Here is a 50,667-nt window from a genome sequence, read left to right on the forward strand (position 1 = left end):
TGGAAGTTCAAAACAGCTCAATAAGTAAACTTACCAAGGTGCACAGCCAAAGTTCCTTATTTATTTCTACATATATTGGCTATTAATGGAAGGATGTACCATACTGGACAGGGTCTTACACCCAAAGGAAGTGTTGGGAGGATTTGTCTTGTGAAGGTCATTCCAGGCTAGAGATGTGAAGGCCTGGGAAAAAACTATTCCCCCCCTCCCCATTTTTTCCAAAGCCTCTTTTGGTTTTTTCCGGAAAAATTGAAAAAAATGAAAAAAAGATTATGGGATGTTTTATTTTAGCATGAAGAATAAAATGTTTAAGACAAGGTGTTCAGATATTTACTTCTCCAAATTATTTCTAAAAACTGTACAGTATCAGATTATTCCAATGTGCACCAAGGACAAGCAAGTTCTAGATTGCAAACTGAGAATACAACTCTCAAATAATAATAATAATAATAATAATAATAATAATAAATGTATTTCTTACCCGCCTCTCCTTTTAGATCGAGGCGGGGAACAACATTAGAACAGGAATCAATACATCTTAAAAATTCATGATTTAACATTGATCTGGATAGGCCTGCCGGAAAAGGCTTCTAGGGGGCACTGCCATTGAAGCAGAGACTGAAACTAATAGCGATAGCTATAGGTCAGAAAATGAGTCTGATTAAATTTCATGCATATTCATTGAATCTTGGTTCCCCCTTTTTACTCCGTTCGCAGAGCGGTAAAGCAGCAGTTTCTGCAGCTGAAACTCTCCCCACGGCCTGGGAATGGGTGCTTTATGTCTTGACACTGGAGGACTAGTGGAAACATAATTTTCTTTGTTACTAATGTTGGTGGTTTCTTCTGTAGTTGTTTTAAATTGATTTTTTGCCTGCTCCTCATAGACTGGCAGAACCAAAGAAGTTCCTTACAGTTCAGGTGTTCCTAACAGTTCAGGAGCTTGTGGCTCCATTTGTTACTAAAAAAAAGTAAAAAAGTAAATTAAATTTGTAATAATTGTTTGAATACACTATACTTTTAATATTCCAAATGAAATAATTTTATGCCAAACCAACTTGGACATAATTACATTTTATGTTACTAAAGTAACAAAGTGACTTTCAATCTGTAAAAAGTGCTAATATTGCATTATTTCAATTTAAAATAAAAAAAACACTGCAAAAAACCCCGGTTTTTTCCCATGGCATGGCTTCAAAATTTCCAGAAATTTTACATCTCTATTCCAGGCCCTGGAGGTATGGGTATATCATTTAGGATGGCCCAAACGTTATTGTGGGGTTCATACCTGAAGTTCCTTATTTCTAATTATTAGCTGGGGCCATCATGCATTAGTGTGTTGTGAAAAACAACAGTTTTGGTTTGAGATAATGTTTATTTTTAAGGAGACAGTTCTCCAAGCATGGAGATCTGATATGGGAATTCCAAAGCTTATTTTGGGGTGCTGGTGTGTATAAACTTAGTGTCTTCATTAAATTTACTGTTTGAACTCTTGAACTTTTGCACAAATAAAAAACTAAGAAGTGCTCTCCAAATGCTTTGAATTACAGGTCCCATCAGCCCCAACTACCATGGACGATAGTAAGGGATTATGGGAATTATAGTCCAAAACAGCTGGAGGCAACAACGTTGCCTATTTCGCATATAATTCTAAGTTATGGATGCCTTCGTGCCTTTGGTATCCAGAAAACTCACATTCAATGTTGTGTTCGTGATTTGCAAAATAAACCGAAATTATTTACAATTTTAACTCCCGTCCTTTTTCTTCATGAAATTTTACTTTATTTCGTAATAATGTTAACAAAATAAAGGCAACAGAAAGGACATAAGTCAAGATCAGTAAAAACAACAAACAAATTCACTAGCTATAATTCCTGTCTATGTGCAAATATAATTACCCAGCTGGGAACTATGATCTCTTCCCAGCACTCGTATCAGAGTGTATCAAACCTTTTAACGTCCAAGAACTGCAGCCAAAACTACGCTCCGACCCACCCACCCCGTCCCTGACTCGCACCACCACTGCGGCCGCCTTTGCCTTTCCTTCCAGGGACCAACATTCCCTCCCTTCCGCGTTCCTGTCCTCCTTTCGGCCGCCGTAGTATACGGCCGTTACCATGGCCACGCGGTTGCCCCCCCTCAGAACGAGGCGTCGCTTCGCTGTTTCCACGACGACGGGGAAGGAGGCCTTGTTTACCTGCGCTGTTGCTATGGCGCCCTGGCTGGGCAACGCTCCGGGCCGGAGAGAGAGGAAACATGGCGGAGTGGCAGCTGGTCCGGGCTTTGCGGGGCGGACCCGGGACCCGCTCTCTCTCACTGACAGCGCGGGGGCTCCGTTGCCTGCCCCGGGGCTTGGGGAAGATGAAAGGCCTACAAGAACTCCGCCTGCGGGACAACAGACTTCACCGGCTGCCCCAGGAAATGGAGGCTCTGAGCCGGGTGAGATCCCGTGTCGACTGAAGCACGTCGAGAGGAGTCTCTCCTGTAGATTTACCCCCTTTCACCCCCTTTGTCGGAGCTAGGGAGGTTGCCGCCATTTTCTTCCCTCCAACCCTGCGCTCGTGTCTTTAGTAATAGGCTCACCCGGCGTTATTTAGCCTAGCATGAAAATAATGCCATGGGGAAAGGCCCACGTATTTCTTGGTTGGCACTGCTAATGAGGACGCACACAAAGTGCATCTTTTATAAATCTAGAATAAGCCAGAAGAATCGCCACTCCTTCTATCCTCAAGTAGCTTGGAATCCCCATTTTACATGGCATGGAAAGAATGGAGGCAAGAAGACTTTGTTACACTACTGTAATTCTGGGATGTGCTCATTGTAATTTCTGAACAGTCTGAAAGGAGGATAGTTCAATATCTTCACTGAAAAGAATGAGGCAGCATATGCATTCTAGTTACAAAATTTAGGCATAATCCTATGCATTTTTAGACAGAAACAAGCATTCTCCAACCAGCTACACTAGTTGGGGAATGGTGGGAGTTATAGGATTTTTTTCTCTGTCTAATCATGCATAGGATTAAGCACTTAGAAAACGAGGGTCCCCCTATAGTAGGTTATTTCAGATGCGCATTGTGCATGCAACTTCTAAACAAGGAGTAGTGCATATGGCCCTTCAAACTGATTTGAAATAAAGGAGGGTTTTAAAATAAGGGGCATTTGTGCTTCTTTTGCAAATAACTTGAGCTTCTTGCCTTTTGAGCAACATTTTTAGAACATTTGACAACCATGGTGCAGCATTCTTTAACAACTTTGCAGCACCACATTTTGATTTGTGATAAAACTTGACCCTCCCTATGAAATTTTAGACTAAATGAAAATATTACCAGCTTACTATTTGTAAATAGAGACCCCAAACCATCCAAAGAGTACTACTTTTAAATTCTATTTCAGGGGGAGAGTTTAAAGTGTGTGCTTTAACTTTTCCATATAAATCTAATCTATTATGAGGAGCATAACCTTAGTTTAGCTTAATTTCTGGGTTGCTTATCCTTCAATTAGAATAATCTCTAGTCGGATATTGGATAAAATAGAAGGTAAGAGACTGTGAACAGCTGGACTGAGTTGGAGGGAATGGTTCTGTACACCTTTCAAACTAAGCCTTTATTTTAAATGGGTCATAAAAGTAGTTATGGGACTTTTTATGCCAGACTGAAACTTGGCAGTACTGAAATTCAACCTAATATGCACTTTTAAAAACATTTTTAAATGTTCTGGTAAAACTCAAATTACTTCAAAATAGTTTTCCATGACTGTGGCAAGAAAATGTGTATTTTTCCATAATTGTAAAATATGCTTCAGGTTGAAAACAGTTTTTGGAAGTTCTGGCTATACCACAATACATAATTATTTTGAGTAGCACTCGGCCAGCCTCTTTTCTCGGAATAGGTGCAGCCCTATCATGGTTTCTTCCTTGGCATATAGTGCATTTGTATATTGAAGCATTTGGTTCTCATTGCTTCGCCTTCATAATTTATTTTGGAAGGGAAAAAGATACTTGCCTCATCATTCCAACATGAGGGGACTTTCAAAAGCAATTCCTGATAGGATTTAGGGTCTACTGTTTAAAGTAAGAGAGAGAAGAGAGAATATGTAAAAGAAAAACACCTGGTGGGCATGTGCAAGCTCTTGGACACACCTAAGTAGTTCTTTGGATCCAAGGTACTTGGAAATAGCAAAAAAGAAAAATAGCAGTCCAATTCAATCAGTTCTCTGCAGCCTATATAACAGATCATAGCATGTCACAGGCAGAGAGAAGACTTACTTCAGAAAAATGGTTGCAGAGGAAACTGTTCACCACTCTGCCGCTAAGATCATCTTCTTGGCCCACCGCTCTGACCATGTCACTCCACTTTTGAAATCTCTTCATTGGCTTCCAATTCACTCCAGAATCCAATATAAACTTCTCCTGTTGACCTTCAAAGCTTTTCACGGTTCACAGGCGTTCCGGGAAAATGGCGTTGGAGGCTGCAGTGCTGTGTGAGTCTCTGCGACTCAATAGAATTTAGTTTAGAAGTTTTACTGTTTTATTGACCTATTTTAAGCAGTTTTATTGTTTTATTGTTTTACTCTTTCACTTGTTTTTAATTGCTCTTACTGCCTCTGCATTTCCAGCTTGCAGTTTTGCAGCTCTTGACGTGCTGCCTCCTTCCTTGAACTGCAAACTGCTTTTTACCAAGAATTTAATTAACACTTGGCAGCTTTCGAGTATTAGTTGCCACTCCCTAAAAGGGGTTTTAAACTTTTTAGCAGGGTGGACTTTTTTTAGCTTGCTTACCTCTTGGTCATTTGACTGACCATGAGAAGGAAACGAGTTTTATCACCTCCACAAAATGCAAGTAACGTGCCTCGTGCCAAACAGTGCAGGCTCGACAGTTTTATTGCTCGTCAGCCTCCTCATGCCGTCTCTGCTGCTTTTCCGACAGATGAAATCACTTTGTCTAACAGATATGCTCCTCTGGCCGAGGGAGGCGAAGTTACCGGTGAGTCTATCTTAGGGGACGCTGGCATTTCTCAAACAAACCAGCCAACTGGCAAATCCACGGAAAACTCCCAAAGTGAAGCTTCTTCCTTTGAATTACTGGCTGAGCAATGTTTTCTAACAGCGAGGACACTCCAATCGATTAGTTCTAACTTAGAAACTGTGCTTAGCTCTTTAAATAAACTGTTGATGTGGCTCCCAGAAAAGCTTCTCTGCCAAGGCATCCAGGCTCAACCTCCACCACGCCCTCCCCGTTTAGATCTGGTCTTCAAACCTCACTGCAATAATGGAGGCTGTTTATCTACAGCTCCCAATAGTGGACCAGATATTGGAATAATAGAGCGAAAAAATGGTGGCCTAGTTCTTCAGCCCTGCTCGATGGTTATAGATGTACATCCCTATGGAGGACAACACCCATTTTGGGCATCAGTTCAAAGTGCTAACTTAAACCTCAAATGGCTGCTAAATATTCAGCCATCATATTTGTTGGCTGTGGAACTACTTTTCTCTTCACCTGTTTATAAGAGGTACCTATTGAAGTTTACTAAACCTACCACCCCAAATTTACTAATGAAGGAAAAACTTTTTCTGCACACTGTGGGGATCTACCCATCACGGCTTTTTAAAGATCTCCAGGTTAAACCATTAATATCCATCAAAAGCCGCTCTAATTCTACCCTCCAGCTGCAGTGTAATGCCCCCAAACTGAGTAGCAGCAAATCCATGGCTTTTTCAACTGCGGTGACTGAAGAAGTAGATTTACCACACAAAAGCTTTATACCATCCTCCTGCCTACCGTGTGAAGACCAACCTCAAAGCATTCAGCAATCTCCGAGCAGGCCCTCCGACTCCCTTATCTTGGAACAGGAACTGTCTCCTGATTCACCTCATTCGGGGGTGGAGGGCGATTTCTTTTGCGCTCAGCCCTTGGTCGAAGGGCAACATACCATCTCTACCCTGCAAGATCTGATAACTTTTGGCCAAGACACTCCTGTGAAAGTTGACAATGTTCGTCCGACGTCGTGCCTCTATCCAGGAGTGCTGCATGCATCGGTGGGGAGCAAGACGTCATCCATCCCATCCTGCCAACTGCCACAGCTGTCTGGAGGGCCACCCAATGCTAATCAAGTAGGGCCGACATCAGAGTTAATATCGCCCAATATCATCGATTCCGACCCACAGCTTCCATCGAACCACATGACAGCAAAAAGGAATGGCTGCATTCAGAGGGACATGGATGGATCACTGATCGGGATTACCCCACTGGATTGATGCCAGTGGCCCCAGGGTGATTCCTACCTCAGGATCATATCCTGGAATATTGCAGGCTGGGCAAACAAACGTTGGGATAGCTGCTTCTGTCAATATATCTCTTGCTTTGATGTGATCTTGCTTCAGGAAACTTGGGCCATGGACACTGTTGTTGTTAATGGATTTTCCTCCTACTCTTTGAATGCTCACCGGGTAAATAAGAAAGGCCGTCCAAGGGGTGGCCTTGCCATTCTGGTGTCCTCTTCACTGATAGCTAAGGTTACTGAATTAGAAAACTGTGAACAACTGGTGTTTGGAATTTGTTTGGAAATTAATGCTAGTCACTTTATTTTTGTGAATGTTTATATCCCTCCTGCTAAATCCAATGAGCAGATCAAGAAACTCTGGCATAAAGTAGAGAGCTATTTATCCACTCAAATTATTAGGTTCCCTGATGCATATCTATATATTCTGGGTGACTTTAATGCCAGGATTGGCTCCAATAACAACGATCTAGAAGCAAGATACCCTATCTTGAGTGAACTTAGGGAAAATCGAAATTTTCCACACAGAAACTCAAAAGATCAGTTTCTGAATTATGCTGGCTTTTGCCTGGCTCAACTTCAGCTCAGTCTGGATTTAATTATTTTAAATGGGGTGGACCTTTGGGAAGGCTCAGGTGAATTTACCTTCTCAAATTTATTTGGTTCAAGCACAATAGATTATGGGCTGGCATCTAGAAATGCCTTCCAGTTAGTTTATCATTTTTATATAGGTACCAGAACCTGTAGCGATCATCAGCCTTTAACCCTTACTTTATGTGCCCCAACTCCTAATTTAAGACTACCCCATACCCATTTAACTGATATCCTGTTTGAGTGCCCACACAGAATAAGGGTAAAATGGTCTGATAAATTAAGCAGTCTTCTAGAGGAAAGATTAAACTCCGATTCAATAATTCGATTAAGATCAGCAATTTTGTGCAAGGAATCGGCTGCATCCTCTATAAAAGCATATGATGATTTAATCGACTCCTTCCAAGATGCTTTAACTCATGCAGGCAGGTCAGCCCCAGACAATACTGCCCCTACGATCTATAAGGGCCCTACTTGGTTTGATAGAGAATGTTACCTGAAGAAAAATGAGTTAAGGGAGTCTTATATAACCTACAGAAAATCGGGCTACAATTATCTCCCTTCGACCTATTTTCAGCTAAAAAAGCAATATAAGTCCCTCATAGCCCAAAAAAGACGCCAAGCTGAACGAAACTCCTGGTCCCTGCTGTTAAATGCCTCCTTAAATAATGATTCAAAAATGTTTTGGCAGATTGTGTCGGGCGCCTTACGATCCAACTGCCAAGCACCCAGTTGTACAATTCCAGCTCAGGTCTGGGAGGATCATTTCAGAGCCATTTTTACCGACCCAGACACTATACAATCAGCTCAGGTTGATATGCAGGATGTCACTTTCTCTTCCCTCCCCCCCTGGAATTCAGTCTCTAAGGAGGAAGTGATTGAACTAATCCAACAACTTAAAGGGGGTAAGGCACCCGGCATAGATTTTATCCCTGCTGAATTTATTAAAATCAATCAGGATTGGTGGGCCCCTTTGTTAGCCGCTCTTTTTACCGTTATAAATCAATCTGGCAAAATCCCTGACAGTTGGAGACACGCAATTGTGGTTCCGATATACAAAAAGGGACATCCAAAGGATCCTGGGAATTTTAGACCTATCAGCCTCCTCTCAATAATAGGCAAGCTCTATGCTCGATTTCTATCTAATAGACTAACTGACATCCTCGAGGCCAATAATGTTGTCACGGAGGCCCAAGCTGCCTTTAGAAAGAATCACTCCACTTCTGATCATGGTCTGATTCTTTTTCACTTAGCCGAGAAACATCTTAAGTTTCTACGTAGCAAACTGTTTGTCGCCTTCATGGATCTGAAGTCCGCTTTCGACTCCATCCCTAGAACTAAACTATGGGAGAAATTAGATAAAATCCTGGTGGACAAAAGACTTCTTAATCTTATAATGGTTCTATACAGCGACAGCAGGATGCAAGTTAGATGTGGCACACAGGGACAGCTTTCAAAGGAAATTCCTATGTCTAGAGGAGTAAGACAGGGCTGTATCCTCGCACCTACACTATTTAACCTATACATAAATGATATTGAGGAGGCCCTGTCTGACCATGAAGGACACTTGCCCAAACTTGGCGCAAGGAAAATTCCTATTTTACTTTACGCAGACGATGCTGTTATTCTCTCCCGCTCTAGACCTGGTTTGAAACATCTTTTAATGAAATTCTCCAACTTTTGTTTGACCAACGATCTGAAAATTAATTTTGAGAAATCTAAAGTCATGGTCTTTGAAAATAGATTTTCTCAACGTAGGTGGTCCCTTGATGGGCATATCCTGGAACAGGTGAAAATTTTCTCTTACCTGGGGCTGCTATTCCATCATACCCTGTCCTGGAGTGCCCATAGATCGGCCACCCTTAATAAAGCTTCAGTCAGTTCAGCTGTAATAACACGCTTTTTCTTTACTAAAGGGGGAATGTTTATACCGTCTGCCATCAAAGTGTTTAATGCCAAGTCTGCAGCCCAGCTTTTATATGCCTCCAATATCTGGATAGGGGGATTAACATCTGAGATAGATAGGCTGCAGACAAGGTTTTTGAGGACCCTTCTTCAACTCCCAAAGTGTGTCCCTAATTCGGTACTTTTGTTGGAAACCGGGGAAAGCTCTCTTTCGCTTAGAGCTTGGTGGTCTGCCTTAAAATTTTGGATGGAAGTTAGTCTTTTTGGGAGGGGCTCAGGTCTGCTTCCCTGTCTGGCTCAGGACAACTATGTGAACAGCTGGTCCAAGCTTCTTGCCAGGAAGGCAGCTTCAATAGGTCTCTCCTCTTCCCTCCTCCTTAATCTGGGCTTGAATTTTGCTTTTAAAGCTATCAAACAAAGACTGTGGGATATAGCCTTCTGCGACTTACGTGCTCGCTCTCATGTCTCTTGCTCTCCCAGTGCATTGCACATTCATTATGTTGGGCCTCTTCAGCTGGCTGACTATCTAAAGAACTTGTCGGTCGCTAAATATCGTATTGCCTTCTCCAAGGCCAGATGCAATGTTTACTCTATTGAATTACTTCAGGGCAGATATGCTGGTATCCCTTATCAGGAACGACGGTGCCCCTGTAGGAATACGGAAGTGGAGACGATGGAGCATATCCTTCTGTCCTGTAGCTTTTATAATCAGGCCCGCCATCTTATGATTACCCCATTGTTGAGCAAACTGTCCAGAACTTCAGGCAAATTTTATGTTAAGTTTCTGTTGGAAGATAAGTCTTCAAGTGTAACTTTGGCTGTTGCTAAATTTCTTACAGTGGCGGCCAAGATTAGAGCTCTTTGTGTATTAGACTAAAGTTGATAATAGCTCTAATTGTATGATTTCATGTCTGATTCTTGTGTTTGGTTGTTTGTTGTTTGTTTGTTTTCTTTTTATGGATCTATAGATCGCAATAAAGAAAGTAAAGCTTTTCACGGCCTAGCTCCTGCCTATCTCTCCTCTCTCATCTCACACTACTGCCCCGCTCGTGCTCTCCGCTCCTCTGATGCCATGCTTCTCGCCTGCCCAAGGACCTCTACTTCCCTTACTCGGCTTCGTCCTTTTTCTTCTGCTGCCCCTTACGCCTGGAACGCTCTTCCAGAACACTTGAGAACTACAAACTCAATCACAGCTTTTAAAACTCAGCTAAAAATTTTTCTGTTCCCTATAGCTTTTAAATATTGAGTTTGTTCTGACTCTATACTGTTTAGCTTCACCCTACCCAGTGCCTGTTTACACTTCCCTGTGCCTGTTTGCATTCTCTTTCCCTCCTTATTGTTTACTACAACTTTATTAGATTGTAAGCCTATGCGGCAGGGTCTTGCTATTTACTGTGTAATCTGTACAGCACCATGTACATTGATGGTGCTATATAAATAATAATAATAATAATAATAATAATAATAATAATAATAAGCTACAGATGTTATTATTTATTTATTTATTACATTTCTATACCATCCAATAGTAAAAGCTCTCTGGGTGGTTCACAACAATTTAAAACAGCAATGCAATATTAAGGTTTAAAACTGCAGTAAAAAATAAAAATAAAAACCAAAATAAAACCTAGCAGCAGTGTAAAGATTTAAAATATAGTAACAGATATTAAACAACAGAAACTGAAATCGCAGCAAACCCACATACTGTAATTCAAGGGAGACCTACCCCAGTTCCCTAACCATTGTGTCCTGGTGGAAAACTTTCTAATGCCAAATATGAACTTCAACCATACCCTGTACAAAAAGCCACCCTAAACCTTCCCAAGGAAATTCTATGCTACCCAACAGCCTGTTGTCAGTTATTTCTCCATAATTTATTTTAATTAATTTTTATTTATTTAATCTTAATTTTTATTACAGTTAGCTACCTTGAACACCATTTTGTTTGGTGGAAAGGTGGGGTACAAATGTATTAAATAAAATGAAATCCTAAATCTCAGTTCTTTTTGAGTCCATAGCCAGAACTCAATTTTGTGTTGATTACTTGAGAGGGAGACTTAGTCTTTTTCATAGTTTCCTCTAGTCTATTATAACAAGTTCGTTATAATTCACTTGTTCATTTGGAAGACTTAAGACTTTGAATGACAACCGATATACAGGTGATGCGATGCGTATGATACAGCACTCCAAAACAAAACTAATAACCACCAGTAGCACATCCAGTTTATACGTTTTTATAAACAGTAATGCCTATAATGACAGTAATAATGTAACATGCATAAGCATATTAAAAAGTTGTTCAAAAATAACATTTTCTGTTGGATTTCTGTATTACCGGATATAGTTTCAGCTTTAAACAGCATTTTGTGTTAATGGGTGTAAGTGCCTTACTTTTTCAACCTCAGAGCAGAAATGATGCAAGACTGTTTAATCAAATATCTGATTATAGTTGAAGGTACTAAATTTGGGAAACAATAATTTTGAGGACGTTCCAGAACAATTGAAATACCTCACATCTCTGCAGAAGCTTCATTTATTTGGAAACAAGATCAGCAGAATTTCGCCATTAATATTTGGTAAGATCATATATCCTGCTGAGTATCAAATATTGTATAGCATATATAATGTAATGTAATGTATAAAACATATGTTGCACCATTAAAGAAATCCTAATCTATTATTATATGAGTTTCAAAGCCTGGGCCTCGGTAAATGTGCATTGGATTGTAGCCTCAGATAATTAATCAAAGTACATAAAATTGTATATTAGCAAAAGATAGTTTTGGGGAAAAGTTGCTTTGTTTTGAAATGATGCATACAGATGTTGCAGGATCTTGGAAAAAGAAAATCCCTCTGGTAATTTTTCCCCCCCAAGATGGTGACTGCCTTCTATGGATTTTATAAGAACCTACATTTAAAATGTTTTTTAAAAGCCTGATTAATCTAGACCAGCTTTTTAGTCTCTCCAGTAGTTTCTAATCAATTAGTCTTTGTAAACCTCCAAGAGAGCTTTGGTTATTGGCAGTGTGGAAATGTAATAAATGAATGAATAATACAACTGCTTAATTGGCCAAACCTTGTAACTCCAAATAGTTCTAATTCCAAGAATTTACTGTGTTTACAGTTAATGTGTATGTCACTGCCAGGGCCTTCAGTGACATTTAGGCTGTCTATAACTCTTTTATAGCCAAATCAGAACCTCCTTTCTGTCCATTTTTCCACTTGCAGCTGTCCTTTAGGATGCCATTCCATCCACACTTGCCTGTAGATAGAATGTTCTATTAATTCAGGGGGACATTTGTCCAAGCAACCATGGATAGGACTGGACTGTTAATGTTACTGTGGTTCATCCTATCCTTAACTCATTTGGGTTTCTATGACAATGTCCTTCCACCTATGCTTGATTTTGTTTTCAAACACCATCTCCATGCGAAACTGTTTGCTTGTCTAGTCATCTAAAGGAATATTCACCCACATATTTTTGGTCATTTTAAAAAATGTAATAACAGAAATGTTTATACGAACATGGCCACATGAAACACAATGTGTCATTATGAAAAAAATGCATAATGAAGTCTATAGAGAGAGATTATCTCCTTTATTTAAAGTTGTCTTTCTTAATAGATGGATTGCGGAATTTAGTACTCCTCAATCTGAACAATAACCAGCTTAATTATCTTCCACCAGAGATTCACAGGTAATTTTGATTACTGTAAGGCTAAATTATCACCTGAATTAGCTGTACTTGGTTTTAATAATGAATATTTGCTGCTGTGAGATATAACATTTGCCTATATTGATCTCACGTTAGTCATGTATTTTACAACCCTTTGTTAGTCTTCAAACATCAATTAATCTGGAGAGTTTTGTGTTGTGATGGAAAGACTTCTGATTTTTATGATGTTTTTTCTTATCGGAATAAAATGATTACATATTGTAACTATCTTGCTATAATTGCCTGTGTAGAAATGCATATATAATTGTTTAAAAACTGTGACCTTTCTCTCACACTATCTGGAAAAGTACATATCCAGGTGCAACTGGAATGCCAAGCTAATAAAGACTGACTGTCAGGAAGTGTAACAAATAGTTACTGTGTCCATATAATGGACCCAAATTCTTTAATATTGTTCTTTAACATTGAAAGTCCAGAAACGATCAAATATAGTGACTTATTTGCCTTATAGAGTACAAACGTTTCAGACTATATTATCTGAAAAACAGAAAACCCATCCTCTCACCAGCTATCTAACATACTTTTCTTTTCTTTGAGACTCACTAGCTGAACTAGGAACTGCTTCTTTTCTGCCCAAAATATACTGCACCAAGGAATTGCAAATTCTCATATTATATTCACCCACATGCAAAAGGATTCATACAGAGGCCCTGACTTCTCATAGATTTGGATGAGACGTGTAGAAGGACTAAAGGCTGCCAAACCTGTTTATATCATGCAAGAAGCGGCCAGGGATGGGTGGTGGGTGGGGAGAAGCTAAACCCTATAGCAACATCACCAAACCTGGTGCCCTCCAGAAGTTTTGGACTACAACTCCAAGCGTCCCGGGCAACTGACCATGCTGTCTGGGACTGATAGGGAGTTGGTAAATAAAATCATTAACAAATATCTGGTGAATATACAGAAACAAAATAGACTTGGAGGCCATTATCTTGAAATGCTTTGTTCTTTACATAGGCTTGAAAATCTTGAATGTGTGAGTGTAGACAACAACCACCTGGAAAGTATTCCTAAAGAATTGTGTTATCTCCAAAAGCTACGTGAACTCCATTTGTCCCGCAATTCCATCATTGCACTCCCTGAAGAGATTAAATACCTGACAAAACTCAAGATCTTGATTTTGTCAAGAAATCGAATAGAAGAGCTCCCTGATGTGAGTGGTTGCGCTTTGGAAAACAGCATTGTCTTGAGATCATTGGGAAATCTTATGCTGTCTAGGTTTTGTATTAACACTTTAGTCAGAGCTGTTGCAATAATAAACTTTGATATGTAGTATATGGGCATGGTATAATAAGAATGAGGCTTTTGCAAGGGAATGTAAGAGGATAATTACTCATGTAAGTAGTCCACTAACCCTAAACATGATTGCGCCCTACAGTTAATCATTACCTTAAGTCTATATACTAAAAAATGACAGTGTTGTGTAGTCGTTATTTCATAGGGTTGTTGCAAAGATAAAATGGTGAGGATTCAGGAACACTGCTTTAAGCAATTTGGAGAACAGCGATAATAAAAATGTGGCAAATAATAAGTAATAAACCTATAGAAGCAAATAGCAAGTTACATTTATTCTAGATTTGGTTTAAGACAAAAAGAAATTAAAATGTGACTCCCCTTGATAAATCATTTTCAGCTTCCTTTCAATGACTTATTTCCCTACTCTTCTGTCATCTAAGCATTTGAGACTATAATCCTATACATATGTACCTAGAAGCAAGTTGCATTTACTCAGTGGGTCTTACTTCTGAGTACATATGCTTAGGATTGTAATAATAATTTAGTGTTATTAATAAACCTTTGGTTTCTCCTCAATTTCTTTATCATCTTTAACTAGGGACTTTGCAAAATGAAGAGGCTTAAAGTTCTAGATGTAGCAGGAAACAATATTCAGATTTTCCCTACAGAAGTAAGTATGAATATTAATAAATTTATTCAATAGAATAATCTCTAAATTGTGAAAATTAGTAAAATGAATTTCAGAAATATGAAGTGGGAATAGATATATAGGAACATGTTTGTATTAATTATAGAAATATGCTTGATTTGGATTCCTGTGTTCATTTATCTTTGAAATGTACAACCAGGCTTTCCTTCAAAACAAAATAACCAGGAGAACTTACAAACTATCTTTAAAAAAACAAATAATTTAGGCTACAATCCCTTGAACACTTACTTAGGATTAAGCCCCACTGAACCCAGTGAGACTCATTTCTGGATCAACATGAATAGGATTGTTCTGTAAAATAGTGTCAAATACATGTAATGATAAAAACGTGGGGGTGGGGTGGGGTGGGGGCGGAAATCTACCGAAATAAATCAACTCAAGAAATTTCCTAATGTTTTTATCTGCTTCCTAAAAGGAGCAAAACCCACAACAGCTTATAAAAATAAACAAAGCTATCAAAAACAAGTACTATGCAGGAAAACAAATGTATCACAAGCCCTCTCTTTGAGGGTTTGGGCTTTGGGAGGGGGGGGGGGAATCTGGATCAGTGTATCTGTCTTTCTAATCTGAACTAAAATAATGGAAATTGTAATACCTCTTCGTGCACTTCCTTTTATCTTTCTTATAAATTTCCTGACAAACAGAACATCCTATGGAGGTTGTGGATTCCTGTTTTCTTTACCCTATTAGGGAAATTTTGTGAGCTTCATGTGCCTGGCAGAGCATGAATATTGGCCCAGAGTAGGCCTCTCTTTCCATATAAAAAGATCACAAGTATATACTAATAAACAGTAAAGCCCCAGTATTGTGAATATTCCCCAATATATTATTGCCCTGTCATTTTTTTTAACAATTAATTTTAGGACAGGGATGGGCAACGTGGGGCTCCAGATGTTTTGGCCTACAATTCCCATCAGCCCTTATTCACTGTGCTGGCTAAGGTTGATGGGAGTTATAGGCCAAAACATCTGGAGCTCCACGTTGCCCATCCCTGTCTTAGGTCATGTGAAAATAATTCTTTAAACCTAGAAAGAAGATGGGGTCATCCAGACATAACACCAAACCATGGGGCCTTGGGCATATGTACTCCCCCCCCTTGCGAATAGTGATTTCTTCTTTTTGATGCTTTCTGGTAATAAACCATGTTTGATCCTAGTTTACAGTCCTAATTTGCAGGCAAGTATAAAACATAATTTGCCCATTTGGACAAAAGGGCAAAGTATGGGTTGCCTCAAAGACGAAAGGAATTGCTGGGTCGGAGATAAGGTAGAAGCATGCAAGCATGAGTGAGTCCTCTGAATAACCCCACTTAATTTTAGGGCTAGTTTGGACGTAGTGAGCCAGGCTTAACCATATTTATTAAGCTGGGACCAAGTCATTTCCCCCCCTCTCTTCCCCTCATGCACTGGCTTTGGTGCTTATATTGTGGTTACTTTAAACCAGAGTGTCCTGTTACATCTGAAATGGGACACTGTGGTTTAATTTTTTATCATTAGTTCCTTTAGCATCTCTCTCTCTCTTTACCCATATACCAGAACTGAAACTGACATTGAGGCAATTTAGAGAGGCTGTTCATCAGAAATCCCCCAGGAAGCAATGAAATAGGTGGTGAACTTAATATTATTATTTATTTATTTATTTATTTATTTATATAGCACCATCAGTGTACATGGTGCTGTACAGAGTAAAACAATAAAATAGCAAAACCCTGCCGCATAGGCTTACATTCTAATAAAATCATAATAAAACAATAAGAAGGGGAAGAGAATGCACCAAACAGGCACAGGGTAGAGTAAAACTAACAGTATAAAAATCAGATCAAAATCAAGTTTTAAAAGCTTTAGAAAAAAGAAAAGTTTTTAGCTGAGCTTTAAAAGCTGCGATTGAACTTGTAGTTCGCAAATGTTCTGGAAGAGCGTTCCAGGCGTAAGGGGCAGCGGAAGAAAATGGACGAGGCCGAGCAAGGGAAGTAGAGACCCTTGGGCGGGTAAGAAACATGGCATCAGAGGAGCGAAGAGCACGAGCGGGGCAATAGTGTGAGATGAGAGGAAAGATAGGAAGGAGCTAGACCGTGAAAAGCTTTGTAGGTTAACAGGAGAAGTTTATATTGGATTCTGAGGTGAACTGGAAGCCAATGAAGAGATTTCAGAAGTGGAGTAACATGGTCAGAGTGGCGAGCCAAGAAGATGATCTTAGCAGCAGAGTGGTGAACAGAAACCAACGAACTGATGTGAGAAGAAGGAAGGCCAGTGAGAAGAAGGTTGCAGTAGTCCAACCGAGAAATAACCAATGCATGAACAAGAGTCTTGGCAGAAGAGACAGACAAAAATGATCGAATCCTGGCAATATTATACAGGAAAAAACGACAGGATTTAGCTACTGCCTCAATATGAGGAATAAAGGAGAGCGAGGAATCAAATATAAAGCCAAGACTATGAGCTTCCTTGACTGGAGTAAGTGTAACATTGACAGTAAGAGAGAATGAGAGATGAGGAGAAGGTTTAGGAGGAAAAACAAGCAATTCAGTCTTTGCCATATTAAGTTTCAAACGACGATGAAGCAACCAAGCTGAGATATCTGAAAGACATGCTGAGATACGATCATGAACATCAGGAGAAAGTTCCGGAGATGAAAGATATAATTATGTATCATTGGCATACAGATGATATTGGAGGCCATGAGATTGAATAAGGACAACATGTATAAAGAAAACAACAACGGGCCAAGCACCGAGCCTTGCGGAACCCCTACTGAAAGGGGAAAAGAAGAAGACGAGCTGCCATTAGCCAACACGTTGAAAGAGCGGCCCGCTAGATAGGAGGCAAACCAGTTGTAGACGGAGCCACAAAATCCGAGGTCATGAAGGGAATCCAAAAGAAGATCAAGATCAACCTTGTCAAAGGCTGCAGTAAGATCCAGGAGAATAAGAACGGAATAAAGGCCTTTAGACTTGGCAACAAGAAGATCATTGGTAATCTTAGTAAGGGCTGTTTCAGTGGAATGCAAAGAACAGAATCCAGATTGAAAAGGATCCAGAGCAGAGTTACTAGAAAGAAAATCAAGACAATGAGAGTAGACCACACGCTCCAGGATCTTTGAAACAAAAGGCAACAAAGAGACAGGTCGGTAGTTAGACAGAGAAAGCACATCAAGAGTAGGTTTATTGAGAATAAGAGAGACTGTGGCATGTTTAAAAGCAGAAGGAAATGAACCAGAGGACAAAGAAAAATTGATAATGTGAAGCAAGGAAGGGAGGATAGCAGGGATAAGATTAATAAAGACCTGAGAAGGAATCGGATCACGAGAACAAGTGGAAGGCTTCGAAGAGCGCAGTATTATAGACAGTTCATCAGCTGAGACCGAAGGGAACACAGAGAAATTTGCAGGAGGAACTGACAGATGAGGAACAGGAACTGGAAGAGGAGCAGAGCTGGCAAGATCAGAGCGAATAGTTTGGATTTTAGCATTGAAAACAGAGGCAAAGTTATTAGCAGACAGAGAGGAGGGGAAAGATGGTGGATTAGGCTTCAGAAGAGAATTGAAGGATGCAAAGAGCCGCTGAGGATGTGTAGCATTTGACTGGATCAACAGTGAGTAATACTGCTGTTTAGCCCAGGAAATAGCAGAAGAGAAAGAGAACAAATTTGTAATAGACAACGTCCGCCCAGTCCCTGGTCCTACGCCAAAGGCGTTCAGCTGCCCGGGAACAAGAACGAAGGTAGCGGATGAAAGAGGTGAGCCACGATTGGGGTTGAGAAGGACGAACTATCCGAGTTGTAGATGGAGCAAGATTATCAAGAGTTGAGGATAAGGAGAAATTAAAGAAGGAGACAGCTGAGTCCAAGGAGACAGCAGAAAAGACAGAAGGAAGAGAGGAGGCTATAGACTGAGAAAAAGCCTCATAATTGATAGATTGCAAATCACGACAAGAGCGAGAAACAGGACGTGAACGAGGAGGATTATGAGTAAACATGAAAGAAACTAGATGATGATCTGACAAAGGAAAGTCAGCAGCAGAAAAGTCCAGGACAGAGCAATTCCGAGTGAGAACAAGATCCAAACAGTGTCCAAGGGAATGTGTGGGTGCATCAGACCAAAGCTTAAGATCATAAGAGGAAGATAATGAGTGAAATCGTAGAGCTGCAGCGTCTTGAGGGTCATCCACATGAATATTGAAATCACCCAAGATAAGAGTAGGACAGTTATCAGAGAGGAAAAAGGACAGCCATGAATCAAAATCAGAGATAAATTTTGAGGATGAGCCTGGGGGGCGGTACAGAACTGCAATCCGCAGCCGCAATGGAGCAAAAAGCCTCACCACATGTACCTCAAAGGAGGAGAAACAGTGTGATGGTGGAATGGAAAGAGGCTGGAACTGGCACAAACTAGATAATAAAAGACCCACACCACGACCCTCTGGGCGACTAGTGTGAGAAAAAGAGAGTCCTCCAAGAGAGAGGGCAGCAGAGATGGCGGTATCATGGGCAGGAAGCCAGGTTTCAGTAAGAGCAAGGAGGTGGAGAGACCTTGAGATAAACAAGTCGTGAATGACAGGGGAGCTCTGGCTATTGGGCGGTATAGAAATGTAATAAATAAATAAATAAATAAATGACAGGGGAACTTGAAAAGAGAATGTATTCAGTATAAAGGCAGAGGAGCCTTGAAAAGCTACAATAGCAGTTTGCCTATCTACACCATTCAGGCTGGTACTGCATTTGTTTTTGGTCACAAAATATTGCAACAGTTCAGGTCTAGAAAAAACCAGGGGCTTGAGTACTAAGAAAAATTAACTTAAAGAAATTCCCATCTCCTCCTGACTCTGGGTGATTCTCCCCTTCCCCTTACAACCCTCTGTGCCCCAGCCCACTTTGTTCAGGAAATCTTATCTCTCTGGAGAGGCTTTGCAGTGAGGAGAGGACAGGAAACTTTCCTTTCACTAACTTCCTCAAGTTGACTTATCTTAAGATCCAATCCAGGAAGATTGCTCAGAAAATAGTGCAATGCAATGGATTTACAATGTCATCTGAAGGATGAAAAATGGGCAAGCAGGGAAGCACCTTTGAACTATAGTTTATATTTTATGAAGAAACTGATTTAACATAAGGAAAAGTGAAGCAAATGGGTTGAATTGAGAAAAACCATTGTGTGACCTGCAGAAGACTTCCACTTGAGAATTCACTTTACAGTAGCCTTTGATTTTTCGCTTATTCTGGTTCTCTCAACCCTCAAGGGTGGCTTTTTAAGGGGCATATGAGGCTGCAGTGGGTAAAAGGAGGCAGAAAAGTCTCATTATGTGAGGGGAACTCTGCTCACAGTTCCTTGGATCCGCACCCAGAATGTAGAAATGCTTATATAGAGGGTACTTCCAGATGAGGCTTTTATGCGCAATCCTCCTCCTCCATTCTCAGGATTTGACAGGGGATTAGGGTGTCTCATCAGCTTCCGCTCGTAACCCTCCTGGTGCTTCCTCACCACTTCTTCTGTCTTTTTTCTTACCGCATAAAATCCGTTAGGGGGAAAAAAAGATGGAATAGCTGCATAGTGCCTTCTGATTGCTAGTGTTAGGACCCCTCTGTCTGGAAGCTGCCAGAGTTCCAGGAGAACCATATGACAAGCGTTTTATTGCACTTTCATTATTGGGCACTCACGGATTTTTTGCAGGTCCCTCACTGGACGTCATCTGCCTCTCGCGCGCGTTCTTCCCCTTTTGACCTTCCTTGTGCTGCAATAGAAACCATGAAAAGTCCAGTTACTGTTCTCTCCTGCTATGTGTGGGAGAAGCAGTGTGATTACAACGCCCAACTGAATGGGCCTCGTGCTCATTGTTTACTTCCTTATTTCAAACAGGAAGTAACTGAGTGATGAAGCCAGGAACGGAGAAGCCACAGTAGCCAACGTTTTTTCCCCAGGTGTGATGGAGCTTTAGGAGAGGATGTTTGAATGCATGCTTGCAGTAATATCAGCAATCACCTGAGGGCAGCACTAAATTGAGTCACACAACTCAAGTTCTGTTTCTTAGAAAAAGTAGATAGAAAACTTCACCCAAGAAACAATGTTCTACAAGATTTGAATTTTCAGACTTTGTGCCTAGTGCAGCAATAATGAAGTTTATTTGAGCAACTGCCTGTAACCACAAAATGATTGCCCGCTGTGGATATATTACACAGCAATTATCATTGCTACAAGTACAGTAGTGTTCCCTTTAGCAGCAGTGGATGGCATACACTTAGGCATGTGGGTGATTCAGATGTCTGTATACGTGAGTCGATTAATGTAGTGCTGTAGGAAACACGAGTTAACGCCAATATTACATGTATTTGCTGTGTAGCATAAATAAAGCTGTCCTTAGTTGGGGTTGTGCAACACGGGGATCCCCCATTTCTGGCTGTTTGATTTGGAACCCTGGATTGTTGGGGGACAAACAACCCAGAGTTTGAACCCTTGGTTTGTTTTGAGGTTAAAACTCTCAGTTGTTTGTCCCTCAACAGCCCAGAGTTCTGGGGTTGGATGTTACATCAAACAACCGAGGAACAGGGCATTCCTGGGTTGTATATGAAATTGGATGCAAGAAGTAACGAGTGTGTGACCATGACAATTCATACATTAAACAACCCATCTGTTGCTGTTACATGCAAACCAGGTGATGCTACTAATGTTAATAACAGCAGAATGGGAGGCAGAGATCTGACCCACTGTATCCTGTGATGGATACAGGATAAATTCTGCTGTGTCATTTATGTACACAACAAAGGGATTGAAAAGGAACAAAAGTTCCCTTGTGCATACACTGTAGTTTTATGCATGCAGGGTTTTTTAGAGTATAAATGACCCACACCCACACTGCAAAAGCCTTTTCCTAGATTATTTTGGCTGACATTTAAAATATATACGCCTGAAAAATACACATCCCAGAAGAAAAATGTTCAAAACATTATGAAAATGCAAGCAAGCATGTTATCAAACCAAATAGATTCTGAACTAAAATCCTTTCCTGGACCTATCATTTTACATGCACTAGAATTACATAAATTAAAAAGGAATGAAAGGTTGCAAATGTTCCACAATGTAAACAGTGTGTAAATTGGCATGAAAACAGGACTCATTTGCACTATAAATCTCTAATAGTAATAGAAAAAAAACCCAAGGCTTGTCTGTGGGCCAAAAGGATTCATGAGGTTTTTGGGGGGACTTTTATAGTTAACCTGAGATAGATGTAGAAAAGAGGTGAGTATTTCTCCCAGTGAAAATGATTATCTGGTCAAAGTTGAGCCCATTCAACTTGGGGAAAAATGGTGCTGGTACTCTAATATGCACATTTGTGTATTAAGGTTGAGTTAGCCCCTAAGTCACAATGATTTTAGAAGGAGAGTTAAAGAACTTCTTTAATACTCTCCCATGAAATGTGGGATTTATTTATTAATTATTGCATTTATATCCCACCTTTTTTCCTCTTAAGGAACCCAAGGTGGCATACATAATCCTCCTCTTCTCCATTTTATCCTCACAACAAGAACCCTGTGAGGTAGGTTGGGCTGAGGGCCTTGCTAGACTTACCTGATAATCCAGTGGGGAGTTGGGGCGAGGCCGCGCTACAGCTAGCGCGGGCCGTCGCCCTTTTCTACACGTAACACGCGACGGGGAAAGGGAAAGCCCTGTCGCGTCCTCCATTTTTTTTTAATTAAAGGGCCATGTGCGCAGGAGTGCACCAATGGAAAGGTAAGGTTTTTTTTTTAAAAAATAAAGGGTTCCCCGCTCCCCCTGCCCCTGATTCCCCCCCAAAATGTCTGATGCCCCTGCCCGCTCGCTTGCCCACCCTCCCCCCGCTTGCCATGTCCGCCCCCCGCTCACTCGCCTGTCCCCGCTCACCATGTCTGCCCCCCACTCGCTCGCCCGTCCCCGCTCGCCATGTCCACCCCCTGCTCGCTAGCCCGTCCCTGATCTCCTTGCCCTGGCCCTGTTCTTCTTCCCCCCGTCTGCCATGTCTGATGCCCCCCCTGCCCGCTCGCCAGCCCACTCGCCATGCCAACCCAATCACCCACCTGCCATGTCCGATGCCCCCTCCGCGCCCCCCCCACCCTGGCTCTGCTCTTCCCCCCATCTCTCCTGCCGGGTCCGCTCTTTCCCCTGGCCCAATTGGCACAGCGCTCGGCTTCTCCCGGCTACTCGTGTGTAAGCGAGCAGCCGGGAAAAGCCACAGAAGTAGCTAGACCTTCCAAAGCCCCGGGCTCAGCCCGGGGCTGCGGAAAAGCCGGGCCATAAGCAGATCCGGTTATCCCGGGTCAAGGGAGGATTTAGCCCGGCCTGACCCCAGGATCCCCTGTGCGTCATCTGCACAGCAGGGAGTCCAGGCCTCACACCGGGCTAAGTCCTCGTCTAGCAACGGCCTGAGAGTCTGTGACTAGCCCAAAGTAACCAAGTGGATTTCCATGGCTGAGTGGGGACTAGAACCTGGATCTCCTGACTCCCAGTCCAACACTTTAGCCACTAAACCAGATGCCAATCTTATACTTAGAACTACTTCAATGGCAATACCTTTTAAAAAAAATCACAACTTTTTAAAAATTAAATAGAATCCTTATGAGAATTCCTCACTCAAATGCACAGATTATATAATGTTGTTGCAACAAATACAGCTACTTATGCATTATAAGTTAACTGAAAATGCAGATGCCTACCCATTTATATCCAAATATGCCCTTTAGGGCACACTCCTATGCATATTTAGATAGGGGGGAAAAGTCCTTTGACCCTGCGTTTTTTTCTGTCTAAACATGCATGTGATTGTGCCTTTAAATGACAGTTGGTTTACTACAACTAAAGTGAAGCACTTTTACGTCTCACTGGCTTCATTGGAAGAGTTCAGCACATGCTTAAATCCTTCCCATTGAAGTCAGTGGGCTTTGTGTTTAACTGTTGAATTATATGTATTAATAAGTATCTGCTAAATTCATTTTCATGAACAACTAGTAGTCACTTTTTATGTGGAACCTGTGCTAGCTATAGAACTGAAGAGTTCCAAACTTACTGATCTGTTCTTCACTATATTTTATGAGAATGAAATCATCTTTTGACGTTTCTTATAAAGGAGATTTTTGGATTACACCTCAGGGATTCTGTCATAGTTGTAATTTTAAAAATATTGGTAGAAACTGCTATATTTTTATGGTGATTGCTACAAACTATGTGACCCAGAATATAATTGCCTATTCACTCATCTTGCCCTGGAGGGATGAACCTTTTAAAGTTACAAAACCTCAGAGTTTTATTGGTGGAAAATAATAAGTGATTTTACAGATATACCAGCTGCACAGAATTTTGTGTGTGTTTATAAACTTAGTACAGGTGTTCTCAATAGGTCAGTGCCTTCTGCCTTTATTTATACTGGGTAGTTCTTTATATAATATCAGCAAAATTATTAGCTACAATATTTTCCTGTCTAGTATCTTCTATCTAATAATCATTATCTGTTGGAGATAAATAAGGTTAGATAGTTTTACAAACTACATAATGTCAAAGTAAGCTTTATACAATTTTAGTATAACTAAGTCAAATTAAACTTCTTAATATTTGTTTATCATATTTTCTCATCATTTGAACTTGTGATAAAAAATAATTTATATAAATCTGTCAGTGGAAAGTATTGATAGCTTAAAATGTATGCAAGGCAAAGAATAATTGTTACAGAAGCAGTACCATTTATTTCAAGATTGTTTAATAAATATTGTGATGATTTTCTTGAAACTCTGAAGCAAAAATATATTCTTGGATGGTTTTCCAGCAAATAGCATAGGGGGTTAGGACCCTTTGATGTCTACAGAAATTAAGACTATTTGAAGTGAAGTTGTTGCAAAGATGATAATGGGGATAGGATATCCTAACTATGCATCTTATTTCCAATTCCGTTGAGATTGTCTAAGTCCCTGGTCAGCAGGTAGTTTCATAGGAAGGCTAGTTTGATGCGAAGATGGAGGGTGGTGGTCTGGGACACTGATATTGAACAGAATGGACTGCCTGAAAGTTCTGTTGCCAAAACTGCCACTCCCTCTATTCTACAGTGGCCCTATTCAGATGTGACGAGGTAAAGGTGGGAAGGGATACTATGGAGCAGGGAGAAATAGTGAAACCACAATACACAGGCCTGTTACTTGACCAGGAACTGTGTGGAGTGTGCAGTTTACTTACCATTCCTCGTGTTGTAGTTAATCCCCTGGCCTCCCACCACCACCAGTTATCCCAGCACCCATCACACCAGAAAAATGTGTGTGTCAGCTGTTCCATCCATCACTCTGCTGACCATAGAGTCCAGCCACGACACCCAGAGCATCGCTGGAAGTGGTGGATGCTCTAGATGGCCAATTCTATAGTTGCTGCATTTTCACATGGAATAGCCATTTTAAACCATAGGGAACCCAACAGATGACACGGTAAGCCTTTGGGTTGGCGAATCTCCCTGTGACAACTGAATCAGGTGAGGCTGTGCAGGTCCTGGACCAGTGCCTAGACTCATTAATGGGCTGGATGAGGGCCAATAAACTGAGACGGAATCCTGGCAAGACGGAAGCCCTGTGGGTGAGTGGTTCCCGAGTCCGGGAGACAGCCTCATTGCCTGTTCTGGATGGGGTTGCACTGCCTCTGAAAGAACAGGTTTGTAGTTTGGGGGTACTCTTAGACCCATTTCTGTTGGAGGCTCAAGTAGCCGCCATGGCTCGGAGTGCCTTTTACCATCTTCAGTTGGTTCGCCAACTACGGCCTCTCCTGGACAGAGATAGCTTGACCACGGTGGTACAGGCATTGGTAACCTCAAGATTGGATTACTGCAACGCGCTCTATGTGGGGCTGCCCTTGACGCTGCTCCGGAAGCTGGAGCTAGTGCAGAATGCTGCAGCTCGGCTGCTGTCTGGAGCTGCCCCTTTCCAGCATGTAACTCCTCTGCTGAGGGAACTGCACTGGCTGCCTATTCGCTACCGGGCCAGGTTTAAGGTTCTTGTACTAGTGTACAAAGCCCTAAACAACTTGGGACCAGGATACCTGAGAGAGCGCCTTCTCCCTTACCAACCTGCCCGGTCACTGAGGTCATCCGAGGGCCTGCTCCTGGTGGTTCCGCATAGATCCATCCTCCGATTGGAATCCACCAGGGGAAGAGCCTTCAGCGTGGTGGCGCCCCTCCTGTGGAATTCCCTGCCTCTGGAGGTCAGGCAGGCGCCGACTTTGTACTCCTTTCGGCGCCTCCTGAAAACATCTTTATTCCAAGAAGCCTTTCTTTAACATGCAGCTTTGGATTACTGTTATTGCTTCTTTTAAATTTTGTTTTAACTGTTTTTATTCTGTTTTTATTTTCATTTTACCTTGTACACCGCTCCGAAATTTTTCAATGGGGAGCAGTATATAAATATTCTAAATAAATAAATAAATGTGTGTGTGTGTGGGGGGGGAAGTGTGTCAAGTAATATTCCCAGACACTGTCTTTTAACCACCTGAGAACCACTGCCGTGAGTAAATACTCAGTCCAAACCTGTTCAAAGGGATGCATCCCAATCGTATGAATATGTCTTTTGAAGTGGGGGGCAAACAACATATTACATTAGATGTGTGGTTTGTACATACCTTGTTTTTTTAAAAAATGGAATTGCAAGCCTGAGACCCAACCCGGATTAGCACTGTGGAGTAGGTGGTACCAAGCAGTTTTTCTTCTGGAACATATAGCAGCTTTGGGGGAGATTTTTGTTAATATGGTGGCATGATGGGAAAAGAATGACATGTGCTCCATTTCTACTACAGTTGATAAAAAAAAGAAAGAAAAACACACACATTGTGTTGATTGCTGGGACCTTTTTATCTAATCCTGTTTTCCATTTTGCAGTGGAGTACAGAATTGGGTTCCTAAGTATTTTACACTCTGTTAATATTTTGTTTCTGCTGCTATTATTAATGCATTTATATCCCACCTTTATAGTAGAAATGCTCAAGGCAGTGTACATCAAAATTTAAAAAATTAAACAGGAACAAAAGATAAGATTGATTGATTGAAGATCTTTAGTGATAACAACAACAACAACAAAAACATCAAGAGGGCAAGCCAGATGGATCTCCCAGTACGGGAGACAGTTCCACAGCCTTGGTATAGCAACAGAGAAGGCTATTTTATGCATTCCTGCCAGCTCTACTTCAGATGGTAGTGAGACAAGGGAAAAGTCTTCCTCAGCTGACCTGAGTAAACAGACAGGGTCAAGTGATAGGAGGCAATCCTTTATTAACAATACTGTCTGGAATACTCTTGCTTTCACTACTGTTGTTAATGTCAGTTTTGGGCATGCATAATGGTCATGGAATGCATATGTGTGGTTTTTTTTTTTTGCCTTCTCCCTTTCTGTGTTAATTAAATACAATCGCAAATATTTAGAATGACATTTGGTAATCACTTCAATGAAAACACTGATTTTTGTTTTCTTATATTAATTTGTTTCTTGCTTTATTTAAACAGATGGAAGATCTTGAGCTTGAGGAACTTTATTGTGAAGGCAATCCATTGCTTCAGAGGAATCCAGTTAGTGCCATACAAGAGGAGGACATTTTGACTCTTAAGGTTACTAATTACAAAAGTAAAATTTAAAACGGTAGTTTTTAAATTATATTTGTTTTTCAGATTACAAAGAAATTTGAATCCTTCTTATTAAAACAATTCTAAATAACCTTTTTGTAGTCTGAGAGATAGGGCTGGTTCATCTGCTGAAAGTGATTGTTAGTCTGGTGGTTAGAGTTTTAAATTAAACGTGCAATCCTCTACGTATCTGCTCAGAAGCAAGTTCCATAAAGTTCAGTGAGGATTACTCCCAGGTAAGGGTGGATATAATTGTAGTTCAAGGCTGCAAACTTGTGCCTTAAAACTGGAATCCTATACATGTATAGACAGAAAAAAGTTCTACAACTCTCAGCGTTCCCCAGCCAGAAATCCTGAAGTTGTAGGACATTTCCCCCCCATCTAAACATACATGGGATTGCATGCTAAGTAATTTGGCATATTATTTGATAAAACATGCTAAATTTGTAGGACTTCACTCAATCAAAGAACTGTTAGTGTATTAACCAGATGGTTTTTGTTTCATTAATCAGTCAAAAATGGTAGTAGCATAACTTCATATGATTCACAGGTATTATATCAGCCATCTTCTTAGAGAAGGCATCAAGCGAAAATGGAATGCCTTTTTTAAGATGGTGCTTGCAAGCTGCAGTGTTTATAAATATTTGTAGTAAAATAATATGATATAGATAGGTATATATTTGAGTCATTTATTTATTTATTACATTTATATACCGCCCCATAGCTGAAGCTCTTTGGGCAGTTTACAAAAGTTAAAAACAGTAAACATTAAAAAGTATACGAAGGTTTTTCTAATTATTGAATCTAACCAATGAATCAATTACATGTTACAGCTATAGTCTAGTACCAGTAACCTTTAAGACATGTTTTCAAAAACTTTAGGGGGTGCTTTCCCAAACTTTATCTACAAGACAAGCTTTTCCCATTTCTTACACTATTTTCAAAGCCTTTCTGAGATTTGTTTACTACCTGGTATTAAAAAGGTATTATTACTATTGTTGTTGGGATGAGGATGAGGATGTTAAATTATGGCAGGGGTGGGCAACCTGCACCCCACAGGCCTCATGCAGTCCTTGGAGGTTACCTGTGCAGCCTGTTGTGGGTGCCATAGACCCCCAAATTCCCTCCTGTACCACCGCCAATGTCACTGTTACACAGAGCACACAAGGAGAATCATTCCCACATGTCCTTTTCCCCAGCAGAATTGGGGTTCTAATCTTTGGGGTTGGGGTGGACAGCTTGTTGAAAATGTCAACCCAATGTCAACTCCATGTTAGGCAGACTGGGAACCAGGAGATCAGGGTTCTAATCCCCACTCAGCCATGGAAACCCACTTGGCCAGTCACAAACTCTCAGCCCAACCTACCTCACAGGGTTGTTGTTGTGAGGATAAAGTAGAGAGGAGGAGGATTATGTATGCTGCCTTGGGTTCCTTGGAGGAAGACAGGCGGGTTATAAATGCAATAATAACTAACTAACTAAAACTCAATGTCATACTTCCCTTATGCAACCATACCTAGAATACTGTTTACACTTATTATCAATGCACCTAAAAAATGTTATTGTACAGTTGGAAGAAGTGCAGAAAAGGACAACTAAAACAATCAAGGAGTTGAAGCATCTCCCCTGTGAAGGAAGGTTACAACAGCTGGGATTTTTTAGCTTGGAAAAAGGGATGGTAAGGGGAGATATGATAGAGGTGTACAAAATTATGCATGGTGTGGAGAATGTGTATAGGAAGAATTTTTTTCTCCCTCTCCCATAATACTACAACCCAGGGAAATCCTATGAAGCTGATTGCTAGGAAATTCAGGACAGATAAAAGCAAGTATTTCTTCAGACAGCCCATAATTAAAATATAGAAATTGCTATCACAAGGTAGTAGTCATGGCCACCAATTTGGATGGCTTTGCAGCAAGGGGGATTAGACAAATTCCTGAAGAAGGTTATCACTGGCTACAAGGCCTGATGCCGCTATGCTATGCTATCTCCAGTATCAGAGATGGTGTGCCTGTGTACACCAGTTGCTGGGGAACATAATCAGGAGTGTGCTATTGCATTCATGTTTTGTTTGTGGGTTTCCCTTGGGCAGCTGGTCGCCCACTGTGTGAATAGAATACTGAACTAGATGGATCCTTGGTCTGATCCAGCATGGCTCTTCTTTCGCTCTTATGCAACTGCACCTACTGTAAGCTAAACACTTAAATGACATACATTTAAAATAAATTTAAAATAAATTTTAGCTCACATCCAGAACTGATAAGCACACATATTTCTGGTGCCAAACTATGTAGTATTGTATGGCATCAGCAAACAGTGGCTGGGTTTACACAACATGAGTGTGAGTCGTTATTGAACTGTGGGTTGTTGTTATGAACCCAGCCATGGTTTGCTAATCACAAGCAACCAACAAAAGGGACCTATGGTTTGTTGTTGGGTTGTGGATTGTTTGTGGTAGCAAACCAGGGTTTGTTAGTGTGGCTGAGTTCACACAACACAACAACCACAGTTTAACAAGAATTCACAGTTCAATGACAACCCACACTCAACCCATACTCAAACTTCAATATGGGTTATAGTGTTGTGTGAGTGTCTCAGTCACTCTAAATAAATTTCTTTTTCCATTAGCAATTTGTGTCCCCATAAAATAGTGTATCTAGTCTTTTTGCTTTTGATTGAGGTAATGACTTTGCAACAAGTAATAAATTAAAACTTAATTTGTTTTTCTAAATCCTAACACAAATATCTGATTTTTAAAATAAAAACAACATAACATCTCCAAATTCAACGGAATAATCTCTTTGTGGTAGGCCCTGCATATATATTAATGTAAATAGCTTTGTCAGCCATCCATAATGACAAAATAAGTATTTATCCTGGAAACAGACAGAAATTAACAATGTGAACATTTTCAAATGGAGATATTCTAGAAAAGGCATTAGTTATTTAAATATTAATTTGAGGTAAGAAATAAATCCTTGCTCATATGGTAAAAGGACACAATTAACTTGGTTAATTAAAACAATATAGCTTTAAAATTGATTTCATCTTGTAAATAGAGCCTTTTTTGGCTGAATGGCGGCATAAAAATCCTTAAATAAATAAAATAAATAAATAAATAAATAAATAGCCTTTAGGGTTTTTTTAACTGGCTGCAAATGAGTAGAAACGTATAGCATTTTTTATAGAATTCATATGCACTGTATAAGTAAAATAAAAAGCTCGTAGGCAATTTGTTAACGTCTGGGGCTCTGGGGCCTAAAAAAAACCCTCATTAGCTGATGCTGTGAATTAGAATAGAACTATATGTGCACAGGCATCAGGGCCTTGTTCAGGCACAGATTAGAAAGTACTGACCCTGTGATTCGTAGGCCGTATAAATTCCAGGAAGTGGCCTTCTGCCTTGTCTGGTCAACAGAGAAGCATCTTCTGCCTGTTAATGCTGGCTCCAGCAACAGCCAACGGAACACCACTGGCTAACAAACACCCATTCTTTGGCTGTGACCCATGGCGGGAAACATGGTCCAATCTTGAAGCATCTAAAACTGATATATCAGCAGTTTTAAGCATCACCAAACCTCCTTGTGATACACATTTGTTCTGAATACCTCTACCTAATTGTCCTGCAGGTCATGGCCTTTGTAATGCTTAGTCAGCTAATTCATCCAAGTAGTAAGGAATCAAAAGGAAGGTTCTTGTCCATTTGGCAGCATTGCTTAAGTCCATCCCAAGTTTTCCCAAAGTCATTGTTCCTTTTGAAACTGCCCTTGGAACTAATCTTCAGTGTGCTTTTTGACTGTGGGACTCAGCATCATCATCATCATCATTATTATTATTATTTATTTATATAGCACCATCAATGCACACAGCTCCAAAATCTGCTGAGGGCCTGCTTGGCTTGCAACCCACTTCTTGTACTCCGTCCTAATACTCTTTCTCTTGTACTCTAGTATCTAACCAATGTTTCCAGGGCTGGAGCACCTCTCTTCTTGCTTGCACCACCTCACTGCCTTGTATGCCTAGATGGATCATTTGCCTTGTATACCCAGGCAGATAGAGCTTCACCCTGTGAGGCCCCCATTACTGTATTTTGCCCACATCCATTTCAGTGGGTCACCTACTCTCACTAGGAATTTGGTGACAAGCTGGGAGCCTAGAGCATTGTGGTGAGTTCAGGGTCTTGAGACAGGCACAGACACACACACACACACACACCTAATTTCCTTTCCTCCTTCCCCTAAGTTCTTTGGTCTAAATGTGTTTGTTATTTCCTTTGGAATAGTCAGGATCAAAGAAAAGACCTTGTTTGAGGATTATCCATTCTAATTTTTCTTTTTGAATTGCATTCTACACTTTTTGTGTGGATCTGGGGTCCCCAATAACAGATGTTTGGTCCCCCCCCATTATTGCTTATATAAACCTAATCTGAATGGGGCTGAAGACCACAACATATGGTGTGGCCTGAGGTGCTTACCTCATTGTATCCCAAGGCTGGTAAAGGCTAGCATAGACTGTGCCCATGGTGGGTTTCCAAGTGATCATGACCAATCAGGAAATTTGTCTCTTTTACTTCTAAAATAAGACAAATATACCAGCTTGGACTTTATTTCTTCCTCCTACTCCTGAATTTCCTCTAAACCTATCCATTCTGCATTTCACATGACCCACTCTTTGCCATTGAACTCTAAGGACCTCTTTGTTTTAGGCTCCCAGTCCTGTCTTGCTATGTCCATAGCCCCATCCTTGCTCCTTATTGGCAAACTTTAACACTCCATCTCTGCCTTTTCTTACTCTGTCCCAGTTAGGAATATTTTCTAGGTTTCAGCTGTCAGTTTTTCTCAAGCTGATTTTGCCAATTTGCAGAAGAACTGTAAAATCTACCATGTGCACACTAACCTTTTTGCAAAGGATTCCTATATTTACAGGTTCTTTGGAAACACATGTATACATGCAAGTTCATGCACACTCATGCATGAGGGCATTTGATAACAGGACCATGAAACTCAATGTAAAGGGCTACAGGGTCCTCCTGGAGAAGGGACTATTGGAATATCTAACCATATATTCACGAAGTCATCTGCTAAGTATTGGAAGTAAAAAGCATTTATTTTGAGGATCTGTTGGAAGTATTGTCAGTAATATTGATTATTCTGTTTTTTAAATTGTACAGGAACTAACAGCAAGATTTATTCTCACTCAACTGGAAAACAAAAACCGCTATTTACACACAGCAATAAAGCAGAATTTAGAAGCACAGAAGCTACTTTCCCATAAACAAGAATGTGTTCATTGTGGACATAGCTTTCTGGGTATGTGGCTAGAATGTGTGCAGTTTGTGGATGTAAAACAGGTAACTTTACTGAATAATGTACTCTTTAAAGTAGAATTAATTTCATATCCAGATTCTTGTTAAGTTATTCTTCTGCCTACTTTTCTTACATATACACAAAACCTTATTTCCTTTCTGCACATATTGATAACGCCTTTAGTGGCCTTATCAGTCATAAGTAGAAACTCGCTGCATCAGCTGAAGGGTTCATATAGTCCAGCTTTATATTTCCATCAGTGCCCAGCCATCTCCTATCTCAGGGGTGCAGTACTTTGGGCCTGGGGGCCAAATCTGGTGCTCCAGGCATCCCAGTGTGGCTGTCTGGGGTTCCTGAGAAGGCCTTACCCCCCCCTTTCCCCCTTGGTCTAAAACAGATTCTGCACCCCTGTCGTATCTATACTACTACAGCTTTCTCAATTTTCAACCTCTGCTTCTGCTATTATTAGTTTATTTGCTTAATTAAATTAATTTATATGCACCTGGCCTTTCCTTTTCATTTATTCCATTCTGTTTGTTTATTTCATTTGTATCACACCCATCCTTCAAAGAGGCATTTCATCCATACCTCAAACACACAATGTAGGCTATGCTGGGAAAGTGATTTTCTGTAGGCCACTCGGAGATCTCTGTAGATGTATGGGGATTTGAACCTGGGCTTTCCACATCCAAGCTAACTCTGTAGCCAATAGGGATGTGCTCTGCTTCTCCTCGAAACGGAGAAGCAGGAGCGGAGCGGGGGGGGGGCTTCGCCTACCCTTAAGGCGGAGGCGAAGAGGATTGGGGGGCCGGCGGATCGAGGCGAAGAGGATCGCCTCAATCTGGAGCTTCGCCTGCAGGTAAGTGGGGGGGAGGGGGACTAATCTGGCGCTGCCGGCGCCGCCATCCATGCGGCGGCGGCGCCAGCGGCGCCAGGTAAGGGAGGAGAGACGCTTACCTTCCTCCGTCGCTGGCTTCAATTGAGGCCCCGGTTGAAGCTGGAAGTGAAAGCCGAGGCCTCTTCCGGCTTCAACCGGGGCCTCAATTGAATCCGCAACGGAGGAAGGTAAGGGGGCGGCGGCTGGGCAGGGGGCCGGGGCGGGGGTCTGGCCTACCTGGCGCCGCCGGCGCCGCCATCCATGCAAAGGCGGCGGCGGCGGCGCCAGGTAAGGGAGGAGGGACGCTTACCTTCCTCCATCGCTGGCTTCAATTGAGGCCCCGGTTGAAGCTGGAAGTGAAGGCTGAGGCCTCTTCCGGCTTCAACCGGGGCCTCAATTGAATCCCGCGACGGAGGAAGGTAAGGGGGCGGGGTGGGTGGGTGGTTACTCTGGCGCTGGCGCCGCCGTCAATATAGTGACGGCAGCGAAGCCGGATCTCTCTCCACGGAGCGGGAGACGGGTGGAGCGGCGCGAAGAGGATTGGGCCCGATCCGGATTTTCCGGATCGGGCCACGAAGTGGATTGGGGGGGTCCATGCACACCCCTAGTAGCCAATACACAACATGGATCTCTCCAATTTAGTGCATTTGGAGACAGATGCAATATTTTCTGAGTAGTCAGACCAATTTTAAAAGAGTCTCTGCTGCCCACAACACACACACTCTTCTGTGATGTCTGGTTAAAGTGGTTTTGCAGGTTTCAGGACACTTGAAGCTGGGGAACCCCCATTCGTCCTCCCACAAGAGACACAAAGGCTAATCCACACATGTGTGTCTCTTAGTTATATCCTGGAGTTAAGTAATACACTCTTTTACCTCCCAATACACAGCAGTTTTGGAAGTGTTTTAAACTTTTAAAAATAGATAGCAGTTATATAGCATATTGATTGCAGTGTTCAAATCTGTTCAAAAACATACTATTCCCATGCTACATAGTCAGGTGAGGCTGAGATACAGTGGCTTGCCTTAGACCGCCTTGTGAAATTCAAAATGGAGCCTTCCTGACTTGCAGCTTAATGAATCTTACCCTCTGCACTATACAAAGAGAGCAGAACAGGGAAAGCACTGTAAAAATAATTTTTCAAGCTACACCTATGTACACAAAATATGAGATGAAAGATTCACAGTATATGCCCTTGAAGTAGGAAATGGAACAATGCCTATAAGCAGATCAACAAATACTGCAAAATAGGAGATCCTGAAATGCATTTAACATCTGATATAAGAATTGCAATATATAAGAAGAATCCAGTATTACAAGTTCTATGTCTGCTACGTCATCTGTTAAGAATGAGCACCATGGCAATATTAAAAACTATCATTTTACAAACGTTGGGGCAAAATGAAATGTATTACAGTATGGATCAAATTATGAAGGATAATGTTGAGGAGCAAATGAAATACCCAGGTGAATGTCTTAATACTTTAAAATTTAAAGATAGTGGTTTACACCCACATAAGCATAGCTTGAAAAAGAAAGTTATTGTAATACTGTTAAGGAATATTTACATCCTAAATGGGTTAATGATTGGAACTCAGTTACATTCTCTCTCCTCTTTCGTTCTCTCTATCTAGATGTATTGATAGATAAATATTAAAGTAAATAACTCAGATGAATAAATACAATTTGAACACACACTTTAGAGATGCTTGGAATAATAGAGAGGTGTGATAGCTTGAAACATAAATAAAAAGTGTGTAGAAATAAATAAAAACTAAGCAAATAAAGTAATTTTTCCAACCAGAATGAGTGCAAAGTTAAAATGGAACGAACTACCCCTGGAGGATAGAAAAAGGAGTGCAAGTGTAGAAAAAGTGACAAAGAAAAAAAACAAGAATAGAGAAAAGGCCAAGATGTCTAATGTTGCTGTGATCCAGCATGGGACTTCTTATGTTGTTCCGCGAAGTGGGAGGCAGGCCTTCTGTGAGTGGAAGAGGCATTTGACTAGCAGATGGGGGCATTTTGATCCAAGCCGTTGGTTAGAGGAAGAAAGCTTTAAAAAATCCTTTAACGTGAAACCTTTTATTAGGATTGATGTTTTGTGGGCCATCCATTTCCTCCCCGTTATAGGTATTAGAGTATCTGTACCCAATAAGAATCTCCTATGAGAGGCAGCTCACAGTTATTTTGGCTAGGATCCCAAGAGTTGCTTTAGGCTTGTATGTGAGTTTTTTTAGAATTTTTTCTCCATGCCATATCACAATTTAGTTTTGAAAGTCTCGTCAGTTTCTGTGGCCTGGAAAGCTGCTGTTTGCAAAACACAAGCGAAAGCCCTCTTGGGCATACAGAACTAGTTGTGCAGTTCTTTTATTTATTTAATTTCCAAGTCACACACAAAACACAGGTATTTTATTACTTATTATTTATTAAAACATTTGTATCCCACCGTATATCATTTGGATCTCAGGACGACGTACATTTAAAACCAAACAGTATAAAACAGTGGTTCTCAACCTTTTTGCTCCGTTCCCCCCTTTCACCATTGTTCAGAATATAGTTCCCCCCTTCCCAAGATAGTCTAACTCAAAAGGTACATTCCAAATAATATGCATATAATATTGGAAATCTTTTATTTTTTCCTATATTAATCCCATGTAAAGGGGCTATACAAAGCATGGCCCCTTTTATATTCTCAGCTCCCATGCTTTGCGTTGCCCCTTTAAATGGGAAGCTTGAAACTTCTAGGATTGCAAGGGAGGGAGGGAAAAGAGAGCAAAGGCCTGGCTTTTGCAGACAACATGACACTTTTCTGGGACGTTTTTAATACGTGTAGGAAGACATAATCTACAGGACATCATACTTTGCTGAATAGTGGTCCCAATCCCCCCCCGAACCCTAAAATTCCCCCCCGGGGGGAATTCCCCTTGTTGAGAACCCATGGTATAAAACAATAAACGAAGTACACAGCTAAAAACATCAAACCATTAACAAGCTAAAATCCGTAGAAAATTTAAAAGCAATTAAAAACAAAACCATGTGCAGCTTTAGCCCTCACAGGCTTTGATAAAAAGCCATGTTTTAACTTGGTTCCAAAACAAAGCCAGCGTCGGCGCCAGTCAGGCCTCCAGGGGGAGGGCATTCCATAACCAGGGTGCCACAACAGAAAGCAACAGTAGCTGTATTGACCATATGAAAAATGTTGAACTCCTGAAGTCTGTATGGCCAGAGTCTCAAGATGAATGGTAGAAGGAGGCTCTGAACTGATCACTTGTTAAGGCTTTCCTCTCTCCTCCTTCCATCACTCATCTAGCTCCCCGTCCCTGTTTTCCTTTCCTTTCCAGAGGTCTGAATTGATCACCTGAAGTTTGACTACTACTAACTTACAGAATAGCACCCTAAGGTCTCCATGTTCTCTTTTACAAATGTCTGGAATTTGTTGACATTTTTTAGATATTTAAAAAGAAACTTAAAAGAAAGGAGAGCAACAATGTTTGCTCTTTCTGCTGAGCGCAGGAGAGAAAGTAAAGATTAGGTTGAACGTAGTGAAGAATTCCCTATTACAGCAGTACAGCAATGGAACAAACCCTCTAGTGAAGTTGTGGAATCTTCTTTTATATTTTTAAAACTTTTGAAAGGCAAATACCAGAGTTGCATTAGTTTTAGAATATGGTAACTTTGGGCAGGAGATGAACTAGCTGGTCATGTTGGTTTATTATAATTCTATATGTTTCTGCTCGACCTGCCAAAAACCATGGCAGTGGGTTGGTTTACATGTAGTATGAAACAGTAGTTTCTGTTTGATTATCTACAGTCATATGCACAGGTTTGTGTGTTTTCCTTCCTCCCCAGCCATCCTTCAGAATCCTTAGATGCTATGCCAAACACTGGCCTCTAAGGTTGGAGCAATGTTCCAAATCATAGCTTGTCAGTTCAGATGTAACACCAAACCACAGTCTGTGGTTTGCAAGCCAGCTTCAAGCTATGTAGTGTCAGGTTCTGGTTTGATGGCCACTCACAGACCATGCTTTGTCAGATGCTACTGGTTCAGAAATGACAAAAGCACGGTTTGGTGTTGCCTCTGAACCATCTCAGTGTGAGTATGGTATAAACAACTCTGTACCTCTGCTGTCAATGTGCCAGTGTCAATAGAGGAATCTCGCCAGTGGCCACATATCTGCTATTTTTTTTTTCATTGCAGTAGTACTAGGTTTAGTCTCTATATTAAGGACATGAAATTGTGGAACTTCAGAGTCTCCACACAAAATCACTACCATGTTTCATAATATAATCTGATCTATCTTCTGGGGAAGGCCTCTAAAAGAACAATTGCATGCTGCCCTTTCTAGAGACTTGAGTTGAAGTGGCAAGTCTGACGCTGTTTTCTAACACCTCATCAATGAGGTACGACATCTTGATTTTCTGTTTCACCGTTCTGCTCCTCCAGTTATTAGTTGTTGAATGTCATCCAATAAATTAGCTTTCCTTGGACTCCTGCTGGCCCATTTCCCCAACAGATTACGTAGTGCTGGATTGTTCTCCACAGATGTATAATTCCTGTTGTCTTGCTATTTAGTGATAAATGTGCTTCAAGGCAGTGTTAGGGTAGCTGTGGCTCTCACACAAACAATCTTAGTTTTAAATGTAACTTTTGCCAACACTTTGTTCATTTTGTCTGACCAAATCTCAGTGTTAAGGCAAATTTACTGTATTGGGTGTTGCGCTCAGTTTATACATAACTGCAATGTATAAAAGGGAATATACTCTATAAAGCACCTTACATAGTGTAATATTTTCCTTTTCTTTTTAAAAGGGAATGAAGACTAGCAGAAACTTGCAGCTCTTACCTGTCAGGGCACTTCTCTGTTCATACAAATGCTTTAACCGTCGTGACCGTGGACTCTTCGGAATTGCTGTACCCTAGACCAAGCAATAAACTCAGCACTTCAATCATCCTATATTGTGGCATTCTTAAGAACTTAAACTGAATTTAGAATTTGCACTACATCAATAATCCATTTAAAATACACATTTGTGTTGGAACAGTAATTGTAGAGAAGTGGGCAGGAATTATTCCCAACAACTATGCAGGTTTGGTGGAGCCTTTTGGTAGACTTGACCTTGCTTCTGAAAATGGATGGCTCAAGCTAATAACATTGTTTAACAGTGAGGTAAAGTTTTATCATGTAAACTTTGACTAACCTGGATTACTGTGATTTCTTTGGCTTCTATGATATGATCCATGTGTCCTAATGTGAAATTCTGATAAGTGTTTTCCCCCTTCTGAATATCTAGGGTCAGAACTTAGTGCAAAAGAATACTTTTAACATGTGTCCAGTGATTACGTAGTTCTTAATTTCCATTATAAATCCTGTGGTTCTAGAAGTTTATAACTTGGCTTTAATATTTGGCACACAGAATTTTCAACATTGGAGAAAATGTGTTGGAGTGTTTTAAAAAAGAAACAGAGAGGTGGCACTTATTAAGAAGGATTTCTTTGCTCATAGGAACTTTGATTATAAAAAGGCTGTGTGTCATGGCACATATTGGAAAAACAAATATACCACAGGGAAGTATGCAGTTAGATAAGACGTTTGTATACTTGCTTGGTTTCCACATTTGCTATCTAAGGTCCACTTCTTTTGGATTCCTTAAATGTTTCTAGGCTGCAATTCCTCCTAATTTATAACTTGCATTCTCATCTCATGTAACTAATTACAGTACTACAAAAAATGGCTGTTACTTAAAACTTATTCCTAAATATAAGCATGTGGCTGACTTTAGTGTTTACATATAGAAATCATGCAGGTTCTAATCTAAACAGAGAAAGACTTATTTCACTTTAGAATAATAAGTACAGCCATGTGCTTGCCTAAAGTGCAGACATTTTATATGCAATAACACACTCTATTTTTAAAAAAAGATAAAAAAAACTTTTATGTAACAGAATGACTCAGAATGCAAGTAGAATGTTCTGTAATTAAAGCCATATATCAGCAGCATATACATTAGTTAATAGATTGCATAACTTTTGATCATGATGGGCAATCTATAGAATAGGGCTGAAATTATTTTATACACACACACAATTTACAAATATATCGAAATTTGAAAATGTGCACACATAGTTACAACTCTACTGGAGGGAACAGCAAAGGGCTCAGTGGACTTTTGTTCCCTTCCTACGGCAGGAAAGAAGTGCCATGTAAGCCATACTGAGCCCTGTGGAAGAAGAGCAGGTTACAAATGTAATGCATCGTTGTATATCCAATTTATAGAACATTTTTAGAAATGCAGTCAAGTAAGTGATGAGTTTATGAGCCAGTCCTAAATATATCCCTTGACCTAATTCAGACTTAACAATAAACCATGGTTTAGTTTACAATAAACCAGTAAATGAGCATGAACAAACCTCAAGCTCGCACAGTCCTTTTCTGCTGTGGCCACAAGGAGAATAGAAGTATCTAGTTCCTGTTTAACAAAAACATGGTTTATCATTATAGCCCATAAGGATAAACTGTAGTTAGTTTAAACAATGGTTTATTTAAAACAAACCAAGTTCAAAAGATTTATGATAAACTGTGGTTAGTGTGAAAGAGGAAGTAGTCTAATCGCCTCCTTGCAGTTGCTCCAAAGGAGGAAAAGGGAAGAGTGGGCTTCAATTATTATTATTATTATTATTATTATTATTATTATTATTATTATTTTATATAGCACCATCAATGTACATGGTGCTGTACAGAGTAAAACAGTAAATAGCAAGACCCTGCCGCATAGGCTTACATTCTAATAAAATCATAGTAGAACAATAAGGAGGGGAAGAGAATGCAAACAGGCACAGGGTAGGGTAAACAGGCACAGGGTAGGGTAAAACTAACAGTATAGTTAAACAGTATAGGGTAAACAGTATAGGGTAAAACTAACAGGTTCAAACAAGTGGAAGTGCTCTCTGCTAGCATTATAAACAGGAAACCACACTGATCACTGAAGATAGCTTTACAACTTGCAGTGACGCCAAAATATAAATTCATTTATATTTAAAATCAAGTAGGCTGACTTGGAAGTGCTCCAGCCACATATCATACTGGTGAAGGACATGGGGCCTTGCTGATTTATGGGCTGTACTGGCTCTTTAAGTGTACTGGCTTTTTAATTGTATTATTCTTTCTGCTGTGTATCTGTTCTGGTATGTGTTGTGTAGCCAGGATGGTATGTTAAGTGGAGGTGGGAGTTTGGAACTCTAGGCGCCAAGACTCCAAGAGACTCCAAGGTCAGATTGGGCCTCGCACCTGCAGGTTATCTCCATGGTTGTTAGGATAATTGGGTTTAGTTGTGAGAGAGAGGGCGAAGCCCTCCCTAAGAAGGGAGGGTCGTCAAGAGCCAGACTGAGCTAGGGGTTGGTTCAGCGAGGTCGTGGGGCCCTAAATCCAAAAGGGGATAAAAAGGGTATCCTGTTTGGGAGGGAGATCTTCTGTTCTGGTTTTGGAGGAAGAACACCAAAAGCAGCCTGGGATGGCTTCTTGGAGTAAGCTAGGGTCTTTTTGTTTATTTTAACTGTCTGGATTTCCTGAGACAAGGCTAGCCGCTTTTATGGCTAGGGGTGGGTTGTGTGGTTGCAGGTTTTAGATGGAACGGTGGCTACTAGTACCTTATCCCTTTGTAATCTCTCCTTTTACCCCTCTCCTCCCGCCCTTTTATTCCTTTCCTGTATGCTGCTACCTCTGGCCAAAACCTTACATGTTAGTTTTAGCTGAATGGTATTAAACTTGTTTTGGCCCTTAAGCTGAGTGTGTGCGTGTTTTATTCCAGGAATCTCTGGCTCATCCCGGTTGGGGAAAGGGCGAGGGCGAGGGGTGGCCGGGGACAACAGGACGTTTGGTCCGGGGCCTACCTTGCAGGAAGGTTGGATTGACTCCAGCTTTCGTCTACAATACTGAAACTAGATAAGAGGAGATGTTGAAATACGTTCAGATATAGCTAGAACACACAAACACACACTCTGCTCACAGTCTCTGATGCACGTTCATGGCACAGAAAACAATAAATGTATCCATTTTTAATTTAGTTTTTAAAATGTATAACCCCCTTAAAATACTTCTTCACAACCACTGAGAAGGTCTTCTCCAATGTCATCATCTGCTTCACCTCAGATGGTAGGGGCACACCAAGGAGGGCCTTAGTAGTATCCTTTGTGTATACCATTTCTAAGCCATATAGGGCTTTAGGGGACTCTAGTTACAGCCCTTATCTCATCTGGATTAGGCATTTTATGTGCTGGATACAGACCAAATCACACTTTAATCTTACTGAAATCAATGGGACTTAAAGTGTGATTTAGGCTGGATCCAACTCTGTTACTTTGGTTGCTACATATTTACTATTGATGCAATGGTATTGATACTTCTGTCTTGTTGTTTTACCTGGATACCCAGCATTTAATATATAACATTGATGCTTCACTTGGATATGTTTTATCAGTCAACAAATTTTAAATGAGAATATACAGATACCTGATTCAAGGTGAGCTAGTTTGAAGAGGTGTCTGAAGTTAATGTGGAACCTGAAGCCTTTAAGAAGCAAGTGCCCCATGTTCTGGAACTTTCCAGAATATTTAGTTCCACCAAGAAGATTCTGGTGGTGTCAAAAACATACTGGTTTGACTTTGATTGAGAGATCACGATGACTTACAAAAATCATTTTAGTTACAATATGGAACCATGGCTGGTTGGAATGTTTAATCCACTCTTTTGCAGCGGACCAGAAACAACTTGGGAACACTTTACCACTACTTTATGGTTGCTTGAGTTTTGGAATGGTTCTCCTACGTCATTGGTTTTTTTAGAAATTAAAAGAATGTAGTCTAAAATATAACAAATATACTAATGAATCATTTTAAAATAAATGAAATATTGTTTGTAAGTGTTTCATTAGAAATTGAATCTTTCCCAGATGTAATCCTTTCAAGGATCAACTTTATTTTCATGGAAAATTAAGTATCTGGTAGCTTGACTCTATGTTCAGAGTTACTATGTGCACTGGATTGTTTTCATTCCTAATTCAATGAGAGAAACAACTCGTGCAGTAACAGTGAAAGCGCTGGATTTCTATGCACAAGGCAAGTGCTGTTCAAGTTGCTGCCTTCTCCCTAGAGGACTGAAAAAATCAGAAGACATACTTCATAAGCAGGTAGCATTGCTATGACTAGTAAAGTTATCTGTGATGTAACTTAATACTTTTGTATTTGCTTGGGAGATGATAGAATCCCTTATGCAGAAAATAAAATAAAGACCATTATTTGGTCATAATTTAAAACGTATAAGATAAACTGCTTTGAACTATACACTGTTATTCCATACACCCCCCCCCCCCCAAATATTAGGGATTGTAGACAATATTTTGACACCGTTGGGTATTTTACAGTGCAATCCTGTTCGTGTCTTGTGAAGTAAGTCCCATTGTGTTCAGTGAGGCCTACTCTCAAGTAAGTGGATATAAGATTACAGCTCTAAGTACAGAAATAGTAGTCATATTGATCTGATTGTAGTTACTACTACAATCATGTAAATAATAGATACTTTCAAATATTTAATTTTGAGGATTGTTTACTTCTACATATGAATATGCTTTTTACAAAACAATGCTTGTGTGTACTGGTATTGGTTGAAAGGTTTTTTTTTGTGGGGGCTGTTTCTGAAACAAAACAATTTTGACAGAATTTGTTTCTGAACAAAGTATCCTTTGGTCATTTCAATGCATAGGGTTTTTTTCTGTCTCTTAAATTTTAAAAGTAGACTGCAATTTGCATATAAGTAATATGAGTAAAAGATTTATATGCACCTTTAGGCAAAGTCTCAATCATTTTTACTTTGTAGTGAAAATAAAATATATTTTTGTAAAACAAAGGCTTTGTTTGTTCAATACATTTTAACTAAACTAGCTATTCCCAGTTCTGAAAAAGATCCTAGTCTGTGCATTATAATATATGCAAATTTGAATGATACTACCTTAGATATTTCTGGAAAAGATGAAGGAGCAGTATAATAGATATTTAAGGGTTCAATCCTATGCATATTTTGACAGAAAAAAGTCATACAACTCCCAGTATACAGGATTATGTTGTCTAAGTCTCTGGCTCCTTTGCAACTAAAGAAAGCAATATGATCAAGGGTCTCATTTGGAACATAGCACAAGCCATACAGCTTTATATGATATGCTTCATTTATGTGATCTGCCCAAAGTGCTTCGGCTATGGGGAAATGTAATAAATGAAATGCTTATTCTATTTAAAACTAATTGGCATAAAATATCATTGAAGAAGGTAGGTAGATGCCTTGCTTACAATACAAAGAATTGGTTTGGGTGAGGTTTTCTTGTTCTCAGGGGGAGAGAAAGAGTCCCATATACACACACATTCCTCCATTCCAGAGACGGCAAAGGGAGCCTTTTGTCATTTGAGGCTGAAATCACAGTTTTGGATAAGATTTCTTTTGATACTTCTGTATTTTCCACTGACCATTCTTTATATAACTTTTGCATGTTGATTGATTTCCTGAGATGGCGTTCAGTTTACTTCTGTAAATTGATCACCATCTCACGTACAAAAATATTGAACAAAGGCTCAAGATTCTCAGATTTCTTGCAAAGGATTCTTCTAAGCAGCCTCAAAGCACCTGAAAGTGCCAATGAACTGTATTCCTCCTACTGTGCTTGATTAGTACTGTATTATAAGTCAGCTATGGAAGGCAAAGAATGACATGCATGAGGCATTTCATTGCCAAGAATGGGAACCCCCTGGCTTCTGTCATGATTCTCATCCACTGGATTGCAGCCACTATCTTTTACAGTAGCATCAAGAAACCGCAGCCAAGAAAATTGCCTTACTGTGAGAGGCCTTGTACAACCTGTATAGCATGAGACAAAAACATGTCTCAAGACAGCTAAAAATAAATACAATTGAGTATTTATTTATCCCCTACATAATTGAGTTAGAGAAGCAGAATCTGAACCAGAACCATGTCATGTTTGCTGTCTTGAATGTCTCTTTTGGGATGACATATGGGGTGTAAATCATCTAAACAAAATTGTAGCAATGGTAGATTTAGAATGGGGAAACAACACCCCTTCCCCTGCACACACACATTTAGATGTGTCTTATACATTCACTTAGTTTGCACCTGATATGAGAGCTATATGTTTTAGAAACAGTGTATAAGTACCTCAGATAAAGAAATAATTGCCTGGTTTAGAGTTAAGAAATTGAATGGCTATACACAGGTTAGTTCACGATGGGTTATGTAAGGGGTGGATTTGTTAAAGGTCATGTAAATTTAAAACAATACTGGTTTTACTATTGTCTAGTTAGAAGTTGGAATATGGGGAAATTTCATGTCCTGTTAAAGTGAGATTTGATTTTTAAAGTTGTTTTAGAATGTAAAACTCTACCATAAGTACCTTGAGCTTTGTGATGAGGAACAGGGTGTTGACTATAAGGTACTATTCTTATTTTTATTTGTTTGATTTATAGCTCCTGAAAAAGGAGACATCTTTGAAACACGTAGAGCACATTAAATTATTATTTTTCCAAGCACCAGGATTCATCTCTTTTTTGTTTTTAATTCAGGGCTGTGTAGAACTCCCAGGATTCCTGTCTATAAATCTATAACTGGTTCAAAGATAGGAATTTCACCCAGTGAAATTAAAACTCAAGATTCTTGGAGATGCCCATATATGGCAGCAAACAAACTTCTTTGAGGGAATTAGTGTTCATTAACAAAGCCAGAGATTTACACAAGAGAAGCACATTTAAGCCATGGTGGATTGCAGTGCAGGCAAGCAGCCATTTTGAATATTCAACCCACCCACCCCAGTGGGATGCTGCTATAGTTTGTTGTGTCATCTCAACCAGGGCAGCAAGGGTTGTTTGAGGGCTAAACAACCCTCAAATAGCCCTACAACAGTGTTTTTTTAAACCATCAACCCGACACCCGTAGTTCATCATGGCTTAAATAAACCATGGTGAGCTGCCATGATTGTGTGAACCAGTTCAGTGGGTTGTATTGGAAGTGCTTAACCCATCATTTTTCTTTTGTAGTCCCTCCCTTGTCTGCTTTCCTCTGCTTGCTCAGAAACACATCTGGGAACAACACTTGGAGGGGGGGGAAACTGCTGGGTGGAAGGGGTTGCAAAAGAAAAGTGGGGCAGGGGAAGTCTTAAGCTCCACTTCCCAGCCTGCAGCTCCTCTGCAATTGTTTCCGGTTTGGATATTACATCAAACATGGGTTGGAAATTCTGTATTTGCCACCTAGTTCCACCCTGAGATACTTTGTGGTAAAACGTCACAATAATCTATATATATAAAAGCCCAGAGGCCTCCTCCAAGCCACTTATGCAAATAGGAGAGAAGGCAGAGGCAGTGGATTGGCCTACTGGTTGGTGATGTCACAATGACATCGCCAACCAGTAGGCCAATCCACTGCCTCTGCCTTCTCTCCTATTTGCATGTTCTCTCCTGTTTGCACTTACAGGCCAAACCACTGCCTCTGCATTCTCTCCTATTTGCATGTTTAAAAATTTTGCATGTTAAGAAAAATGGCCCTCTGGCGCCATCTAGCGACATTTCTCGGAACTGCGGCCTTCTAGGGAAGTTCCAAGTTCTGAAGAAAGATAACTGCCAGGAGTTTCCGGCCTAGCAGAGGGGCCAAAACTCACTAACCTCCTCACCAGACTGCTCCTCTTCACCTGTCGTATGATGGGCTTTTTTGCTAGTGAGAAATAAGATCCCAGAAGGCAGTGGATGAAAGTTCCAAATTAAGCATTCATCTTTGTTGCTGTTGCATAGGTTAGGGTACAGTTTTCTATAGAAATCAACAATATGCCATTTGGAATTCCAGATTAGCCATTATTTAGCCATTCTAGGGATTCTTCATTAGTAACTGATCAATATCACCAACATGTGTTTCATGACTTACAGCATTACTACATGAAGCTTTTACTGTTCTCTCATGACTGGACACACACTTTTTTGCAGGTTCTTTACATGACGTGATCAATCTTCAGGTCCCCTCCCATTCTTTCTGGCCATTATAACGGCTTTATTTATGCCTCTCAAAATGTGATAAGAGATAAAGTAGCGAGATGTATTTCCAGTGAAGTTCCAGAATTCTGCTATACTGCATCACCATCCAGTGGCTGTATAATGAAACACACTGAACTTGCTAACGAAACAGGTTTGGGGTTTTGTGTGTAATGTGGCTGATTTAATCCTACTAAGTATCTGGAAGCAGAAGCCCTAGTAAGGGTGTAGGATTTTAGCTACATGTGGAGTAACCCTGAAACAAAGGCCATGACGAGTTCCAACCTCCCCTTGAGGGTATTGACCTGCTCAAATGACTTCATTTTCCATATGACATTATATTTAGTGCTCCAGTAATCAAAGTGTGTGTTGTATTCCCTCTACCTGTAGCCTTATGAGGAGATACTGAAAGAACTGGGCATGTTTAGCCTGGAGAAGAGAAGATTGAGGGGAGACATGATAGCACTCTTCAAATACTTGAAAAGTGGTGACACACAGGAGGGCCAGGATCTCTTTTCGATCATCCCAGATTGCAGGACACAGAATAATGGGCTCAAGTTACAGGAAGCCAGATTCCGGTTGGACATCAGGAAAAAACGTCCTGACTGTTAGCGCAGTACGACAATGGAACCAATTACTTAGGGAGGTCATGGGATCACCCACACTAGAGGCATTCAAGAGGCAGCTGGACAACCATCTGTCAAGTATGCTTTAAGGTAGATTCCTGCATTGAGCAGGGGGTTGGACTCGATGGCCTTAGAGGCCCCTTCCAACTCTACTATTCTATGATTCTATTATTCTACATTCCATTCTCCCCTTATGGACTTGTTTTATCCTCTATCGCTGTGTTTTTAAAACTTTTTAACTTCAGAATCTTCAGGAAGTCTTCAAGAATTTCCACATCAGCTTGTTTCCCAAAGGACCTTTGAGCATAGAATCCCAATATGTTGTAGAGGATTCTGGGCTATGGCCTTGGATGAACTCTTGATTCACACAGGATCTTGGCTAATCATATGAACTGAGAATGTGCAACCATAGCCAGTCTTTAGGCTCATGGGATCTACCAGAGCCAGGTATAAAATAGTGGCAGGGCAGCAATTACAGATACAAAATGGTACTCAGGGATCTGCATGTACAAGTACAAAGGAACATCTGAGTTGTCATGGGTCATGAAATTGAAGTCTAATTTAGGGGAGGGGCATTTTGGTTTTGCTACTGTTAAATGGTTGGAGTTAGAAACTCTTAGCAATTTATCACAAAACACCTAATGGTCAGTTAAATCTCAATGTACCTTCTGCCCAGTTGTGCTAGAATAACTCCGTGCTAGGAATAAAGCTTTCAGGGTAGTATAACCAGATTAGAATGGGAAATCCTCATATTTGGTTTCTGGATAAGAGCATAGAATCATAGAATCATAGAATAGCAGAGTTGGAAGGGGCCTACAAGGCCATCGAGTCCAACCCCCTGCTCAATGCAGGAATCCACCCTAAAGCATCCCTGACAGATGGTTGTCCAGCTGCCTCTTGAATGCCTCTAGTGTGGGAGAGCCCCCAACCTCCCTAGGTAACTGATTCCATTGTCGTACTGCTCTAACAGTCAGGAAGTTTTTCCTGATGTCCAGCTGGAATCTGGCTTCCTTTAACTTGAGCCCGTTATTCCATGTCCTGCACTCTGGGAGGATCGAGAAGAGATCCTGGCCCTCCTCTGTGTGACAACCTTTTAAGTATTTGAAGAGTGCTATCATGTCTCCCCTCCATCTTCTCTTCTCCAGGCTAAACATGCCCAGTTCTTTCAGTCTCTCTTCATAGGGCTTTGTTTCCAGACCCCTGATCATCCTGGTTGCCCTCTTCTGAACACGCTCCAGCTTGTCTGCGTCCTTCTTGAAATGTGGAGCCCAGAACTGGATGTAATACTCTAGATGAGGCCTAACCAGGGCTGAATAGAGAGGAACCAGTACCTCACGTGATTTGGAAGCTATACTTCTATTAATGCAGCCCAAAATAGCATTTGCCTTTCTTGCAGCCATATCGCACTGTTGGCTCATATTCAGCTTGCAGTCTACAACAATTCCAAGATCCTTCTCGTTTGTAGTATTGCTGAGCCAAGTATCCCCCATCTTGTAACTGTGCATTTGGTTTCTATTTCCTAAATGTAGAACTTGGCATTTATCCCTATTAAATTTCATCCTGTTGTTTTCAGCCCAGCACTCCAGCCTATCAAGATCACTTTGAAGTTTGTTTCTGCCTTCCAGGGTATTAGCTATCCCACCCAATTTTGTGTCATCTGCAAATTTGATGAGCGTTCCCTGCACCTCCTCGTCCAAATCATTAATAAAAATGTTGAAGAGCACTGGGCCCAGGACTGAGCCCTGCGGTACCCCACTCGTTGCCTCTCCCCAGTTTGAGAAGGTTCCATTGATAAGTACTCTTTGAGTCTGATTCTGTAGCCAACTGTGAATCCACCTAATAGCTGTTCCATCTAGCCCACTTTTAGCTAGTTTGTTAATCAGAATATCATGGGGCACTTTGTCAAAAGCTTTGCTGAAGTCAAGATATATGATGTCCACAGCCTTCCCATGGTCCACAAGGGAGGTTACCTTATCAAAAAATGAGATCAAATTTGTCTGACAGGACTTGTTCTTGACAAATCTATGTTGGCTTCTAGTGATCACCGCATTGATTTCAAGGTGATTACAGATTGACTTCTTTATAATCTGCTCCAGAATTTTCCCAGGGATGGATGTCAGACTGACTGGCCTGTAGATCCCAGGTTCCTCCTTTTTGCCCTTTTTGAAGATAGGGACAACGCTAGCCCTCCTCCAGTCGTCCGGCACCTCACCCGTCTTCCATGATTTTGCAAAGATAATAGACAAAGGTTCTGAGAGTTCTTCCGCTAGCTCCTTCATTACTCTAGGATGCAGTTCATCGGGCCCTGGTGATTTGAACTCATTCAAGGAAATTAGGTGTTCTTTGACCATTTGTTTATCAATCTCAAACTGTAATCCTGCACCCTCAACTTCTGCTTCACTTTTTCCAGGGGGGTCATAGACCCGCTTTTGGGAGAAGACCGAGGCAAAGTAGGAATTGAGCACTTCAGCCTTTTCTTTGTCGTGTTATCAATTTGCCATCCTCATTAAGCAGTTGAACCACCATTTCTTTCCTCTGTCTTTTACTACTCACATATCTGAAGAAAGCCTTTTTATTGCTTTTAGCATCCCTCGCTAATCTCAGCTCATTCTGAGCTTTAGCCTTCCTGATGCCATTTCGACACTTCTGCGCCACTTGTCTGTACTCTTCTTTTGTAGCCTGGCCTTCCTTCCACTTCCTATATGTATCCCTTTTCATGACCCAGATAACTGGGTCATGAAAAGCAGCTTCAAAGGAGAGAAAGCACATGTCAGACAAGTAAATAACTTGTATCAAAGCCAGATTTATCACTAAGGGATGAGTTATAGCTTGTTCAAGGGAAATGATCCACTCAAACCCATTTGTAGGTATCAGTAACTGAGATGTCAACAAATTAATCATGTTAATCTGTCCTAGTAGAATAGTGATAGGATTGTTGCTTGGTGTCTTGCTGAACATATAGGAATGCTGCGGTAGAGGCATGGGACTAAGACCCCTGGAGACCTTTTAAGGAAGGTTTTTGGTGGTCTCTTGAATGAGTAGTTCAGGAAGTTTTACATCCGGGGAAATCCACACCAAAGTCTGGACAGTTAAATGTAAAAAGTTATGTTTCGCAAAGCAATTATTTAGAGGAGGTATAGAAGTAACAAAGTTTTGCAATGCTTGCTCATTAGTGGTTCCTTTATAATACTGTGACCAGGAAATACAATAGCTAATGGCTGCTTTATGATAGCATGTCAGCAAAGTTGATATAAAGGGATAAAATTATTTCTCATTAGTATATTCATCATTAGCACAGCTCATTTTTGTTAGATGAAATTCACCTTTGGGAAAAACAAAGGAAATAAATAAATATATTGGCTCCAATATATGCAAGGTAGGCCAAAAGTGTTTGTCATAATCTCTCATAAGGCACCCTAGGTGGTTGTCAAGGACAGCACATCGTGGAAGGGGGTCCTCTCTCTTGCTGCAACCCAAAGCTTGATTACTCTACTACAAATTTGCTTGCATCTTTGATTCCTCTTCCCTGTCTCAATGATCCAAGTTACACTAATTGTTGGTTTGTACATAATTAAATACACACATGCATAAGCCCATAAAAGTACTGAATTCAGCAACTTAGTACTTGATATAATTGCCTTAAAATGTAATAACAACCCCCTTTTAAATATCTACCAAGTTTCATTCCTCAAATCAAAGTTTGATCATGTCTGAAATTCAAAAAGTTGAATTTGGATTCAA

General features: G+C 40.6%; 1 protein-coding gene across 1 annotated transcript; it reads left to right on the plus strand.

The window, feature by feature from the left end:
- The first annotated feature begins 2,253 nt into the window (after positions 1-2,253).
- Positions 2,254-38,261, plus strand: LRRC69 (leucine rich repeat containing 69). Its single transcript, XM_063129885.1, has 8 exons — positions 2,254-2,436; positions 11,219-11,345; positions 12,394-12,466; positions 13,463-13,658; positions 14,340-14,411; positions 26,932-27,033; positions 32,219-32,398; positions 38,042-38,261. The coding sequence occupies exons 1-8, from the start codon at positions 2,254-2,256 to the stop codon at positions 38,150-38,152; spliced, it is 1,044 nt and encodes a 347-aa protein (XP_062985955.1). The 3' UTR covers positions 38,153-38,261.
- Positions 38,262-50,667: the final 12,406 nt, after the last annotated feature.

Source organism: Elgaria multicarinata, chromosome 7 (genome assembly GCF_023053635.1).
Source record: "Elgaria multicarinata webbii isolate HBS135686 ecotype San Diego chromosome 7, rElgMul1.1.pri, whole genome shotgun sequence".
NCBI lineage: Eukaryota > Metazoa > Chordata > Lepidosauria > Squamata > Anguidae > Elgaria > Elgaria multicarinata.

What these genes read in the sequence shown, in the direction of transcription:
- LRRC69 (XM_063129885.1), top strand. Translation starts at nt 2,254, where the DNA reads ATGGCGGAGTGGCAGCTGGTCCGGGCTTTGCGGGGCGGACCCGGGACC. An exon ending in AGGACATTTTGACTCTTAAG is followed by an intron (nt 27,034 to 32,218) that starts GTTACTAATTAC and finishes TAAATTGTACAG; the next exon opens with GAACTAACAGCAAGATTTAT. An exon ending in AGTTTGTGGATGTAAAACAG is followed by an intron (nt 32,399 to 38,041) that starts GTAACTTTACTG and finishes TCTTTTTAAAAG; the next exon opens with GGAATGAAGACTAGCAGAAA.